We start from the raw sequence: 72,089 nt of genomic DNA on the forward strand, positions 1-72,089 counted from the left end.
CATATTACCCTTTTATTAATATACAGTAGATTACCCTTTTATTAGTATAGATAGAAGCCTGGTACATGGGTGGGGGCCAGCTGGTCTGCCCTGAAGGGGGGTCCTAAATCAGGGTGGGGGGTCCCCTTGGGGGGGCAGGGCTGGCCTGGGCAAGGGGCCTGGGGCAGTTTGCAGGCCAGCCACACCCCCATTGGGGTGGGGGTCACCACTAGGGGGGCTGGCCAGCCTGGGTGAGGGGCTGAGGGTTCTTTGGGGGCAGTTTGCACACCGGCCAAGCCCCTGGCTTTGTGCGGAAGGATTTCTCCTGGTCTAATTAGCATATTACTCTTTTATTAGTATAGATATACAACTTTCCTATGGCTTCTAGCCTAATCACAACCTTCTACTCAGTCTCTATCCCACCTGCCTTTTCCTTCCCACCCTATTCTTCCAATCCATAGGTTCTTCTTTTGGTTTTACTTAGTTTCTTGTTTAGTAAGGACTTACTCATCAGCTATTTCAAGGAAGTCCTTCACAGCAGGCTCCTCTTACTTTGCCCACCACATCTGTCTGCAGCCCTGCTTCTCCCCACTCTCTTCCCCCTCCCCCCACCAAGGTACTATTGGGGAAGGAAATGGAGTGAGTGGCTCCAACCTTGGTAGGTGCAAACACACACACACAAAACCCCTGCGTCTTGAGTTTCTCTCTGCCTAACTCAGTGTTGCTTTATGATTCTAATATAATGAACCGGTTAAATAAAAAGTTCTTTGTAAAGTGTAGAGTGCTTTACAATACTAGTATAAGGTGCAATTATTCACCCTCCCTTTGCATATCAGGGCTTCAACTGAGTTATTCTGTGAGCAACAGAATAGGTATTTCAAGCAGGGAATGCCACGTGTATGTTGGAGGTGAAGGGAGAGGAAGGCCCTAAAGAATATAAACTTGGCCCGGAAAATCGCTTTCTCGTTCCTGACAAAACCCACTAAGTAAAACGTGGTATTCATCTGAAAAGCCCCAATTTTAAAATCTTTTTGGGAGTGCTGCCCTCCCCTAGCTCCCTGAAGGTTTAAGTTCTTAAAAATGTCCTCCCTTACATTCACAAGGCCCCTTCTCTGGACCCTTCTCCCTCACTTCACTTGCAGGCCTTCCCCCTTCCTGGCGACCCCAGCCAAGGACCCAGCCCTGCCCCGCCCCGCCCCGCCCCGCCCGCCCCGCGGAGGACTACAAGTCCCGGCGTGCCGCGCGCGCCCGGCCGGCTGCATTGGGGCTGGGCGCGTGGCGGCCAACGAGCTCTGCGCGGGGGAAAGCCTCCCGGCGCCGGCCACGCGGGGAGGTAAGTGATCCACTCGTGCTGCGAGGGCACTGGGGACGCTCCCGCCCTCTCCCCTGTCCAGTGTGAAAGGACACGAAGAAAACCACAATAAAAACCCTCCCTTGTCTCTGCTGTGTGTCCGGTGCCTCTGCAGCTTGTTGCACCCACGAGCGAGGAATCTGTCACCCTGGAGTGGACTTGAGGGCAGAAGTGTGCCCGGCCCGGCGGAGAGCGGGGCTCGCCGGGGGCTGCGGGGTAGAGCTCGCAGAATGGAACCGGGTGGCGGCACACCCCCACACACCCTTTCCAAAGACAGGCTGCCCCGGGAGCCCCCAAACTCAAAGCGAACTGTTTCTTCTTAAAAGTCTTGGTCAGAAACTTTTCCCTGGGTCGCCGGTGCCACAAGCGTGTCGTTTGGCTTTCGTACAGCGCCGCTGGTCCAAAAGGCTTCCTGGTGTCCCCTCTCTCGCCCTCGGCCCCGCCCCCAGCGCCCCTTCTCCAGGCCGCTCCTCGCTTTCCCTTGAGGTGCCCTTGGTGTCCGGGGAGCTGTGCCGCGCCCTGGGCGACTTCTCAAGATTTCTCCTGCAGCCACAGGGCCCCACGTCTGCGCTCTGCGATGTGGGCTGGACACTCCGGGGGCTGATTCTCCGACGGGAGGCAGGGGCGGTGGTTCCCCTGGGAAAGCGCTGGCTTTCTGGGCCAGGCTGCTCTCTCGGGGGGTGACTGCTGATCAATAAAAGAAGCCTAACCGAGCCACCGGTTTCCATCCCCTCCTGACCCGTCTCCCCCGCATCTGAGCCCATTCCCAAGTGTGCCCCAAGGTTCTGCTCCAGAATCCCAGGATTAACGGAGGTATTTTAGCACTTTCCATAATATCCTGGAACAGAAAGTCGTGTTCGTTTGCATCTATCTCACGCCCTACACTTACACACACAAACACACCATGGACACTACACATTCTGTAGATACATACCCCACACTACACACACCACAGACACAATACACAGACACAGTACACATAGCACAAATATTACACTCATCACACACGTACATTGTTCACACATACATTACACATACCATTTATGCTACACACAAACGCCATACACACACTACACATCATTTTTATTAGAAAAGAGGATAATATCAGTTTGTTGAAGGGAATGAGGAGGAAGTGGGTGAGCAATAGTATATATTCTTATACCCACAAATGTCACTTTATTCCAAAGGTAGAAACTAGCTGGTGTCAGAATTTAGAATGCCTTGTGGCTCATTTTTTTATAAAATGGGATTGATTTCCTACACCTTTGTAAACCCTTTCCCTTGTCTAACAGGCAAACTTTTGATCACAGCAGGCAAGACAGGAGGGGGATGTCCTTTTCTATATGTAGGAAAAAATTCTTGGAGAATCTTCACAGAATCCTTCTTCCTGAGATTGTGTCTAAGGAAGCGTTGGGTGTAACTTCATTTTCTCTGCCTCTCCTTTCAAGAGTAGAGAGCTGAACCTGATTTTGTTCTGAGTAGTGGCAGGATAATACTGTCAGGACACCTTCCTTGCCCCCAGGACTTGTCGACCGGCCCTCTTCCATTTGAGTTTAGCTGTGAGAACAGTTCAGGAATTTCAATGCCAAAAGCTCTGTAACATCTGTTAGTGAGAGAGCTGTCTAACTCAGAAGAGTTCATCATTTTGATCAGCTGTAGTAAAAGGACCCACCCTTTTGACTCACGCTCAATAAGTGGTGCTCAAAATATATACAAACACTTAGAATTCATCCCTAAATCATTGTTTGCTTTTTCAAGGGGCAGTGGCAAAAATGGTTAGAGAGACAGCTTCCTCAGCAATGATTTTTCAAGAAGTTGAAAATTTCTAATATCATTCCTGGAATAAGTAAGAGAAAAAATTTGACTTTAAATGTCGGGTTCCAAATTTAGATCATAATTGCTGATCTTGTAGTTCCCTTAAAAATTACTAAGGAAAAGGGTGAGCCACAGATTACCTCTTAATTCTGCCTGGAATCTATACAGTATTACAGCAGCAGATGACTCCTGGAAACTTGTATTCTCTGTCCTATCTTGAGTGGTTTTGTTTACATCTTGGCCTAAAAGTTTCCAAATATTGATTGGTGTTTATTTCAGTGGCAACTATTTGTTTCATGTCGGTCTGCAGCATGTTTGTGGAATGGGAATGTTTATCTCTAGGGGGGGGGGGGTTCCCAAGCCAAGCAAGAGAACTGGGTGACTTCATCAAAAGACCATGCTCAGTCTCCACCCCACTTCCTAATTTCCTGATTGGGATTTAGGATGGTAGGAGATACTATGAATTTGGTGGTTGACACAATATTTTCTTTTTCATATGTAACTAATAGAGTACCAGGTGCTCATCCTATATAATAAAGATGTAATATGCAAATGGTCCTTACTCGGAGAAGCATAACGACTGGATCATGGATCAGCAGGAGGGTGGGGCAGCGAGCTACAAGCGGGCAGCGGAGAGTTACAGGAGGAGGCAGGGCAGCAAGCTATGAGGGGTGGGTGGGGGGCAGGGGGAGCTACAGGAGGGTGGCAGCGAGCTACTGGCCCACAGATTTGTGCGCAGAGCTACTAGTAGATAATAAGAGTTAATTGAATGTATGGAATTACACATTTTGTGCAACTGCGATAAACAGTTAAACTTAAACCTCCCAGGCACTGGCTGATGTGGCTCTGTTGGCTGGAGCATCCTTTATACCAAAAGGTTGCAGGTTGTATTCCTGGTCAAGGCACATACCTAGGTTGTGGGTCCCATCCCCAGTTGGGGCGCATATAGGAGGCAAACAATTGATGTTTCTCTCTCTCTCTCTCTCTCTCTCTCTCTCTCTCTCTCTCTCCCCTCCTCTCCCTTCCCCTCTCTCTAAAATCAATAAACATATCCTTAGGTGAGGATTTAAAACAAATTAAACCTCCCAGAACGAATTGTTTTGTTGGAGAATAAGGTTTGTTTCATTTGGAATTTTTGCTGATTTCATCTGGTAGGATGATTACTTCAATGAAAGAATGTGGGCGTTCTCAGGAGGTCTGGTCATCTACTTTGCATCCTCTGATATATGTTACTTCCTGCATAATGTAGTAAAAGGATTTTCTGCTGGGCATTGCTTTCCTTATCCTCGCAACGATTACGTAAAAGCCAGCCCTGGGAAATTTGTCCACAAGTGTCTATTAGGAAGAGAGAGTAACTCAGCGCTTCTGCATGTTCACTGTTTATAGCAGACCCTAAGCACCAGGTTCTTTCTTTTAATGTCTTTTTTTTCTCTCTCTCACGGGGGAGAGAGTTTGAAACATGACATTGATGTTCAGAACAACAGCACACACTTGATCATGCAGCACCAATGAAGGAGAGGGCGAAAAGAAAGCCATTGAGACAGCTTGGTTTCCCACACAGGTGCAGGGAGAGGCTTTGCAGGGAGAGGCTTTGGGGCTGGGATGCGCGCCCTCCCCGGCGGGGCGGGGCGGGTTGGGAGCGCGGGGGGCGGGGGGCGGGAGCGCGGCCGCGGGCGGGGAAGGGCGCTGTCGCTTTAAAAAGGCCGCCATGAGCCAGCAGGCAGTTGGTGCAGCTCGTGTGCGAGTCCCAACGTCACGCTGGCGGCGCGCCAGCCTGGTGCTATTTCACGGTGTCAAATTGTCCCTCCTTGTTGAATTCCTTTGCCAGCCTACTTTGTGAAAGAAAACATTGAGGTTTCTTTGGCTGTTCTTGATAAGCCTATTAAAAAAATGACATGTTTTAGTTGCTTCTAGGTAGGTTTTTCTTTTTACTCTTCCAGAAAAAAAAAAAAAAAGGAAAATATTAATAGGACAGTGTAGTGGGGTGTTACAGAGTATCACTGTGTTTTGTTTTTGTTGTGTTTGCTGAGATGCTTAGAAAATGGTGACTATGGTCACAGTTTCCAACTGCAGTGAAAGCATTCTCGGGCTCGGAGCAGCCTTCGGGCCCCTCCGCGCGCGGGGAGGGTGTCTGGGCTGGTCATCTGTGCGCGATGCTGGCTTTCTCTAGGAACGGTCGGAGGGCCAGCGAGGGGAAGTGTGAGTGCGTGTGAGTGAGTGTGAGTGTGAGTGCGTGTGTGTGTGGTGAGGGTGATCCCCCACTCACAGGAGTATTTGTTAACCATCTACTTCTCTAAGTGGGGGCAGCTCGTGGATGCACTAAATGATGCACTTGCCATGTCAGACTCATCCCCGGAGAAGGAGTGCCGAAGTGTAAAGTGATTGGAGAGGAATGTATTTAATTTATGGCTTCAGCTGTAGAAGAGCAAGCTCGTTTCAGAACTTGTTTTTTGTTTGTTTTTTTTTAAAGCAGTTTTGTTCATAGCTTTTTCATCTTGCTAATTGCATATTAGTTGCGGAGGGTTTTGTGTTTGTTTGTTTTTTTTCCCACAGTCCTTGTCCTACTAAACAAAAAGACAAAGTGATGGATGCTTTTCTATCTCCTTGAATGTTTTGGTGATTTTTTTTTTTTTAAACATAAATCTGATTAGCTGCCTTCCCTCTCTTACAGGCACACGCACACACCAGCACCACCTTTCTGTGCTGAGGGCTATCTGACATTTTTGTGAGCTCCCAGCATGGCCATCTCACAGGGGTTTGAGGCTTTCATTGAGAGTATTGTGAGGTAGGGGGATACTTGCTGACAAAAGCTTTAAGTGCTCTTTGGTATTGCTATGAAAAAAAATACAGAAAGAGTGGGAGCAAACAAAACAAATACAATAAGAAAAAAGAAAGTGCAGCCCATGATGGGAAGGGGCAGGAAAAGGGGGATTATTTTTTGGTGTTTTTTTTTTTCTTTTTTCGACTTGGACTCATTTGTGAGTTGCAATGTCTTAAGTGAGAGCTTGCACCCAGAGGAAGCTGTGCCAGTTCACACAGAACTTGTTTTGAACAAGGACTCAATTTCATTTGCAAATGCTTATTGTCAAGGCAGGGAGTGCCAGCACAGAGGAAAGCACCCCTATCCGCCTCCTCCAGTTCCTTAGGTTTAATCACATCTCTCCAATCGCTGAAGGAACTGGAGATTTAAACAAACATACGTGAACTGGTGTGAAGCTGTAAAGGAAGCATTATGTTTCCGGTTCAGAATATATATTCTTCTCTCACTTTCTAAGAATTAAACACAAGCTTTTCTCCCTTATTGATTAGTTGCTGAAGTAAAGGAAACCTGCAGCCTTCCCATGCTATCTGTTGACATGGAAAACAAGAAAAATGGCTCTGTCGGTGTAAAAAAGTAAGTGAAACTGGCTTGTAAGTTCTGCTTCTGCAAACAACAGAGGGACTTGGTTTCTATTTTTATACTCTTGCTTATCTACTACAAGACACTGTTGGGGGCTTGTACTTGGTTGGTCTACACTGGCCACCAGCCTCCCTTCTCCCCCTTACAAAAGTTGTCTTTTTCCATATTCCATCTCTGAGACAGGTGACCCAGACATCAAACTGTGCATAAAGGGTTAGTGGTTCAGGCTTTGGAACAGGGACGGTCGAGGATTTCAGCCCTGCATTCTGTGTATGGAAACAAAAACATCGAGCAGGCACACTCTGCCTTCCAAGTCCATAGGCTACAACGGTGGGGGCAGAAAATGGAGTTCAAGTCTTTTAATTTCATTTTTTATTTATTTCCATGTCTTTTTAAATAAAATTACCTCTCTCAAAACTGAGAGCTATAATGAGGGAAGGACAAAAGCTTCAGCGAGAATACTAAGTTTTAACAACTTTTCTGACCTAATTTTATGAACTTCTCTCTGGATGTGAAAGATTTCAGTGTATACCGTAGCATTCTATTTTAAGGTCTGTTCTCACATTTGAAACTTTGATTATATTTGCTGTGAGTTATATGCTTGATTTTTTTTTAAATAGGAAAATTCAGTTGCATTATGTAGCATATGCTGAAACAAAACAAAAGTTAACTCACAAAGATATCTGTGAGTATATGAAAAAAATGTATACTCTCACTGAGGAATTATATTAAAGCTATAACCACTTTGATTACAAGGATAAAGTAAGTTCCAGTCCAGTGTTATTTGTTTCATTTTTTTCCATGTAATTTAGTTTAAAATTGCCTTCATCTTGAGCTTTGGTGGGAAATAATTAAATATAGTCCATAGAAGCTGTAATATCTAAATGAAGGAACACTGTGCTATATGTGTTTATGAATGGAAGGTATCTTGTTCATTAAAGTTACTTTAACTTAATAAAAATGCTTTCTAAAATTCTCAGGTAATTCACCTATCAGTGCCCTGCTGCCATGCTTACTCCCATTCTTGAAGTTTGGGGTAGGTAGATGTAGCGGGAATGAAAGGAACAGGTGCTTTTTAATGTATGTGTCAGGTCAGTGCTGTCCAATAGTACTTTGAGCATTGATGGCAAAGTTCTATTCTGTGAAGTCCGTAATGGTAGCCACTAGCCTCATGTGGCTATTAAAAACTTGAAATGTTACTAGGGTAACTGATGAATTGAACTTTTAATTTTATTCCACTTTAATCAATTTAAAAAGTTAGCTACTTTATTGAAATAAACTTGACATGTAATACATTATATATCTTTAAAGTATAAAATTTGATCGGTGTTGACATTCGCATACACTCATGAAACCATTACAATTAAGATAATGAATGTACCCGTCATCCCCAGAGTTTTCTCATGACCCTTCGTATACTCCAACCCAAACCCCACCATCCTTTCCTGCCCCATATCCTCAGGCAAGCACTGATATGTTACTATAGATGAGTTTATTTTTTCTACAATTTTGTGCAAATGGAGTTTTTCAGAATGTTCTTTTTTTTTTCAGCAGCGGGGTGTGTGTGTGGGGGTCTAGTTTCTTTCACCCAGGATGATTAATTTGCGATTCATTCATGTTATAGCATGTACCAATAGTTCATTACTTTTTATTGCTGGTAATATTCCATTGTATAGATATATAATCATTTGTTCACTGTTTATCCTTCCACCTGTTGGTAGACATTTGGGTTGTTTCTATTTTTTAGGTATTAGAAATAAAGCTGATCAGACCATTTGTGAATAGGTCTATATGTGGACATATGCTTTATTTCTCCTGGATAAATATTTAGGAATGGAATGGCTGGGCTGTATGGTAGGTGTATGTTTAACATTTTAAGAAACTGCCAAACTTATTTTCCAAACTGGTTGTGCTATTTTATGTCCCCACCAGCAGCATGTGAGCATTCCAGTCTATATCCTCACAAACATGATTAGAAAATATTTTCTTGTATGTGATTTTTATTTTCATTCTCTCTTTAGTGTCTTTCAAAGTGTAGAAGATTTTCATTTTGATGAAGTCCAGTTTATCAAGTTTTTATTTTATAGTGTTTTTAGTGTCATATCTAAGAAGTGTTTACCTAACCCAAGGTCAGGAAGATTTTCTCTTATGATTTCTTAGACTGGGGACTATGATTTTTAGTTAATGTTTGTGTATGATGTGAGATAGGAATAAAAGTATTTCTGTTGATAGTGGTGGTTGTTTTTTTGCCTGTGGATATCCCATTGTTCCAGCAATTGTTAAATTGTTTCTGCAATTTTGTTGAAAAATTAATTGATCATATATGTGTGGATCTATTCCTGGACTCTATTTTATAGTCTATTGATAATTTTATAGATATTTATGCCAATAGATATTTGCTGTTTTGATAACTATTTTGATAACTGTCCTATATAATAAAAGCCTAATATGCTAAGTGTCCTGTCATCCAGTCATCCATTCAACCAATCTAAGTATAATATGCTAATGATATGCTAAGGCCGCTCAACCACTTGCTATGATGTGCACTGACCACCAGGAGGCAGATGCTCTGACTGGTAGTTTAGCTTGCTGCTGGGGTCTGGCCTATCGGGACTGAGTCAGTCAGGCCAGACTTGCCCTGGAGCCCTCCCGTGGTCCCTTCCCAGCTGACCAACCTCCCACATCCCTCCCTGGTCCCAATCATGCACTGGTGGGGTCCCTCGGCCTGGCCTGAACCCTCTCACAATCCAGGACCCCTTGGGGGATGTCAGAGAGCCAGTTTTGGCCCGATCCCACAGGCCAGGCCAAGGGACCCCACTGGTGCATGAATTTGTGCACCAGGCCTCTAGTAGCTTTATAGTAAGTCTCAAAATCAACTTGTGTTATCTACCCAACTTTATTCGTTTTCAAACTTGTTTTGGCTCCCCTAGGTCCTTCATATTTTCATATGAACTTTAGAATCAGCTTGTCAATTTCTATTAAAAAAATGCCTACTGGTGATTTGATTGGCATTGATTGTATTATACACTGAGTGGCCAGATTATTATGATCTCTGAACGCATAATAATCTGGCCACTCAGTGTATATCCTATATAATAAAAGGCTAATATGAAAATTGTCCCCTCGACCAGGAGTTCGACCAGCAGGCAGGCCGGCCAACCGCCCATGTCCCCTCCCCCTGGCCAGGCTGGCCGGACCCCACCCATGTATGAATTCATGCACTGGGCCATATATATATATATATATACACACACACACACACACACACACACATATATATATATATATATATATATATATATATATATACACACACACATATATATATGTGTGTGTGTGTATCTATCTATCTATCTATCTATATATATATATATATATAGATAGATAGATAGATAGATACACACACACACACACACACACACACACACACACTGAGTGGTCAGATTATTATGCGTTCAGAGATCATAATAATCTGGCCACTCAGTGTAGATCAAATGAGGGAGAATTGACATCTTAACAATATTCTGTTTCCCAACCCATTTTTCTCCACTTACTTAGGTCTTCTTTAATTTTCTCAGCTATGTTTTGTTGTTTTCAATGTGCACATTTTGCACACCTCTTCTCATATATTTCCCTACATATTTCATATTTTTATTCTATGGTAAATTGTATTGCTTTTTAAATTTAAATTTTTTATTATTTGCTGCTATCTAGAAATGCAATTGATTCTTTTATATCTACCTGTATCCCACAACATTGTTAAACTCACTTATTACTTCTAGTAGATTTTTGGTATCTAACATAGACAATTACGTCTTCTGAGACAAGACAGTTTTACTGTTTCCTTCCCAATGTGAATGCCTTTTATTTCTTTTCCTTACCTTATTGCACTGAATAGGACCTCCAATAAAAAGTTGAATGGAAGTAGTGAGATTAGACATCCTACTTTTGTTCCTGATCTTCAGAGAAAACATTTAATTTTTAAAAAAATCTTTCTTTTTCTGTATGTCTTTTTTTGTCTGCTTTTACTTTTACTCTTTATCATTGACTTTTAAGCAATTTGATTATGAGACTTGGTGTAGTTTTCTTCATGTTTCTGGTGCTTAAAATCTGTTGGTTTGTTTGTTTTTATCTGTAGGCTTAGTTTTCATCAAAATTGAAAATTTTCCAACCATTTTTCAATTTTTAATTTGGTTTTCCCCCATGTCTCCTTTGGGGACTCCAATTATAGGTATATTTGATCACTCAATATTGTCCCATAATTCACTAATGCCAATTAATTTTTTTTTACTTTTATCTTTGTGTTTCATTTTGGATGGTTTCTATTGCCTTCAAGTTCACTAATATATTTTTTTCTGAACTGAATAATCTCTTGTTAATCCCACCCAATATATTTTTCACTTCAGACAATGTGGTTTCCACCTCTAGAGTTCAACTTAAATCTCTTTTCATATCTTCCATTTCTCTACTTAACATATTCAGTCTTCCCTCTAGCTTCTGAACAAATGAAATGTACTCATAATAAATGTTTCAATCTACTTGTCTATGGATTCTGTCATTTCTCACTCAGTTTCAGTTGATTGCTTTTTCTTCTCTTTATGGTTGCATTTCTCTGCTGCTTTGCATGCCTGGTAATTTTTGTTATTTAAACTATACTACATTACAGTTGGCATCAATAGTGTATTAGTTTCTGCCCAGCTGGTGTGGCTCAGTGGTTAAGCATTGACCTACAAACCAGGAGGTCATGGTTCGATTCCGGGTCGGGGCACATGCTTGGGTTGTAGGCTCGATCCCCAGTGTGAGGCATGCAGGAGGCAGCCTATCAATAATTCTCTCATCATTGATGTTTCTGTCTCTCTTTGCCTCTCCCTTCCTCTCTGAAACCAATAAAAATATATTTAAAAATAGTGTATTAGTTTCAGATGTACAACATAATGATTCAGCATTTGTATACCCCTCGGTATAACCATCACACTAAGTCTAGTAACTATCTGTCACCATACTAAGTTATTACAATATTATTGACTACACACATTCTCTTTGCTGCACACTACATCTCCATGGCTTATTTACACTAATAAAATAGTAAGATGCAAATTGACCATACCATCGTGACGCCCACAAGCCAGTCAGGAGTGAGTATGCAAATTAACCCAACAAAGATGGTCGGTTAATTTGCATACGCAGGCGCCGAGTGGCCGGGGGTGGGGTGGAACGCTTTCGTCGCCATGGCAACGACGCAGGTGTTCTGCACCACCCCAGCCACTCTGGGCCTCTGGGCCAGAGCGAAAAGGCAGCTCTGTCCGGAGTGAAGGTGGTGCTGGCAGCCAGGGGAAGGAAGGCCCATTCTTGCACGAATCTTCGTGTACCGGGCCTCTAGTTTATTTTATAACTGGAAGTATATACTCCTTATTCCCCTTCACCTTTTTCACCTATCCCTTTACACCTCTCCCCTCTGGTAACCATAAGTTTGTTCTGTTTCAATGAATCTGTTCTTGTTTTGTTTTGTTTTGTTGTTTTAAATTCCATAGATAAGTGAAATCATATGGTATTTGTCTTTCTCTGACTTATTTCACTTAGCATAATACCCTCTAGATCTCTCCATGTTGTCACAAATGGCAAGATTTCATTCCTTTTTATTGCTGAGTAATATTCCATTATATATAAATATATACCACATCTTCTTTATCCATTCATCTGTTGATGGATAACTAAGTAGCTTCCAAATTTTGGTTATTGTAAATAATGCTGCAATGTACATATGGGTGCTTATATATCTTTTCAAATTAGTGTTTTTATTTTACTTGGATAAATACCTAGAAATGGAATTGCTGGGTCATATGGTAGTAATTCTTAATTTTTTGAGTAAGCTCCATACTGTTTTCCATAGTGGTGGCATGCCTGGTAATTTTTATTGAATATCAGTATTGTGAATTTTACCTTGTTGGGTGCTGGATATTTTGTATTCCTATAAATATTCTTGATCTTTGTCCTGGGATGTGCTTATGTTACTAGGAAACAGGTAATTTGATCCTGTTAAGTCTTGCTTTTAAGAATTGTTTAGACTGTCCTGGCTGGTGTGGGTCAGTTCGTTGGAGTGTCGTCCTGTATACTGAAGGGTGGCGGGTTTGATTCCTGGTCAGGGCACATACCCAGGTTGCAGGTTCAATCCTGGTCAGGAGGCAACTGGTCGATGTCTCTCTCTCTCTCTCCTCTCTCTCTTTTTCTCCTCTGTCTCTCTGTCCCTCCCTCCCTTCCTGTCTCTAAAATCAATGGGAAACATATCCTCAGGTGAGGATTAAAAAAAAAAAAAATGGTTTAGCCCGTGGTCGGCAAACTGCGGCTCGCGAGCCACATGCGGCTCTTTGGCCCCTTGGGTGTGGCTCTTCCACAAAATACCACAGCCTGGGCGAGTCCATTTTGAAGAAGTGGCATTAGAAGAAGTTTAAGTTTAAAAAATTTGGCTCTCAAAAGAAATTTCAATCGTTGTACTGTTGATATTTGGCTCTGTTGACTAATGAGTTTGCCGACCACTGGTTAGGCTAAGGGTATTTTTCCCTTTCATTGAGGTAAGACTCACCTTTGCACTCTAGCCAGTGCTCTTGAATTATATGAGGTTTTTCTCTCTGGCAGATGAAAACAGACACGATTCCCATCCCTGCACGATCTCCAAGGATTGTTCTACTTTTTTTGAGTGGTTCTTTCTCTAGCCTCAGTTAGTTTCACTTGTATGTGAAAATCATTACTCTACGTACTTGAGAACTTCAGATATCCAGAGTTCTCTCTGTGCGGCTCTTTTTTTCTAGGACTCCACCCTGTGCACAGCCTAAAATCATTTTCCAGGTAGTAACTGGATACAGTTTACCTTGCTTGTTTCCCATCCCTCAGGGATCACTGTTTTTTATTGCCTGTGTCCAATGCCTTGAGTGTCATTCTTTCATATAGTTTGTCTTTTTTTTTTTTTTTTTTTTTTTTTTTTTTTTTTAGTTATTTTAGGCAGAAGGGTAAACCTGGGCCCTGTTACTCCATTCTAGACAGAAATAGAAGTTCCAGTTAATTTATATAGCAACAAGTGGTTAGTGGTTAACCTATTGGACAGGGCAGAGTAAGATTATATCACAGAATCCCCAAAGGCTTAAAACATAGAGTCTTTAAAAAAAAAAAAAAAACAACAAACAAAACAAAACAAAAACCAACATAGAGTCTTAAGGCTATTTCTGAGATTTACCAAAATTGGGGCTTGCAGTTGCTTCCAATTTTCTTTCTAGGTATGGAAAATATAGTTGCTTACTGGGGAATATACTGTTGTTACAAAGGGTCATTTCCAAAGAAGCCTAGGATAATAGACCTTACTCACCGGCCACATGCTCCTGATCAGAGCTTCAGTTTTATAAGGCTACTATTTATGGAGTCCCTTCTATGTGTCTAGCACTTTGTGTAAGTCTTGTTAATTCTATTTTGAGGTATGTGTTGTTATTCCCATTTTATAGCTGAGGAAATCAAAGCTCCAGGAGGTTAAAGGCCTTCTAAGATTTCACAGCCTGTAAGTTAAGTGGTGGGACTGGGTTTCAGATTGAAGGCTGGCTCTGAAGCCCAAGTGCTTTCTTCTGCACTGCAGTGACTAGATTGTCAGAGGTGCTCTCAGTCACTTTTTCTACAAGCGTGTGGCTGTAGAAGCCCTTTTTCTGTTTGTTTTCAAGATTTGTAGATGGATGCAAACATCTAATAATATAACCATAATTTAGGACTTCCCTTTCCAAAATGGTGTATTCCTTATAAGTGCAGAATATTTTAATGTCTGTGCTAAGTACACTAGACCAGTTATTTCTCAAACTTTAGTTTGCATCACTTGGAAGGAGTATTAAAATACAGATTGCTGGCCACACCTCCAGAGTTTCTAATTCACCACATCTCTGATGGGTCCCAGCAACTTGCATTTCTTACATGTTCTCTGGTGATGTTGATGCTGATGTTCTGAGAACCACTGAACTAGGCTAGCTCAAGGGTTTTCAACTTACGCACTATTTTTTGTTGTTGTTATTAATCCTCACAAAAGGACACTTTTCCATTGATTTTTAGAGAGAGTGGAAGGGAGGGGAGAGACAGAGAGATGGAAACATCGATGTGAGAGAGACACATCGATTTTTTGCCTCCAACAGGAGCTCTGACCAGGGCCAGGGATCGAGACTGCAACTGAGGTACGTCTTCTTTGACCGGAATTGAACCCTGGACCCTTCAGTCCACAGGTCAACACTCTATCCACTGAGCCAAACTGGTTAGAGCTCAACTTATGCACTATTGACACTTTGGGCCAAGTCATTCTTTGTTGGGGTTGGTGGGGGTGTACCCTGTGCATTTTGGGATGTTTAGCAGTGTCCTCGTCTCTACCCATTAGGATGCTAGTACTGCACCCTCTCTGATCATGACGGTCCAAAATGTCTCCAGACATTTCCAATTGTCCCCTGGGGACAAAATCAACCCATTTGAGAACCACTGCTCTAGGCTAAGCTCAGCATGAAGAATGTGTAACAGAGTGGTTTTAGGTATCAGGACTAGTTAACGTATACTAATAATAAAGGAATATGCAAATTGTCCAGGACGCCGTCACAGTAATAGTAATGACCGAACAGCAGGCTACATGGGGTGACAAGGCCGGCAGGGGGGTTAGTGAGGAACGACCAAATGACTGAACAGCAGGCTGTGTGGGGCAACCAGGCCGGCAGGGGGGTTAGTGAGGGATGACCAAACAACTGAACAGCAGGATGCGTGGGGCAACCAGGCTGGCAGGGGGCCAGTTAGGGGCGACCAGGCTGGCGGGGGGATGCAGTTAGGGGTGATCAGGCTGGCAGGGGGGCCAGTTGGGGGTGATCAGGCTGACGGTGGGGGGCAGTTGGGGGTTATCAGGCAGGCAGGCAGGTGAGCAGTTAGGAGCCAGTGGTCCTGGATTGTGAGAGGGATATCCGACTGCTGGTTTAGGCCCTATCCCCAGGATTGGGCCTAAACAGGCAGTCGGACATCCCCCGAGGGCTCCCGGATTGGAGAGGGTGCAGGCTGGGCTGAGGGGACCTCCTCCTGCACAAATTTTGTGCACCTGGCCTCTAGTGTATTTATATTTGTCATTTCTGCTTAAGACTCTTAAAAGACGATGAATTTCAGTGTGGAGCTTCCTCTGCCTTTCTTTTTCTGCCTCTTGCTTTATATAGAAAGGGAGGGGGCAGTAAAGAGAGGAAGAATAAAGCAAATGTGGTAAAGTGTAAATATTTGAGGGAATCTGGGTGATGGTATATGGGATTTTTGCACTACTCTTGCAACTTTTCAGTTATAAGTCTGATTTTTTTTTTAAAAAAAGATCTAGCTAATTCATTAGTTGAGAAGGAAAATTCATCTTCCTTTAGGAAAGGAAGTGTGGGGACCCTGTCTAGAGTGCATTGAATGTTCAAGGCCACTCTGAGCATGGGAATCATAATCAGGAGCGTTCAAGGCCTAAGTGGCTATATGCAGGTGCAAGAAGCAAGGACACAGCTATCTTACTGTATGTGTACTGCGCAAGTGTGCCCTTCTATAACCCAAAATAGTGAGGTCACTGTTTGGAAAGAAGCCTCTTTGTCTAAGTTAGTATTAAAGTATGCTACTGACCAGCAGTCAGCTCGCTTGGAGGCAGCTGCTTAGTGAGGCTGTAGCTCTAAGGATGGCTCTTGTATAGCTCCTATGTTGAAGGCTACTACTACTTTGTAGGAAAGATGTATTATTACCCAGCCGGTATACGGCTACTGTATGGCACTTTACTTTGAAGAACTGCTTTGTCTAATAGCTCCTGTCATAGCAATGGCTATTTGGGCTACAGTAAAGACTCTCATATGCCCACAACTTCTCATGGCTTCTCTGTTAAATACCTGGCGTTCAAGGGAGTCCAGTCTCTGGCAGAGGGACTCAGACTTGACAGAAACAAAACTTCCAGCCCAAATTTGGACACCAGGGAGAAATTAAGCATGACATTGGAAAGCAATGGACAGAGCTTTCAAGTCAGGTTCTGCAGATGGGCTTGACCTGGTTTTTGTTACTAGCAGAAGAATAATTATTAGGCAGATAATTTAATTTCCATCTGACTTGGTTCTCTTGATTTAAAATAGGAATGGAGGATTGTTGTGAGGATGAAGAGAAGACACTTTAGACTGTAAAGTGATATAGCAGTGACGGTCTTCATATTCCAATTCATAAAGCACCAGAGCACCTACTGTGAACCACACTGTGCTAATTGTCTTCGCAAATGTTACTTCAGTTAATCCTTACAACAAAAGCTATGGTAAATATTATTTCAGTCTTTTTTCAAGTGAACAACTGGGGCTCAGAGAAGTGACTGAAGTTCGCATGAGAAAGTGGCAAAGCTGAGGTTTGAACCCAGCTCTTAGGACCCCAAGGTGACTTTTATTTTTTATCCTTACCTGAGGATATTTTTCCATTGATTTTTAGAGAGAGTGGAAGAGAGGGAAAGACAGAGTGAAATACTGATGTGAAGAAACATATTGATTGGTTGCCTCCTGCATGCGCCCTGACCAGGGCCCAGGCCGGGGAGGAGCTTACAACCCAGGTATGTGCCCTTGACTCAAATCAAACCTGGGATCCTTTGCTCCGTAGGCTGATGCTCTATCCACTGAGCCAAACTGGCTAGGGTCGCAAGATGACTTTTTTTTCCTTTCAAACAACTTTGTCTTATAACTATCCTCATTCAGTTCATGAACTGGATGGAGTCTGGCTTTAGTGTTGGGACAGGTATCTTCTAGTGCCAGACAGACCATGAATTCTTATGTCATTGTTGTAAGAAAGGAAAAAAGATTGTTGGAACTTATGCTTCAGGCTTTCAATTTGGCAAAGTTAATTAAATTACTGTGACAGGATAAATACTACCTTGACACTTAATTTTAGTTCAGGATCTTCAGTAAAAAACAAACAAAAAAATCAATAGGAAAAGCACAAACAGAAAAATTACATTTAAAAAGTGACAAAACTTTTGTCAAGATGGTAGCATAGGTAAACAGTACTCGCATCCTCCCACAGCCATATCAAAATTACAACAGAACAATCAGCACTCAGAACCACCTGAAATCTAGCTGAATAGAAGTCCTACAACTAGAGATTTAAAGAAGAAGCTACAGCCTTAGCCAGTTTGGCTCAGTGGAGAGCGCTGGCCCACAGGTTCCCTGGCCCTGGACGGGTTGCTTGCAGGAGGCAACCAATCAATGTGTCTCTCTCATGTCCATGTTTCTCTCTATCTCTCCCTTCTACTCTCTCTAAAAATCAATGGAAAAATATCCTTGGGTGAGGATTAACAAAATAAAAATAATGAAAATGAAGAAGCCACGTTGAGACTGGTAGGAGGGGCGGAGACACAGAATTGGCTGGTCCTACATCCACATGTGTTGGATAAAAATCAGGAGGGATATCTCAGCTACGGAGATTCCACCTGAGGAGCAAGGGAGTCCTAGCCTCATACCAGACCCCAAAGCCCAGGCTTCCAGTGTTGGGAAGAGAAGTCCCCATAACTTGTGGCTGTAAAAACCATCGGAAATTGGGGCTGAGATGGAAGGCTACTGGAGTCCCAGGTAGTTCTTCTTAAAGGGCCCTCACATGGACTTTGACTCACTCCCTTTTAGCTTCAGTACTGGGATTGCAGCACAAAAGGTGCCAGGGACATAAAGGGAGGATCTGAATTGCCTGGCATGAGGGTGAGAGTTATGAGTGAGGCAGCTTTCTCCCAGACAGAAGTACTGGCAGAGGTCATTATTCATTTGATGAGTCCTCCCCTCAGAGCTGGCAGACAGGCGCCATATCTGAGTCTCCATCAACACGGCTATCACAGTTAGACCCCACCATACTTGCAGGCCCACCCACCCACTCAAGCTGTTTCCAGTGGCTTTACCATAGGAATGGCCTGTCTTGGCTCACACTTCAGACTTCCCTAAAATCTCTCAAACAAGCAGCGTCTGGCCTCAGAGTGCCCCATATCTCTTGCTAAGTGGGCCAAGGCTGGCACTAGCAACAGCTGCCTGTGGTTTGAGCTTGGCCTAGTCTCAGCACCTCCAGGCCCAGCACAAATAGCAGCCATTTGTAGATCACTTTGTAGCTCATGCTGGGATGCCCTGGACAGAACATAGGTGGTAGCTGTCCTTGACTTGAACCTCCAGGGCGGCCCCAGAGTCAGCATACCAGTGAACAGCTTCTGACCATATTTTAGCACTACCAAACCACCTCCCCAGGGACACACTCAAGGGGAAGATTAAATCAGAACCAGAACCTGGCTGAAGTAAGTCCTGTTCTGTGATGGGGCCCTTGTATAGCTGATTCATCACCGTGGTTGGTGGTCGCAGTCATCCTTGCAGCCAATTGGCCTGGAGTTTATCTCTCCCATTGATGTGCCAATAGCAATCCAGGCTCAGCTACAATAGGAGGCTGTACAGCTCACATCGGTATGGGGGAGCACACCTCAAGTACCCAATTTGGGTGATTGGGGAGTCTGTGCCACTGGATCCTACAGAACAAATTCTATATAATGGCACTCTACCAAGCCTGGTAGATATAGCAGGTTTACTTAATACATAGAAACAAACACAAGGAGGCTGCCAAAATGAGAAGACAAAGAAACATGTACCAAATGAAAGAACAGAAAAAAACTCCAGAAAAGAACTAAACAAAATGGAGATAAGCAATCTACTAAATGCTGAGTTTAAAACACTGGTTATAAGGATGCTCAATGAACTTAGTGAGAACCTCAACAGCATAAAAGAGACATGAAAACCATTTTAAAAAGTCAGAAATGAAGAATACACTAACTCAAATGAAGAATAATTTACAGGGAATCAATAGTAGAATAGATGAAGCTGAGAATCAAATGAGAAATTTCGAATATAAGGAAGCAAAAAAAACACCCAATCAGAAGAGCAAAAAGAACCTAAAAACATTAGAATAGTGTAAGGAGCCTCTGGGACAACTTCAAGCATACCAACATTCACATCATAGAGTTGCCAGAAAGAGAAGAGGGAGAGCAAGAGATTGAAAACCTATTTGAAAAATAATGACAAAATTTACCTAACTTGGTGAAGGAAATAGACATATAAGTCCAGGAAGTGCAGAATTCAAAACAAGATGAACCCAAAGAGTCCCATATCAAAACATATAATAAAAATTCCAAAGGTTAAAGACAAAGAGAGAAAAGTAAAAGCAGCAAGGGAAAAGTAGTTACCCACAAGGGAGCTCCCATAAGACTATCAGCTGATTTCTCAACAGAAACTTTGCAGGACAGAAGGGACTGGGAAAAAGTACTCAAAGTGATGAAAATCAAGGACATAAAACCAAGATTAATCTATCCAGCAAAGCTATCATTTGGAACGGAAGGACATGTAAAAAGCTAAAGGAATTTACCACCACCAAAAAAGTATTACATGAAGTGTTAAATGATCTTCTTGAAGAAGAAGAAGGAGAAGAAGGAAAAAATATGAACCATAAGATGGCAATAAATACATATCTATCAACAATTGAGTCTAAAAAACAAAACAAAGAAATAGAACAGAAACAGATTCATAGATACAGAGAACATGTTGATGGTTGGCAGATGGAAGGGAGTTGGAGGATTGGATGAAAAAGGTGAAGGGATTAAGAAGTACAAACTGGTTGTGACAGAATAGTCATGGGGATATAGTATAGTACAGCAAAGGGAATATAGTCAATATCCTAGTAGCTATGTATGGTGTCTAATGGGTACTAGATCACTTAGTGATTTATATAATGTCTAATCACTGGGGTGTACATCTGAAACTAATAAGATATTGTCAACTGTAATTAAAAAATAATAAATGATTTTTCAGAAAAAGAAAAGTTACCAAAATATGAGCAAACATTCCACAGAAGGGGAAATAACATGACTAATTAACATATAAGGAGTTGTTCAATATCTTTATTGACCAAGAAAATATCAGTATTATAGTAATATGCCCACTCACTTGGCAAAAATTTGAGTATCTGACTATACCAATCATTGGGATGTGGATTTATAGGATATAGTGGTGATGAGAGTTTAAACTGGTACAGCAACTTTGGAAAACAATTTCATATTATCTTCAAGTATTGAAAAATCAAATATTTTATAACTCAACCATTCTATTTCTGGATACATACTAGTGCTGATAAATAGAAATAACATGTGAGCCACATATGTAATTTAAAATTATCTAGTGGTCATATTTAAACAAATGAAATGAATATATTTTACATTTGACTCAAAATATCCAAAATGTTATTTTAACATGTAACCAACACAGTATCCTATATAATAAAGAGCTAATGTGCTAATTAGACCAAACAGCAGAACAACCATCCGGATGACCTTCCGGATGAAGCCGGGGCTGTGAGGACCGAGCCCCTTGCACGAATTTCATGCATCAGGCCTCTAGTATTAATAAAATAGTTTACATTTCTGTAATATATTTTCTAAATCCATTGTATATTTTATACTTACAGTATTTCTCAATTTGATTATAAATATTTTATTATCAGTTTTTGATCTGTATCAGACTTAATAAAATTAATTGAAAAAGTAGAATCACATACCCCAATAATTCCAAGCATACTTAAAAGTTCCAATAAAGGAATCAAGTACCAAAAAGTTATTTTCTTTTAATATATGCATACACATTGACACAACTGTTTCTTCTTTTATAGAAGATCTGATTTGACTTTGAAGCAAAAGCATTATCAGTTTTAAAACTACTCCTATCCAAGTTAAATATACTGATTCATATGTTAATATTATTATCATAGGTCCTAACTTGTTTGGCTCATTGGATAGAGGGCCATGCAATGAATGGTCCTGGGTTCTATTCTGGTCAAGGGCATGTACCTTGGTTGTGGGCTCGATTCCCCAGTAGGGAACATGCAGGAGGCAGCTGATTGATGTTTCTGTCTCATCAATGTTTCTAACTCTAACCCTCTCCCTTCCTCTCTGTAAAATTAATAAAAATATATTTTAAAAATATATATTGTTATAGAATTAAAGGGGTATTTCAAAAATATAAGTAACTATAAATTTGTCAATATCAACAAATCATTCTTTAATTTTTAAAAAATTGATTTATGTTAGAAAAATGTGTGAAATTATTTTTTGTTGTATTCTGTGAAGTATCCATTTCCATACAAAATTTTGTGCCTGTGTAATAGGTCACAAATTAGCTTCAAGTTAGATCATTTGCACGTTGTCTAATATCAATGAGAAAATATAAATTATTCTGGCATTTTTGTATTTAATTATTGAATATTTGGCAAGTATTTCTTTTGTTTTAATAAAGTCTTGAATTGGACTTAACGGTACAATGGATCTTTGCAAAATTCTTCCATAACTTGTCCCACAATCACTGACAAAGAACACGACTATTAAATTTATTGTGTTCTATTTCTTTTAAGAGTTACATTATCTGGCATTCATCCATAGCATTGGCAAATATACACTGACTTATTTAACAATAGTATCTATGACAATTCACATGTCTGTTTTTGAAAATTGAACGTGAATATCATACAGTAGAATGAAGCAATAAGAAAAACGTAAGTCGCTTGTTTTAAAATTACGTTAAATCCAGATTTTATTTTTTACCTAATGTGGCTGAAGTTTCATCCATTGGGATAGAATTTAATTTTTGCCAATAATGAAGTTCTTCTTAGACAGATGTAAAAGATTTGAAAATATTTAAACTATGAGTTTGATTTTTCAGGCCATAAATTGACATAATTTCTTCATAAATTTGGGAATCTTTTGAGACAAAGCACACTCCAAGTTATTTGGGCAGTGTCTTTTATGCTGTACTATTCATCTAAAGCTAAAGAAAAGGAATTGTGTTTTTCAAATTTTGAATCAATTATATTAGATAATGTTAAGTAAATCTTATATTCTTCACACAGTTTTTTTTTTTGTGGTTTGATGAAAGAACATTTTTTGTGAAGTGCCTTTTTAGTCTTTCCTCATAATATTGTAACATATCTGAATGTAACCACTTGTCTGTCAAAAACTATTTTCATTTTTGTGCCAGAAACCAAGCTGTTCATAGCTGGACAAATTTGTAAGCTTGGATTCTTTAAAAACCACTTCAGAATGTTTTGTGGGGCATTACATTTTTATTTCAAGTGACTTGACTTCATCAGTTCCTTTTTGATTGTTGAGAAAAAAAGTTACCAAATTCACTATATATGCTGAAAATGTCTCTTTTTTATTTCAATGAAAATATAATTTATTGAGTTTGAGTTTTTATTCATTTTTCCACTGGTAATTACATTACCCACACAAGAGACAGTTATTGAAGAGGTTCAAAAAAATTAAACTGGTTTTTTTTCTTACTCTAGATTTGTAAGCTTCACTCCTCTGCACAGATACCATGTTTTTCCCTCGTAAATCACCTCATAATTTAAAAATGCAATAATAATAAAACATTTGCAGTTAGCAGAACACAAAGATCAGAATTTTCTGAACAGCAACCCTGAATCATATTCAGTATCATAATCAGTTATTTATAATTAACTTTTTTGATATCTACAATTTACCTAGCACTGTGTAATGTGCTTTGCATATATTACTTCAGTGAATGTTTACAATAACCCATGAGGTTCTCATTATCCTATTAAGCCATCTTACAGGTGATAAAATTGAGGCTTAGAGGGGTTGGATGAGCTGCCCAAAAAGCTAATAACTTGTTAGACATAGGATTCAGATCAAAGCAATCTAATTTCAAGATTCAGCTATCCAACCACACCCTACATATAGGGCAGACTGTGAAATTAACTCCATTGACACATAGGAAGACTAAAGCAGACAAATATGAAAATGTCTCTTAATATTTTCCATTTTTTTCTTTACCACTTTTTATAAAACAAAAGCTTTTGTCCTTTTGTTCTACTCCAACAAATTGCAATTGCTATTCATCATGAAATTTTCAATATGCTTTCACTCACTCTTCTCTCTATAGTTAGTGCTAGTGCTAATTTCTAGTGCATCTCCTTTTGATTCTGCATCAGGAGTATACCTCTTTTTAAAAATATTAAAATTTGTTTAAATTTATTTTAACTAAAAAACATTATATTTAAAACAGGAAGAATGTCAACTTAATTTCCAATTACAACATACAGAGATCCTTATAACTTGTGCTGTTTGCATCAAACACATTATAACATTACATGAGTACATAGGAAAAATCACTTAAAATGAATCAATCTGTTGACACCAACTAGTCGGCCATGTATATATGTGTAATACTAGAGAGGACACAGGCATCTGATAGGAGAACTTCAATTTAACAGTAGTATCCTAAGTGATGCAACATTTAAAGTGAAATGTCACACCAAAACAATGAAGTTGCTTTTAACAGAAACATATTTTATACCAGTTCAATTTCTTAAATTGAAACTAATTCAAATTAAATAAAATTAAAAATTCAGTTCCTCAGTCAAATTTTGAATGTTTAATAGCCACATGTGATTAGTTGCTACCACATTGCACAGGTATGTAGCCAAGAGAACCTTGCACATGTACATCAAGAGGAGGGTTAAATGAGTATAAGATTAAGGATGAGGATAATTTTGGGTCAGAGGAGTGGGGTTCGGTTAGTTATTGTCAGGATTCTAGCTTTCATTTTGCCTGGTGGGTTCATGAGTGTTTATTAAATTTAAAAATAACTGACTAAGAGGGAGTCATCTTAATAGTTAGGAATATATTCTTCTACAGTTACTGTACGAATACTCTTGTACCTATCTATCTACATATATACATACTAGAGATCTGGTGCATGAATTCGTGCACGGGTGGGGTCCCTCGGCCTGGCTGGTGATCAAGACCTATCAGGGGGCCGGCCAGCCGGGTGGAGGGGCCACGGGAGGTTGGCCGGCTGGGGGGAGGGGCCTCGGAAGGTTGGCTGTGGGAGCGCACAGACCACCAGGGGGCAGCTCCTGCATTGAGCGTCTGCCCCCTGGTGGTCAGTGTGTGTCATAGCGACTGGTCGACAGGTCATTCTGGTTGTTCTGGTCGTTCGGTCATAATGGTTGCTTAGGCTTTTATATATATGCTAGAGGCCTGGTGCACGAAATTTGTGCACAGGGGTTGTCCCTCAGCCCTGCCTGCACCCTCTCCAATCTGGGACCCTTGGGGGATGTCTGACTACTGGCAGTCGGACATCCCTCTCACAATCTGGGACTGCTGGCTCCTAACCGCTCACCTGCCTGCCTGCCTGATCTCCCCCTAACCAATCCCCTGCCGGTCTGGTTGCCCCCAACTGCCCTCCCCTCCCAGCCCAATCACCCCCAACTGCCCTCCTCTGCCGGCCCAATCGCCCTCAACTGCCCTGCCCTGCAGGCCTGGTCACCCTCAACTGCCCTCCCCTGCTGGCCTGGTCACCCCAACTGCCCTTCCCTGCTGGCCTGGTTGCCCCTAACTGCCCTCCCCTGCAGGCCTGGTCCCCCCAACTGCTGTCCCCTGCTGGCCTGGTCACCCCCAACTGCCCTCTCCTGCTGGCCTGGTTGCCACTAACTGCCCTCCCCTGCAGGCCTGGTCCCCCCAACTGCTCTTCCCTGCAGGTCTGGTTGCCCCCAACTGCCCTCCCCTGACGGCACCCAGGACCCGAGCTTCCCTCTGGCACTCAGGACCTGAGCTGCTTCGCTCTGGCCGCTGCTGCCAGGCACCCGGGACTGGGGCTGCTTCGCTCTGGCCACCACCACCACCCACCAGATCCGGTCATTTGGTCATTTTGTTCGTGACGCCTCTTGGCCTTTTATTATTATGATAGATAGTCACACAACAGTGTACAACACATATATTCACATGTATTCAAGAATATACACACATATGTGGTCCATTGAAAAAACACACATATGTTCAAAGGACACATACATAAGCTTTTATTGAACAAATGGAATTATAGTGTTTTTTGGTGGATTTCAGATGAACAGATTTTGAATTAATCATAAACATTGGTACTTGACACTCTTATTGATCTATGTTTGGCCATGCTTAGATCCATGTTAGAATTTTCACTAAATTTTTTAAACAATTCTAGGTATTTTACATGTATATTTATATCTGTATAAATCATAAGTATTCAGTATCAGTTTTTTACATTCACTTAATCTTACTCTCTTTTTCATCAGTTGGTCTTTTTTTCCTTCTTCCCTTTTCAACAGGAAGCGGTTTTTCTCCCCACCACCAAGTCCCTTACCCCTCAGTGGAGAAGCTCTACCACAATAGAAAGTTCACAGCAACAGTTTAGCAAGGACTTTCAAAAGAATCTATTTTTTATTAATGTCATGCCTTTTGTTACACATGTATCTCACTATCTTACTCTGTCTTTGTGCTCAGCGTGTTGTTCCATTATAAAATATTTTTTTAAAATTTTAGAACTAACATTTCTTTTATAATTAGTAAAGTGATAACTTGTTTTAGTAATGAATGTTGTAATGTTTTAAACTTGCTTTAATATTACGCTATTAGCTTTTTTAAAAAATTGAGATATAATTGACATATAACGTTATTTGTTTCAGATGTACAACATAATGATTCATTATTTGTATATATTGTGAAATGTTTACCATGATCTGTCACCATACAGAGTAACAGTTTTTTTTTCCTCAGCCACTTTCAAACATATAATATAGTATTACAGACAAACATCGGTTCTCGAATGTCTCCCACCTCAAACAATTTGGTTCTTGATGGAAAAATGTCTCAGCTGTCTAACAAAACTTCAGTTCTCGACCTGACAATCCTTTCATGCTGACAACCTGTATGATCAGTCACGCATCTCTCTGATGACAAAGGAGAGAATGCATGAGTATGAGTTAGTTTACTGCTAAACCTCATGTTGTAAACAGCTCAGGAAATTGTGCTGTGAACATTTTCATGTTCTTTTGCTTTTGTTGCTGCTTATTATTAAATACTAGAGGCCTGGTGCACGAATTCATGCACCAGTAGGGTTGGCCTGCCTGTGGGATCAGGCCAAAACCGGCTTTCCAACATCCCCTGAGGGGTCCCAGATTGCAAGAGGGCACAGGCCAGGCCGAGGGACCCCACTGGTGCACGATCAGGGCCAGGGAGGGATGTGGGAGGTTGGCCAGCCGGGAAGGGACCATGGGAAGGCTCCAGGGTATGTCCAGCTGGTCTCATTCAGTCCCAATCAGCCGGACCCCAGCAGTAAGCTAACCTATTGGTTGGAGCGTCTGCCCCCTGGTGGTCAGTGCACATCATAGCGACTGGTCAACTGTATGCCCCCTGGTGGTCACTGCTCATCATAGCAAGCAGTTAAGCAGTCTTAGCATATCATTAGCATATTACACTTTGGTTGAACGGACAACCGGACACTTAGCATATTAGGCTTCATTATATAGGATGTACAGTAAGTCACCATTGGTCCTAAGAAGGTTAGTGATAGCAGCAAAGTGAAAAGGAAAGTTGTGAGAATAATGATAGAGCTTAGACAGGTACTGTATATAAAAAGGTTAAAACAGGGACTCATTTGGAGGTCTGGAATGGATTAATTCAATTTACATGATTTCTAATGGGAAAAAAAGATTCCATTTTTTAACAAATCACTTCTGAACAGTCTTCCGGAACGAATTAAGTTCAAGAACCCAGGCCCCACTATACTAGCTATATCATCAGCATGCTGCATATTATTTATGTTGTACATTATACCAGCTGTATCATCATGCTGTATATTATTTATGCTGTACTTTATATTAGCTATATCATCATGCTGTACATTACATTCCCATGACATTTATTTTATAACTGGAAGTTTGTACCTTTTGATCACCTTCACCCATTTCTCTCACCCTCTTCCTTCCACCTCTGCCAACCACCAATCGGTTCTGAGTTGGGATTTTTCAATTTTCTTGAAATATTTAACTTTCATATTCCACATATAAGTGAGGTCATACTGGCTTTGTCTTTCCCTGACTTATTTGACTTAGCAAAATACTCTCAAAGCATTGTTGTAGCAAATGGCAAAATTTCCTTTTTTATGGCTAATAGCATTTCATTGTGTATATACCACATTTTCTTTATCAATTTATCCATTGGTGGACACTTAAGTTGCTTCCACGTCTTGGCTATTGTAAATAATGCTGCATTGAACATTGTCATACATATATCTTTTTTCCCATCAATTATACAATTTATTTATTTCAACAACCATATAAGATATGTATTATTAATCCCATATTACCTATGAGAAAACTGAGGGGTACTTTATTTTTTATTTTATTATTTTTTTTGCATTTTAATTTCTTTATTGATTAAGGTATTACATATTTGTCCTCATCCCCCCTTTACCTTCCCAACAGCGCCCCCCCCTCCTCATGCCCTCACCCCACTGTTGTCTGTGTCCACTGGTTAGGCTTATATGCATGCATACAAGTCCTTTGGTTGATCTCTCCCCCTTACCCCCACCCTCCCCTACCTTCCCTCTGAGGTTTGACAGTCTGATTGATGCTTCCCTGTCTCTGGATCTGTTTTTGTTCATCAGTTTATGTTGTTCATTATTTCCCATAGATGAGTGAGATCATGTGATACTTAACTTTCTCTGACTGACTTATTTCACCTAGCATAATGCTCTCCAGTTCCATCTATGTTGTTGCAAATGGTAGGAATTCCTTCTTTTTTTAGCACAGCATAGTATTCCATTGTGTAGATGTACCACAGTTTTTTAATCCACTCATCTGCTGATGGGCACTTAGGCTGTTTCCAAATCTTAGCTATGGTAAATTGTGCTGCTATGAACATAGGGGTGCATATATCCTTTCTGATTGGTGTTTCTAGTTTCTTGGGATATATTCCTAGAAGTGGGATCACTGGGTCAAATGGGAGTTCCATTTTTAGTTTTTTGAGGAAACTCCATACTGTCTTCCACAGTGGCTGCACCAGTCTGCATTCCTGCATCCTCGCCAACACTTGTCGTTTATTGATTTGTTGATGATAGTCATTCTGACAGGTGTGAGAGGGTACCTCATTGTCGTTTTGATTTGCATCTCTCGGATGATTAGTGACTTTGAGCATGTTTTCATATGTCTCTTGGCCTTCCTTCTGTCTTCTTTCGAAAAGTTTCTGTTTAGGTCCGTTGCCCATTTTTTGATTGGATTGTTTATCTTCCTTTTTTTAAATTGTATAAGTTCCCTGTAAATGTTGGAGATTAAAACCTTATCGGTGATAACATTGGCAATTATGTTCTCCCATGTAGTGGGCTTTCTTGTTGTTTTGTTGATGGTTTCTTTTGCTGTTGTCATACATATATCTTATCAAGTGCTTTTGTTTCCTTCAGATAAATAAATACCCAGAGTAGAATTGCTGGATCACATGGTAGTTCTTAATTTTTTAGAAACCTCCCTTCTGTTTTTCATAGTGGCTGCACCAATGTACATTCCTACCAACAGTGCTCTTTTCTTCACGTTCCCACCAACACTTGTTATTTCTCTTCTTTTTTATGATAGACATTTTAATAGGTGTGAGGTGCTATCTCTTTGCAGTTTAGTTTTGCATTTTCCTAATGATTAGTGATGTTGAGCACCTTTTCATACACATGTTGGCCATCTGTGTGTCTTAGGAAAGTGCCTGTTCACATTCTCTGCCCATTTTTAAACTGGATTGTTTGATTGGGTTTTTTTCATTTGCTAATGAGTTTATGAGTTCTTTCTATAGTTTGGATATTAACCCCTTATCAGATATGTGGTTTGCAAATTTTCTTTTCATGTGGTAGGTTGACTTTTCATTTTGTTGATGGTTTCCTTTGCTTTGCTGAAGCTTTTTGGTTTGATATAGGATGTAGTCCTACTTGTTTATTTTTGTTTTTGTTGCCTTTGCTTTTGGAGTCAGATCCAAAATATCATCACCAAGATCAACGTCAACTAGCTTATTGCTTATGTTTTCTTCAAGGAGTTTTATAGTTTCAGGTCTTATGTTCAAATTTTTTATCAATTTTGAGTTAATTTTCATGAATGGTATAAGGTAATGGTCCAGTTTCATTATTTTTCATGTGGTTGCCCAGTTTTTCCAACACCGTTTATTAAGCTAAGCATTAAGTTAAATGAATTACCATTTTTGCGTGAATTTAGAGGATTAGGAGATGATGGTAGGAGTAAAATATTAGGGTCAAGTTAGAATTTATTATTGGTATGCTAAAATTCCAAAACTCTGATTTCAATGTAGAATTATCATCAAGAGACTTTTCATATAACAATGACAATGTTTACTATTACTTCATTACAATCTAACAATGTTCACATGTACAGAAATCTACACATCAGTCAGCTCTCCATTTGTGTGGCAAGCAATTGCTCTAGGATTGAATAAATAACCTCACGGGATATTTGGTAATTTGCCTGGAAGCCTTGCCTGGCTCCTTAAGGAAAGAGGAAGAGGAAACTGATAGAAGTACTTTTGTGTCTGATCACTGGCTTTACCTTTGATTCATTTACTCTTAATCCTGTCCTTTTTTGGCATCACATACATAATCAGCAGTCCTTAGATGTATGTTCTTTGAAAGCAATGAGGCATGGTACCTAGTTTGCTAGGTAGTTCTGGGATACAGTCTCCTAATCCTACCCCTCTCATCTGTTCTATCTACCTTTCCCAGACCCCACAACTACACTGCCTGCCCGGCTCTACCTGAATGCAGTGAGTGATGGTTCCTGGGATGCTGTTCTTTCCAGAGAAAAACAAAATAAAACTCCTAAGACATTTGAAGTGACTAAATACCAAATATTTCTTAACAGATGGGAGGAAGGGAGGGATGAGAGAGAGAGAGAGAGAGAAGGGGCGGGGAGGGGAGGGGAGGGGAGGGGAGATGAACCACTAATTTAAACCTGAAAAATGACCTTTCCAATGAGGATCTGATGTAACCCTTCTGCAAATATGTTTGGTGGGACAAGTTAGAGTGCTATATTTCTTGAACACAGATATATATGGAGTTAACAGTGATACTTTAACTGGTACAGTTTTATTTTTCTTAGTGAAGCTAAAATTTATTCCTTAATATTTTATGGCTGGCAGTTCATTCGGATATATGGTGTATAAGTCAGCTTGTTCTGTCAAAATACCATAGAATGGGTGGCCTAAACAACAGAAATTTATTTCTCAGGGTTCTGGAGGCTGGCAAGGTTCAGATCTAGATGCTGGCTGATTCACCTTCTGGAGAGAGTGCTCCTCCTGGCTTGCAGATGGCCACCTTCTCACTATGTCCTCACACCGACTTTCCTCAGTGCGTGCACGTGGCTCTTACATGACCACCAAACCTACTGAATTAGGACCCCACCCTTACTTATGTCCTCATTTAACCTTAATTGCCCCATCTCCTAACAGCCCTATCTCCAAATATAATCACATTGATGGTTAGGGCTTCAACATAGGGATTGGAGAAGGGAGTGCACATTCAGTCTTATCATATTTCTTATGATAAATGTTTGATTATTCCCTAAATCAAATTATAACTTGGGTTAAGAATTGTGTTTACTGTTTTGATTTATACCAGTATGTCCATTGCAAATAACTGCCTTAATGAAGTGTACATTTCAAAAGTGTAAAATGCATAAAACTACAGTCAGCTAAGCATAATGTCATATTTTAACTATGAAAATAACAGGAGCTTCCATCAAAGCCAACAGAATTCACAAACCTGCATCATTTATCTTTTATACAATAGTAGCCTTGAAGGGTTGCTATTTTCTACATAGTTTCTGGTGTGCTATTGCTATCCTTACAGAAAGAAAACTGAGTTTGTCTAAGCAATGAAGCCACACCTAAGTCCTCTGGGATGGTGTCACTGTGCTGTGCCTCAGAGCAGGGAGGGGAAGTTCTTCGGGCAATCCTATATAATAAAAGCCTAATATGCAAATAGACCGACCAGCAGAACGACCAGTAGCTATGATGCGTACTGACCACCAGGGGGCAGATGCTCAATGCAGAAGCTGCCTCCAGCCCTCAGGCCCCAGGCCAGCCAAGGTGGGTGCCAGCGGGCAGGGGACTCCCGATCGCCCCACTGGTTGCCCCATAGATCAGCTCTGATTGCCAGCCAGGCCTAGGGACCCTACCCGTGCACGAATTTCATGCACTGGGCCTCTAGTCTTTATATAATTGTGTTTAGTTTTAATGCTTGGGATGTGAAACGTTCATATGTTTGTGTTTAGCAAGAATCTTGGCATAAATTGTATCTGATAGTGAATAAAAACCGAAAGTTCATTGAGTCCTCTTGAGAGGAGTGTCCTTATTTACACAAGTTCAGAGGTCTTCATTTGCACTAGAAAGTTAAGAACAGGTGGGAAAAGAGGCAGTTGTAGGACCCTTTCTTTTTAGAAAGATGGGGTGGGGTATCCCCAGCAGTCCTTGAGGAGAAGTGCGGCTTTCCCAGTGGGGAAAAGTGACATTCCCAGCAGACATATCCAAAGACAGTGTGTTATGCCACTTCAGAGGAAAGCCATCAGCCTGAGGGAAGAGACTTATTTTAGTGGAAAGAAATGATGCAGGAAGTCACCCCTCTGTCCTTGGGACCTGTTACTAGTGTTGCTGTGGATCCAGGCCTCCAAAGCCTCTCATCCCCACACCGAACATGGCCTGACTCACATTGCCATGATGACTTCTACTTCTGTGACCTCCTTCCTCTACCTTCCTCTTAACCACTTTTTGGAATAAGGCAGGGAATACACATACATGATCCTCTTTATCACGCAGCTGACCTGAGACTTTCCTCTTTGCTGGAATGTTTCTGAGACTTATCGAGACTTATCGTGAATAGGCAGGTTAAAAGTAATGAGTAATTGGAATACAAGATTGACTGGGAATATTTCTATGGGGACATTGAACCAGTACCTTTTTTAAAAAAATACGTTTTTATTGATTTCAGAGAGGAAGAGAGAAATAAAAACATCGATGATGAGAGAGAACCATTGATTGGCTGCCTCCTGCACGCCCCCATCCTGGGGAACCGAGCCTGCAACCAAAGTATGTGCCATGACTGGTTCATAGGTCTACACTCAACCACTGAGCCACTCAGGCTGGGCGAACCAGTACCTTCTAAAAACAAGTAAGGTGCTAATCCCTGGAAGTTGAACGAACAGAGCTTTGAGTGGCATGACCAAAGCCGTGGCCATGGCAAAGTCCAGGATTTTGCTCAGTTGGATTTTGGGACATAATTGGGATGGGAAATAAGCCTGGAAAGTTATGTCTGAATCAAATCCCTGAATACCAAGCTAAAGAATCTGAAATATACAGAAGGCTTGAAGAATTGCTTTTTCAATGTTTTCATTGCTTGGGTATGCTGCAGCTAAATGCAGTCAATGTTTATTTATCTGAATATTTAAAAATTAAAAAATGGCCTGTCAAGAACCTTTGAATCATTCTCTTTTGGGGCCTGCCTACCTTGTAGCCGTAGCCAGATCCCTGCTTGTTAGGATGAAGGGAGAGGGAGAAAGGAAAGGAGATAAAGCTAAAGCTCATTTAGTTGCTACGTTTTGAGATATGTCATAGGCAAAGAGATCAATATTAATTTATTACAATCAGAATTATATTGCTTTTAGCCAAAGGTTGTTTTAAGACAGGCAAAGAGTAGGCTAATTTAACTTTGAAAGTAAGTTATAAAGGTCAAGGCAGTACAAAATTAGAGTGCATTTCTGAGTGAAAATTTAAGTAACATTGAGAATTAGCTTTATGAGAAGAGTAACGTGATAAATGTATCACCATAATATATTAACCAGTGTCTAAAGTAACTTTTGCTCTGAACTTTAAAGCGCAAATGCAATTACTGAGTATAATGGGAGTTTGAATCACATATGGATTGTATTTATCCAGTTTTCTCTTGTTCTAAGCAACCCTCAAACTCTATAATACCGTTAACTACAGCAAAATATACACATACTAGATTCAGAGAAAGAGTTTCAACTATTTTCCACATGCCTTCACTAATAAATAAAGAGGAAACTGAGACTATTGCTACCAGCACTTAAAATTATAATGTGCGAACATGAAAACACTCATTATAAGATCCCAATCTGCATATATCTGCCAAATTTGTTATTTATTGCATTTCTGTTCCCATGATGATGTCTCTCAAGCTCTCTTTAAATGTGAGGTGATTGTTTAATTAAGGGATAATCATTTCCCAGTGTGACTTATTCACACATGATATAATTTTTTATCAATCCATGATGTACCTAACCACATCCACAGAGACCAAAAGGTGAGTGGGCTAAAAGGATACATTGATTTGATTAAGTGATAGAATTGTAGACAAATTTTGCACACATTTTTTGCTAATTTTTTATAATAAGGTAAAATGCCTGGAAAGTATTTATGAATTGATCACCTTAATGCATTGTATTCTAAGAAACATTTTGCTATGATGCTAGTGAATAATAAATATTAAATTATAATAGTACTTTTATATCTGCCATCTCATTTCATCAGTGCAAAATTAGCACCATTTGGGGGGTTAAGTTTTAAACAGCACCATTAAATTCCTTCTGGAATTTGATATGCACAAGTTATAAGAAAAGATTTGGAGAGAATAGCCCATTTAAAAGGAAACAAAGTGTCCCAGTTTGGCCACAAACAGCAGTCCTTGAGGAGAAGTGCAGCTTTCCCAGTGGGGAAAAATGACACTTAAATCTGTTCTCTGCAGTGTTCTCATTATTTTACCCAGCCTGGGCACTCTGGTCTCGCCAAGCCCAGCCATCATGTTACCTGGGATCATCTCCAGTTTTCTCCTTAAAACTGTTACTGAAACCACTGGAAGGGCCCAGTGAAATCATTCAGCATGCTCACAAGCATGTCAAACTTGCCGCCAGTGGGCCACATGCCTCATTTAAATAAACGCAGCATGTGGCCCGCTGGCCCCGAGTTTGACATGCTTGCAGAGTCACCATGTGTGCCTGCATGTATCTACCTGTGCAAGCCTTCCCTCTCAGAGCCTAATTTAGGATGTGTTTGGAGCAATAGGTACCTTTCAAAATAGCCTTTGAAAATCTTCAAGTGTCCTGGTTGGAAAAACCTATATGGGCCCTCCAGTGCATGCGTCCTCAATAGCACCTGCTCACCCTCAGTGCTAGAATGACTTAGAGTTCACTGTTCACATGCCTGCTTCCTCTCCCCAGATTGCCAGCTTCTGGGGAGGGCCTGCCTATGCATTCCTATCTCTGTAGCCCTGCATCCAGCACAGTACTGAGACGACTTTTAGTAAATATTTGTTGTATCAGTGAGTAAGAAGAATAGAAAAGCATAGATTTGGAGGCAAGCATATATGGAATCCAATCTTGGCTCTGTCTACTCTGTGATTTGGGGTAAGTGTCTTAACCTTTCTGAGCCTTAGTTTCCTCAAAACAGGATGCAGTAGCCAGTTCACAAGTAGCTGGCACACTGATAATAAGTAATGAATGAAAAGCGTATTTTAGACTCTTAAGTGCTCTTTGGTTGGTAGTCTGTTAACGTAACAGATCTTTGCTGTGTATTGATTATGCACCATGAGACCTGTGCTAGGTGCTGAGAGCTACAGAGATGAAGATAGACAGGCTTCTCCCTTCAGGATGTGAATAGTCCAACATGGTGATTTCTCTTCTAAGTTATTTGGGGGTGGGGGGGCAGGGAGCTATCAGGCTTAAATTTAGGTGGATTACTTATTAAAAGCATTGATTGGTTTCTAACTCCTTTCTTCTGCATGGAACCCCCCACCCTAAGAATGAGAGAGCACCCAGTTCCTACTGCTCCTGTTCTTCATGATACACTGCCAACAGTTTTGCCAAGTTCTTATTCTCTGCTGCATTGCTAGTACTCAAGAATATTTCAGAATTATGGATGAGATGATGTCATATCCCAGCAGAATAAGAATCAGGAAAGCCTCCCACCCTAAAATTAGAATGTAGCAGACTTTGTTATTGTAATTAGATAACTATTCTTTATAGTTAATTGAAACCATCCACAGAGAGAGTGAATTCAGATGTTTTCTGGGGCACTTAAAAGTGTATCCGATGGGACTCTGTGCTCACTGCTAGAAGTGAGCTGATTAGAAGACTTAAAAGGTTTGTTAGAACAATGAACTCCTTTCCAAACATTCTTCAAGCCTGCCTTAAGCAAGAGAAGGAAAATGGTTCCTCAAAGAGAGTCCCCAGTGTTCGCTCATGTTGCTATGTTAATGGTAGAAAATCCCAGCACTTGTATAATGTTTTTAAAACCTATGTAGCTTTGATATTAAAATACATAATTAATGTTTGACAGTGTTATGGTGTAAAGCAGTTTTTCCCCTATGTAGATTGCCTCTTCAATGGTAGAAAAGATGTGTGTGTGTATGTGTGTGTGTACATGTGTGAGCATGCATATCCACAAGTGTGTGTGTGCATGGGCATGCATTGTTTATGGATTCACAGTCCCTAAGCCCCAAATGGAAAATACTTCTAACTAGTAAGCATTCACTCTAAACGGTTTAAAATTAAGTGCTGTGGTGATAAATCATTGATCACAAGTGCCATTATTAGTGACTCCCTTTTCTTTAGCCAGGACAGAAGTTTGTTTTTTTCATCAAATATTTTAAGTTCCTACCATGAGGAAAACATTGTGCTTGGAGAGAAGTAGAGGTACAGCTAGACCCTGAACTTTTGGAAGTTTGGATGTTTGATTTCCATTAAAAGTAACATAAATCTTCTCAACTTTCACTAAATGTTGAACGTCCCCAGGTTTAGTTCCAGGTCCCGTTTTCTTATCCTCTACAAGGTTTCAGTTACCATCTAAATCACTGGTTCTCAACCTTTCTAATGCCGCGACCCTTTAATACGGTTCCTCATGTTGTGGTGACCCGAACCATAAAACTACTTTCGTTGCTACTTCATAACTGTAATTTTGCTACTGTTAATGAATCGTAATGTAAATATCTGTGTTTTCCAATGGTCTTAGGCTCTACAGTCACGACCCACAGGTTGAGAACCGCTAGCAGGGTTGCCTAAGACCATCGGAAAACACAGATATTTACATTACGATTCATTACAGTAGAAAAATTACAGTTATGAAGTAGCAACGAAAATAATTTTATGGTTGGGGGTCACTACAACATGAGGAACTGTATTAAAGGGTCGCGGCATTAGAAAGGTTGAGAACCACTGATCTAAATGCTTCTGCCTCGCAAATGTGTACCTCTAGCCCACTCATCTGCTTTGAGCTCCACACTCATGTTCCACATTAAATCTCTACTTGAATATAGACAGTACCCTAAATTCAGTGCATCCAACTAACTCTGAGGGTGTTATCTAAGTGAATTAACTATTCATCCAGTTACATTTCCTTCATTCTCAATGTCTAGTCCACCACCAAGTCATGCTGATTTTATTGGTTAAATATATCTTAAATCTGCACACTTCTCCTTTTCCATAGCCACTACTGGATGGTCACCATGATCTCTTGTTCAGGTGACTCCAGTAGACCTCTCACTGGCACCCCGTCTTTCCTTCTGGCTCCTCTCCATTGCTCTTTAAAATGTGAATCTTACCAGGTCACATCCTTTGCATAAGCCCGTTTAACAAGTCCCCATTGCTGGTGCACAAATATCCAGAATCCTTAATGTGGCCTCCAGGACCTACATAGCTCCCTTGTAGTGTATCTTCCTCTCAAAGAGCCTGGAATAATTTTTTTCCTGACTTTTTCATCTAGTTAACTTCTGGCTTCTTTCTAGACCATACCTCAAAAGAATCTTCCACAGAAAAGCGTCCCTGACCCCTTAAACTGACCACAATGTACAGCTCCACATTTAATTGTATGGTTAATGATCAGTGTCTTCTCCACAGGACTGAAGGCCCACAGAGCAAGCACCATGTCTGTTTACTCACCATTGTGTTCCTAGCTGGAGAGCCAGCAGGAGCTCTGTACTGAAGGCTATCCTAAGCCAAATTAATCTATTTGAAATTTATCTTAAAGGCAGTGGGAAGTCTTTGGAGGATTTTAAGCAGGAACAGTGTGATTGGATGCTTACTTTGGAACAATCATCTTGGATGAGGTGTAGCAATATCAGACAAATACTCCCCAAAGAGATGTGAGGCAGAGTCACAGTAACTGCAGGTTCCTGCCATTCTTTCTCTATTCCACTTCTCCAGTCCCTCCTCTCTAAATCCAGTCCAGCCCAGCCAGTGTAGGTCAGTGGTTGAGCATCGACCTATAAACCAAGAGGTCATGGTTCAATTCCTGGTCAGGGCACATGCCTGGGTTGTGGGCTCAGTTCCCAGTAGGGGGCATGCAGGAGGCAACTGATCCATGATTCTGTCATCATTGATGTTTCTCTCTCTCTCCCTCTCCCTTCCTCTCTCTGAAATCAATAAAAAATATATATTTTAGAAATGGTCTAGGTCCAAATGTGTATCTCTAGCCCACATCTCTCGCTCTGGTGGGAGACTGTTGGATAAGCAGAGAGTATACTCCAGCATGGGAAGTGATACCAAGGGAGTTTGAACAGAGTTCTTGAATGCAGAGGAGGTCATAGCTAAAACAATCCCCTGGTAGAATAAGAAAAGGCCTCACAGAGGAGGAGGCATTTGAAGTGGGATGAACTAGGAAAGAATGGTGGGTTTTGCCAGGTAGGAACAAATGGGGAGGGGCATTTAAGTGGCTGGAACAGCATGTGTAACGTCCCAGAGCTGTAAAAGGGCATGGCAGACTGGTGAATGACATTAGCCCTGCAGTTTCGTAGTGGCAAAGAGGATGCATGGGAAGAGAGATGAAGAGGGTGGTAGGAGATGGAAAAAGACAAGTACATTAGTGCTGTTTTATAAAGGGTCTGGTGTTCTTGACTCAGACTGTGGGCTGCCAGAATCACTGGACCACTCTTAATAGCTCTGGATTAAAAAACAGTACATGAGGAAATGCTTTATATTGGAAGTCTAATGGTGTATTAGGAAGGCAGTGACCAAGCCAGTGAGAGGAATGATCTTCTGAACCCAAGAAACACAAGCATGACTGTGGTCCTGAGGGAGGTGAATTGGGATCTGGGCCTCCAGGGAAGAGCTGGCCGGGCCTGCCATTGGGAGACCGAGTCCTGAGCCTGGCTCCACGCTGGTGCGTTCTGCCCTGACAGCAGTCTGGATTTGTGTTTTGCAGTTCCCTGGAGAACGGGAGACCACCTGATCCTGCAGACTGGGCCGTGGTGGATGTCGTCAATTACTTCCGGACAGCGGGATTTGAGGAGCAAGCTAATGCTTTTCAAGAACAGGTAACTGTCTAGAGAAACACATGATGGACACAATTACCTCTCTTCCCACAGAAGCCGAAGTAAGTGAGGAGGAAGAGGACCAGAGAGTACTGAGGGATCCGTGAGGCTCTCTGCATGTATTCCATACCAAGTCCTAATCATATCAGGCCTTAACAACCTCAGGAATGTGGGAAAGGGAAGAAAAAAATGACAAGCTAAAAGTGCAAGAGGAATACCGAGGCCCGGAGACAGTAAACAGCTACAGAGAGGAGGGCTAAAGCTCATTTACATCTGCATATTCTGAAAGATGCAACAGCCCTATCTCCAACACAAACACACTAGAAAGCAGAAAACAGAAAAGAATGAAAAAGGAGAGACAAATCTGACAAAGAGACATGCAGCCCCATCTACTGCTGGCCTTTGCACCAAATGATCTTAATAACCCCCTCCAATTTGCTTTCCAGTGCTTAGCAAAGTAGAGTGGAAAGAGCACAGGATTTAGTTAAATCCTGGTTCTTCTCACACTGTGTAACCCGGGCAGGTTACTACATCTCTGAGTCTTGGCTTCACATCTACATCATGAAGCTATCAATGCCTCACTTGGTGGAGGGTGGTATGAGGATTCAAGGACAATGGATGCACAGTGCCTAGGATAGGCCCTAATGGTGTCGATGCCCACAAATGTTAATTCCCTTCCCTTAGGTCTAGGGTTGGTATTGGGGAGAGAGAGAGAGAGAAGCAGAGGTCCCTCCTGATGGTCTGGGTCAGTGGTCAGCAAACTGCGGCTCGCGAGCCACATGTGGCTCTTTGGCCCCTTGAGTGTGGCTCTTCCACAAAATACCATGGCCTGGGTGAGCCTATTTTGAAGAAGTGGTGTTAGAAGAAGTTTAAGTTTAAAAAATTTGGCTCTCAAAAGAAATTTCAATCATTGTACTGTTGATATTTGGCTCTTTTGACTAATGAGTTTGCCAACCACTGGTCTGGGTGATCCCTGGCCCTATTTTTCAGATCTGTAGGAATAGTGCTCGAGGGGCTTTGCTAAGAGGAAGCAAATTGGGGAAGCAGGTTGTGGTCCACACCAGGCCAGCTACCTCCCTATCAATAAAGGCTGCCATTTTCCCAGCATTAAATCTTATAAAGAGGGAATATGCTAATTGACCATCACACCCTCACAAAGATGACAGGGCCCACAGCCAATAAAGAGGGAATATGCTAATTGACTGTCATGTCCTCACAAGATGGCAGCACCCACAGCCACAAGATGGCAGTGCCCAGTCTCCTCAGCCCTGCCTCATCCAGCCTCAGTCCCCTCAGCCCTGCCTCATCCAGCCTCAGTCCCCTCAGCCCTGCCTCATCCAGCCTCAGTCCCCTCAGCCCTGCCTCATCCAGCCTCAGTCCCCTAGTCCCCTCAGCCCTCCCTCATCCAGCCTCAGTCCCCCAGTCCCCTCAGCCCTGCCTCATCCAGCCTCAGTCCCCCAGTCCCCTCAACCCCACCTCATCCAGCCTCAGTCCCCCAGTCCCCTCAGCCCTGCCTCATCCAGCCTCAGTCCCCCAGTCCCCTCAGCCCTCCCTCATCCAGCCTCAGTCCCCCAGTCCCCTCAGCCCTGCCTCATCCAGCCTCAGTCCCCCAGTGCCCTCAACCCCACCTCATCCAGCCTCAGTCCCCCAGTCCCCTCAGCCCTGCCTCATCCAGCCTCAGTCCCCCAGTCCCCTCAGCCCTCCCTCATCCAGCCTCAGTCCCCCAGTGCCCTCAACCCCACCTCATCCAGCCTCAGTCCCCCAGTCCCCTCAGCCCTGCCTCATCCAGCCTCAGTCCCCCAGTCCCCTCAGCCCTCCCTCATCCAGCCTCAGTCCCCCAGTCCCCTCAGCCCTGCCTCATCCAGCCTCAGTCCCCCAGTGCCCTCAACCCCACCTCATCCAGCCTCAGTCCCCCAGTCCCCTCAGCCCTGCCTCATCCAGCCTCAGTCCCCCAGTCCCCTCAGCCCTGCCTCATCCAGCCTCAGTCCCCCAGTGCCCTCAACCCCACCTCATCCAGCCTCAGTCCCCCAGTGCCCTCAACCCCACCTCATCCAGCCTCAGTCCCCCAGTCCCCTCAGCCCTGCCTCATCCAGCCTCAGTCCCCCACTCTCCTCAGCCCCGCCTCAGTCCCCCAGTCCCCTCAGCTCCGCCTCATCCAGCCAGAGTCCCCCAGTCCCCTCAGCCCTGCCTCATCCAGCCAGAGTCCCCCAGTCCCCTCAGCTGCCTCACCCAGTCCCCGCAGCACCCAGCCTCATCCAGCCTAAGTCCCCCAGTCCCCTCAGCTCCACAGGGGAAGGCAGTTGGGGGCGATCGGGCCAGCAGGGGAGGGCAGTTGGGGACAATCATGCTGGCAGGGGAGCAATTAGGCGTCAGTCAGGCTGGCAGGGGAGTGGTTAGGGGGTGATAGGCTGACAGAAGCAGTTAGGGGCAATCAGGCAGGCAGGCAGGCAGGCGAGCAGTTAGGAGCTAGCAGTCCTGGATTGTGAGAGGGATGTCTGACTGCTGATCCCTGTAGTATCGGGCCTAAACCAGCAGCTGGACATCCCCCAAGGGGTCCCAGATTGGAGAGGGTGCAGGCTGGGCTGAGGGACACCCCCCCTCCTGTGCACGAATTTTGTGCACTGGGCCTCTAGTTATAATATAATTGAGAATATTATGAACTGAAGAGTGTGTCTGGCTGCTTCTTCCAGATCCTTTTAGCCCTTTCTTATTCTCTCAAGATGGGTTTGGATAGTTGAACTTTTTTAATATCATATATGCCAACCTCTAGATTTTCTTCAACCAGTATTTCTTTTAACCTAATCCCTATTTTTTTTAAAAATTCGGAACATTTGCCAAAATAGCAGGTTGAGTCACTTCACACCCACCAGAATAACTAAAATTAGAAAGATAGATAAACCCAAATGTTGGTGAGGATGTGGAGCAACCACACTCTGTTACACTGTTGATGGGAGTGTAACATAAACACTCATACATCTATGCCATGACCCAGCAGTTTCATTCCTATTTACCAGAAAGATATGAAAACATATGTCCACAAAAGATCTGTACAAAATTGTTCTTAGTAGATTTATTTATAATAGTCTAAAACTGGAAACTGAAGTGCCATTAATAAGATAATGCATATACAAACTCTATAGTCATACAATGGCGTACAATGGCATATTACTCAGTAATCAAAGGAATGAACTACTGATGAATATAAATTTGGGTGAGTCTCAAAAGATTATGCTGAGTGAGAGAAGCCTTACACAAAAGAGTTCATACTGAATGGTTCCTGTCTCAGTCTGTCTGTGCTGCTATAACAAAAATACAATAAATGGGGTGGCTTATAAACAACAAAAATTTATTTCTCTCAGTTCTGGAGGCTGGAAAGTGCAAGATTAAGGCGGCTGCAGATTTTGTGTCTGGTGAATGCTCACTTCCTGACAGTGAGCATTGCTATGTTCTCACAGGGAGGATGGAGTGAGAGCTCTCTGGGACCTCCTTTATAAGGACAGTAATCTCATTCATGAGGACTCTGCCCTCATGACCTGTCACCTCTCAAAGGCCCCACCTATTGATATCATTACTAATATCCCTACTACCCCATGGGGATTATGTTTTAACATATGAATTGGAGGGGTGGGGGGACAAATATTCAGGCCATAGCAGTTCCATTTAGATAAAGGTTGAAACGGGGAAAATGGGTCAGTGGTAGAAAAAAATCAGAACTGTGGTTACCTCTGGATAGGTGGGAGAGGAGAAGGATGGATGGAGCATGAGAGAACTTTCTGGGTCAGGATAGTTTCTATATATTGACAAGAGTATAGGTTATAGGTGTATGCATTGTCACTGCATATGCACAAGTATATACAAATGATTCAGATTTGTGCATTATATAACCCTTAAATTTTACCTCAGAAGGAAAAGAATTATTTGAAAAATTCAACAATTAATGGCATACAAACTGAAGTATTTAGTTTACAACTTATTGATGTATATAACTTACTTTGAAATGTGTCAAAATATGGATTGAGAGTTGGAGAGAGGGATGAGTAGATGGGTAGTAAGTAGAGAAAATGTTAATTATAAATCTAGGTGGTGAGAATATGGATGTTCAATATAATATACATGCAACTTTTCTTTATGTTTGAAGTTTTTTTGTCATAAAATTGTGGGGAAAATAGCTCAGGTTGGAAAGTGGAAGACTGATCAACTGGAGCATAAGTTATTTTGGTTTGAATGGTAGAAAGTCCACTTGTATCATTGCAGTTGAGTAAATTTGGACAATATTGCAAAAGGTTAACAAAACAAACAAAAGGACTAAGCTAAAAAAGGTCTCTTGGCCAGATTCCCTGCTGCCCAAAAGCATTTTTCAGAATAAGCTTCTACTCAGACTTTCTCAGCGCCATATGTCACAGATTGAAGGAGGGGTGTTCTTTGGGCCTTCTGGATTCTGTAAAAGACCTCAGAAATTCAGCTGGCCGGCTTTGAGGTTGGCTCAGGAGCAGGCTCTCTCTCCCAGGGATGACATCACTCTGGCCCTATAGACACTTAGAGGCAAAAGGGAACAGATTCTCCTAAAGCATTTCATTCAGAAGTCCTTCAAGGCGGGGAAAGGAGCGTCATCTTGCTACTGTGTTGAACCCGCCAATTCAGGAGCCTAAGAAAAGAATTCCCAGGGGACTGGAGTTTTGCAAGCATGGTGCAGAAGCTGGAGTTCCTTCATTCTCATGGAAGGGCGGTTGGGTAGGGGAAAGAGTCTACCTTGAATTATTCTCCAGAAGTGATCCAAATCTTCCTCCTGCTGTGAAACTCTCATTGCCTTTCCTCTGCTCATTAAAAGAGGCTGAAAAGGGAGTTACTGAGCAGGCTCAGGCTGATAAGACAAGTAGCTGCTGTGATTTTCATGAGGACTGAGGGTTAGGATCCTCCACCACATTAACCTCCCTCCGCCGTCATCATGCTTCAGAGGCCTTCAGTGCTTCACCTCCAAGGACCTTCCTGGCAATGAACCTCAAGCAGTCAGCAGTGACTCACCAAGTTCCTTCTGGATGGGAAAACTGCAGGCCACCCCCAGCCCAAACACGTGACCTTCCCAGGCACATCTTCTAGGTCACAGCAGGCAGATCCTTAAATATCCTCAGGGAAGGCTTTGCCCTGCCTTAAATGTAAGCAGGAACACATGGAGAGCATCCCCTAAACCACCTCAGAAAAGGCCAAGTCCAGAAAGGATAGTACGGTTGCCAATGATGTGGGAGCTTAGTTTCATGGCTATGTCTTATGGGCTGAATGTTTGTGACCCCCCAAGATGTGTGTGTTGAAACCTTAAATCCAATGTGATGGCATTAGGGGCTTTTGGGAGATAATTAGATTTAGATGGGTCATGAAGATGGAACCCTTATAATGGGATTAGTGCCCTGAAAAGAAGGGAACAGAAAGCTTGCTCCTTCTCTCTGCCATGTGAGGGCACAGCAAGATGGTAGCTATCTGCAAGCTAGGAAAAGGGTCCTCCACAAGAACCTAACCACGTTGCCACTGTGATCTTGAACTTCTAGCCTCCAGAACTATAAAAAATAAATTTCTGTTGTTTAAGCTACCCAGTTTGTGGTGTCTTGTTATAGCAGTCTGCACTGACACTGATGCCAGACATATCCCCACTCAGATGGGCTGACTTTAAGGAGAGTGTCTGTCTTCATGGTGTGGTCTCACAGTACACATCTAGATACTGGGTTGCCTTAGCAACTAGACTTGATGTAGTTTTCTAGCAGCATGCTCCATTGGAAGATGTCAGTTCGTTGAATGACATTCGTCCAAAAGACAGGAATGGTGTCCTATGTTCCTGTGGTATGGAGAGGCAGCTGGAATAAGCTGGTGATCTTTGTGTAACCTCCTTTTCTCTGTGCTTCACCTCCAGTTATCTCCATTAAGCTTCCCTCTGGTACAGTTATCTCCATGAAGTTTTCTTCTGGCAAGCCTCTTTTGAGCCTTTTGTGTGAGCAACAGCTATAGGCCGAAAGAACTGTCAAAGGGAAGGCCTAGGCTCCTGCACAACGCCCTGTCTACACCCATAGCAATGATCTAGTGTCCATAGTGTGTGTGTGTTGGGTTGTGTTACTGTTCTGGCCAGTCTCCTTTTATGATCAGTGATGTCATTCTCTCTCAGGTTGGCATGTGGTTTGTGTCATCAAGGGAGTTGGGTTCACTGGCTGTGTTAACATTGTGCTCAAAGGGTTCACTGGCCCATCAGAGCAGGAGGCAATGGGAGCCCTTCCTAAAGAGGGCAGCGATTCCAGCACTGTCACTCCTGTCTCTCTTTCCCACAGACATGGTGGCGTGGTGACCGTTTTCCCACGTGTCTTCTAACAGACAGACTCTTAGGCCGTGGTGAGGGGCATGCGTGAGAGTCTTGACTCCTGGTTTCTTTTCTCCTGATTGACTCACTTACTGAGTGATCCTGGAGGGTTTGCCTTTCTAGGACTCAGATTTCTATAGTGATTGTGGAGTTAACCAAGCAGAATATGCTCCAAGCTCCTGCTTTAATAGTCAATTGTTATCTTAGAACTTGCCCTCATGAAGTATGCTTTTAGGCACAGCATAGGACACAGAACCATTTCAGCTGCTGTATACACAGCTGAATTTTCGTGACTAGATGATAACAAATTGGCATTTGCCCCTGGATATAGGTCACTGGTTTTTAAGAGTAAAAAAAAACTTTAGAAATTTTACTTTTCTAAGAGCTTTAGTTTTTAAGAGAAAACCTTTTAACTAAGCTAATTCAAGAACATTGCCACCTTCCTCACACAGAACAATGAGGATCAGATTCATTTTTTTTAAACTCTGAAGGCTAAATGAGCACTGTTCTTTGGTGTAAAGCCAACTCTGTTGACAATACTTCAGTGGCCAGTGGAGGCATTCTAGCAATACAGTTCAGCAACTTTACCACTTAAACTGGATGCCAACTGCAAACCACAAAGATAGTTCTGCCCTTTTGTAGTGTAGTCACTTCATTTCTATCTTTTTCTGACTCACATACTCATATATACTGAATACATACTCTGAAGAAGATCTGCCATTCAATCAATGTGATATAATTCACATTGTTCAGATTCCTCAAACTTTTAAGTAAGTGACATCATTGAACCTGTTTTAAGAACAGTATGTATCACTGAGATAATTTTTTCTCAGAGCATCATGACAAAATAATATGCAACTCAAGGTGACAAATTAATTTTACTCTCTATTATCTCCTCACTTTCCCCAAACCAAATAAGAACAGTATTTCACTCTGAAATGCCTGACTGGTTGTTTAAGCCATTAATTTGAAATGCAGAGATTGGCATTTCTTTTCAGATGACTTTTGGTTAAATTTTGATATGTTTCTAAAGCCACTGACATAATAAATAAAAGTAAAAATGTTTACTGCTACAAAGTGCCAAGTAGCACTAACCACATCAGATGGAGTAGTCGAGTGGGGAAGCCTGTCAGAGCAACCCCGAGAATGTGTTCTAAGTCATAGCCAGAAGGATTTCAACGGTGGTGATTTCAGATGGATAATCTATATCTATAGAAGTCTAAGTGACCAAACGACTGAACGACCGGTCGACTGGTTGCTATGATGCACATGGACCACCGGGGGCAGATGCTCAATGCAGGAGCTGTCCCCTGGTAGTCAGTGCGCTCCCACAGCCAACCTCCTGCGGCTGGCCAACCTCCTGCAGTCCCTCCCCCCGGCTGGCCAACCTCCCATGGTCCCTCACCCTGGCCGCCGGTTCCACCCCCCCCACCCCCCTCACCCCCGATTGGCCCTGATCACCAGCCAGGCCAAGGGACCCCACCTGTGCACAAATTTGTGCACAGGCCTCTAGTTTCTAATAAGACCCAGGACAAAGCCAGGCTTTGGGGGGAGGGGTGTCTAAAGCTTACACAATTCTAGCAGACCACCTGGGGGGTACAAAATTATGAACACACAATTGCTGAGGCAAAATTTAAGCTTCATTAGCTTCATGGTAAATCTAGCTCTGAATCAGACCAGCTGAAACCCCACAAATTGGAAATAACTATTATTACTTTATCAGCATTTCATAGTACTAGGTACTGAAAATAGTCAAGGTGTTCTGCTACCTGATAGATATTTCTTCACAATTGAAGGCTTCTGAAATGCTTAAAATATTTTGTAGCATAATGAACACAGGAAGTGTCAACTCAAACTCTGCCAATATGTCCTTTCAGCCCATAAAAACTTAGAAAAGACTTAAAAAGCAAATAAGAAAATGGCCAAGATAATTGAAAGTGAAACTGATAGGAAAGAATCTTTTGAATTCTTGATTGAAATAGATTGTCATAAACCAAAAATCCTAAAAGGTTGTTTAAGTCATTCACTTGAAATGAGAACAGCTGTAAGACATTATGATATAGACAGATGTCTGGTGCTTCTTTGGCTTATTTACATTGTTTCCATGGTTGTTACAGCTTTTTCTAACATTCATTAAAATAAATATAAGACTGTTATGGTAAAATAATTATTGTAAGTATTCTTTTAGTTTAATAAAAAGCCACCTGAAACCATTATAGGTATGAGAACCATTTGAAGAAAGCACAGAGGATTTCGGGCAGAGGAAGGATCAAACACCGAAGCATGGGGACATGAAATAACATAGTTTATCTTGAGAACTCCAAATACCTTGGAGTAAGAGGAGTGGTCCAGGGAATGCCAAGGGATTGGACTGAAAGGTAAATAGGGGTCCAGCTAACAGACAGTCTGGTTTGCTTGGAAGAAGAGGACTTTGCCTGTCATGCACTAAGAAAGGATAGTAAGTGGGGAGTGCCATAATGAGATTTGTGTTTTTGAAAGATCAGTCTAGTGGTAGTGTGGAGAGTGGCTTGGAGGACATGGAGACCAAAGGCGAGAAAGATGCTATAATAGTTCCATTGGGGATGGAAAGTAAGAGATAGATTGGAGTCTAGGAAGGCAGTCAGAATAATTTAGTGGATCATTAACAGTGGAGATTGAAGATTTGTCCCATCCTGGTTCTCTGCGATAGCCCCAGGACTGAGCTCAGTGCTCACAGGTGGGAGGCCATGGAGACTTGGGTGACTGCCAGGTTTCCAGTTTGGTGGTTATAAAGTACTGCCGTTAACCAGGATGCTTGTGGGGAAATTTTAGAGGGCTGTAATGACCACAGTTTGGGCTGCATCAAATGTGAGGGCCTGTAAGTGGATATATCTAGTATACAGCTCAGGGGACAAGTAAGGCCTAGAAACAGAAATGTGAGCGTCATCAGCATTCATAGGAGAGATTAAGAATGAGAGAGGCATTTGGAAAGGGATCTTAGAAAAAGGCCAAGGAGAATACCACAGTTTTGATAGGAGAAGAAAGGCAACTAGAAAAAGCAACTGACAAAGAATACTCAGGGAGGTGGGCAGAGAACCAGTAATGAGAGGTTGTATAGAAACTCATAAAGGGAAGAGTTTCAGGGAAAATGCAATGATTAACAAGGCCAAATACCTCAAAAAGGTGAAGCCCAATGGAGCTTGTGCATAACAATGGAGTTGGAGGGAGGAATATGAACGATGCTGAGTGAGTGAGACGTGAGACATAGGACATAGGCAGATGGAGGAAGAACCAGTAGCTGGAGGGTCCTTTAAGCATGAGGTCTCTTTTCTCATGGGAGAGGAGACAATCTGATTTACATGCAGGAAAGCAACCAAAAGAATTGGACAGGTTAAAATTGAGTGAAATTGAGGACAGTTAAATGAAGCAAAACTCCCTGAGGATAAGGAAAGGGATGAGATCAAAAGAGTATGGAGGGGTAAGGATATGGAGAAATTGAAGCCCTCATGCATTGCTGGTTGGAATACAAAATGGTGTCGCTGCTGTGGAAAACAGTTTGGCAGTTCTTCAAAAAGTTAAGTGTAAAATTACTGCATGACCCAGAAATTTCACACAAAAGAATTGAAAATACTTGCACACAATCTTCATGGCAGCATTATTAGCAATCACCAAAAGGTGGAAATGACCCAAGTGTCCATGAACAGATAAGTGGATAAACAAAACGTGGTATATACAGACAATGGAATACTATTCAGGCATAAAAAGGGAGGAACTTCTGATACATACTGCAACATGGATGAACCTTGAAAACATGCTAAGTAAAGTAAGTCAAATAGTGTCTGGATTCCATTTACTAGTATATGAAATATCTAAAATAGGCAAATTTATACATACACAAAGTACTTTAGAGGTTATCAAGGGCTGAGAAGGAGGAGGCAGTTATTACTTAATGGATTTTCTGTTTAAGGTGATAATATATAACATTGCAAATGTAATATAGTTTGAAAAATAGTGGTGATAATTATACAACATTGCAAATGTAATTCATGCTGAATTATACATGTAAAAATAGTTAAACTGGCATATTTCATGTTATATATATTTTACCACAATACAATGTAATGTCAGCCATAATATACATGGTGGTTCAAATAAGTTCAATTATTTTATTTTTTTAACAAAAAGAATATGAAGGGATTAATTCTGAGCAAGACAAGGATATCTTCCTGTATCCTTCCTATCCTTCCAATGCTCTGGGGCATAGGTGAGGATGTATGTAGATACAGCTATAATTGCCCTCATCCTCAGGGACATTAAGGTAGTTCCTAAAAGTCTCTATTTCCTTTGTTAAACAAGAGGTAAGTTCCTCTGCTTAGAGTAGACAGGATGGGTAGAATTTTAATGAAGAACTAGAGAAGAGCAAATGAAGGTTAAGAATGACCACCAAGGGAAATGGAAGAGGGAGCTGACCAAGGATAAATAAGAGAACTGTTAAGGTATTCTACACCTGATGATACTGGTACACTGCACAAGTATAATGTTTCATCTTCATGATTTCTTGATTTCCCCCCTCAGCGGTACCATGTATAGAAGTCAGAAAAGCTACATTGCTCCTGGATGGGGTGTTTGTGGCTTGAGCAGAGTAGAGGGCTAATAGCCTAAGAGGGCCAACCAGAGGGTGCAGACTTAGTATGAAAGAGGATCCTAAGGGGACTCTTGACCCTAGAGAAAGTGGAGTTGAAATGAAAAGGTGGGAATAATGGGAGTGAGGAGTGAGAGAACAGATATTTAACTTTCAGTGTTGTAGAGGTAAGACTCTTCTGGTTGATGACAGTATACGGGTAGGCTCTAAGAGTGAAGGTGAAGTTGTAGAAATGATTGGTGTATTAGAGTAGGCTAACTGCTGGCACAAGTAGATGAAAACATGTATAATGACTTAATTAAAGTAGAAGTTTATTTCTTGATCATATAGATAGTCCATAGTAGGGGTGTCTGCTTCACAGTAATTCAAGGATCCTAGATGGAGGCTCTCTCATCTTCAACCAGAAGTTTTCAAGATTATCTGGGCATTGATATCTAGTTGTTATAAGGATAGAGAGCAAGGAGGAGTTCACGTAGGTGGTTTCATTGGCCAGACCTGAGAGAAGTGCACATCAATCCCTTCATTGGCCAGAATGTGGTCATATGACCACACCAAATTGCAAGGAAGTCTAGGAAATGTGCAGTTGTGTGTCCTAGGAAAAAAGCAACCAGAAGCCTTCACTACACTTGAACTTTAAAGCCATTTTTAAAGCATTTCTTGTTGTGCTATTGTTACTTAGTTAAATACAGAGAGAAATTTCAAAAAGGCTAACTTTAAAAAAGCAACTGAAATGAAGAAGCATTATCTGATCGTGCATGGGCATCATTCATTTCTAATTCTGTTCCTTAAACCTACTCTTTTTTTAAAATCTAGGCAGACATCTCTATAACCCAGTTACTTCATTTGATGAACTGAATTTCATACTTTTTCCTTCATCAAAAATGTGTGCAAGATTTTTTGTGAGCTAGAACCCCTTTATCACTCACTTTGTGCCAGCAGCAAATATTAAATAATACAGAAAGATACCCATTAAGTCACTGAAGGCATTAGCTCAAATGATCCAAAACAAATTTTGTGCCTGATTTAAGTGCAAGACCCATTTTGCTTCAGGCTGTTACTTTAATAAATGAGGTAAGACTTCTTTTTAGAGCCACACAAATGTTCTCTCCCTGTTAACAAGCTTCTCAGTGTTGGATTTTTAAATTAGGTGAAATCTGCCCTAGCTGGTTTGGATAGAGTGTCAGCCTGGGGACTGAAGGGTCCTGGGTTCAATTCCGGTCAAGGGCACATTCCTCAAGTTGTAGGCTCAATTTCCTGCTCTACCTCACTATTTTTCCACCTTTCCTGATGATCACTCTTTTCCTCTTTCTAGCCTTTCTCTTAGCTTCTCTTCCCAGTGGGAGCATGCAGGAGGCAGCCGATCAATGATTCTCTCTCATCATTGATGTTTCTATCTCTCTCTCTCCCTTCCTCTCTGAAATTAATAAAAATATATATTTTTTAAAATTAGGTGAAATCTCCCCAGCAGGTATATTACCCACCCCAAATTTTCCACCAATAGGAATACAAGGCAAGCACAGCATCAGCCAAGAGTCATTGGCTAATAATGTTCCATCACAATTACTCCACCCACAATGAGCTGCAGAGGGCAGGAAGGGGAGGAGGCACTGCAAAGGACACCTAAGCAAAGAGGAATTTCTTCCAAAAGAGACTTTGTTCCAGGAACCCTGTGATAAGATTCAAAGGATCTTGGTATAGACTTGAGTAGTTCACCATCTTCCTTTTCAAAATCATATGGAAACTCTTCAGAAAATAAACTCTGTCTTGGTGAGGAAAGATCCTTTAAAGAAACATGGTGAATTATTACAAAGTACTAGGGGTGCCTCAAAATGCTTCCTCCTCTGATATTAAGAAGGCTTATCACCAGTTAGCTCTTCAGGTACACCCAGACAAGAACCCAGAAAACAAAAAGGCATCTGAGGAGGAATTCAAACGAGTAGCTGAGGCCTATGCAGTCTTGTCTGATGCCGAGAAACGCAACAACTATGACAAGTCCAGAAGGAACCACATCAAAAGGGAAAATAGAGGAGACGGCAGAGACAAAAATGATTTGAAGGAGGAACTGTGGTTTGAGAGGCCACACTGTGGCTTTCACAATGTCTTTGAAGATGAAGACCGCTTTTCGGGAGATTGTTTCCCCACTGGCCATGTGGGTAGAGCCAGGAGATTCCACTCTTCCTTTTTTGATGTGACCCCCATTTTGGACACAGGTTTTTCCACTTTTGTATCCCTAGGCTCCAGGCCAGGTTCCCCTTCCTCTGGGAAATTTGTTCCCTTTGTAAGCAGTGGAATGGGAAACTTTAGACTGGTCACCACTTGTAGCCAGATAGTGAATGGCAAGAGAGTTGTTACAAAGAAAGTTCGAGAAAATGTGAGAGAGAAGACTGAAGGGGAAGAAGAAAGTCCATTTCATCAGCTTCCTCTACGCCATTGGTAAGGAGTTGCTGCGATATTTTTTTACAGGCAGTCTTTCCTGTGACGCTGGTGAGTCTGATGCTTATCAGAGACCAGAGTTGGAATCTGAGAGTGTGTTGAACTGGAATGGACAGAGGTCAGCTTAGTCCCAACATCTCATTTTACAGAGGAGGACAATAATGGGCCATATGTTACATAAAGAACTGTGAAGCAGCACGGTTTGACCTTAAATTAAGGACCAAGGCTTTTGATTCTAAGTTGACTCTTCTTTTCCCCTGCACTATATTTGGGACAGTAGAGACCACCACCATGAATATGACCTTCTGAGTCACGGTCCTACCATCATAAACCCCATTGACTTGTCTTCAGCTCTTTTCCTCCTCTACCTCGCTATTGTGCCACTTTCTTGATGATCCCTCTTTTTCTCTTTCTAGCCTTTCTGTTGGCTTCTTCTGTTCCCACCTCATCTTCTTTCTTATACATTTCCAATGCACCATATCAAATTTAGGCTCAATTGAAAGAGTTACCTAGGTGTGGATTGCTTGCAGAGAGAAAGAGTGAAAAGTAAATGGGTAAAGATTTTTCACATACTTTTTTAGTAGTTAGCATTTATTGAGTGCTCAGCAGATGTCAGGAATTCTACTTCACATGTGTTACCTCAATAATACTTCAATAGTGAAATACAGTAGCTACTTTCCCCCCATGATATAGATAAGAAAGTGAGGTTTAGAGAGATCAAGTAACTTGTCCTTGGCCCAACCTAGTATGCAATAAAATAGTGTCTTGCTCTAAAACATGCTTGTCTACCCAGTTATAACACCTGTGGTTCCTACTCATTTATTTTTAGATCTAGGGTCTTGTCCTGATTGGAAATGTATACCTGTCATCTCTAAGCTTTACTTCCATGCATGAGTACCTGCTGGAACTTAAGTCTGCAAACATTTTTAATATTATTGCCCAATAGGCACTTGGTTATTCTTCCCTGAAGACAGAAGACAGAGGTAATGTTAAAAGTTTCACTGAAACTAGCAAATGATTATCCCTTTAACACAGATATATGAACAGGATCCCAAGATATGAATTATCTTTTTATTTGGGCTTTAATCATGATATACCTGCAATCATGGGATTTGGTCACACTTCATCCTCTTCATTTATACTAAATAAATGGGGTCCAGGAGACTGGTTCCTTGTGGAGAGTTACTGCTGGAGTCTGCATTAGAACTCCTGTATTCCAGTCTCCACTCTCAGACTCATTCTAGTGCACCATGCAGACCGGCAAACTTTTATACATGTTACATAACAAATGAGTAGCTTTCTTAATTCAAGGAGTATTCCTGTGTTTGCGATTTTTATGAGACAAATGTTTTATGAGTCTTTGAATTTTTAAAATTTTAATAAATTTTTAAAACTTGAACAGGAATATTCCTGCATCCCTCTGGCCAAGGGCAGCATTCAGGCAGAGAGCACTCTTCCAGAGAGGAAGCAGAAGATGGAATTCGGAATAGAAATATATCTCTTTTCTTTCAAAGCCCGCACATTTCCACTTAGTAGGCATTTAGAGTCTCCTATAAGTCTGGCACTGTGCTGGTTGCCTTACATGAATGCATCACTTTTTATCTCCAAAATCCTTCAGGGGTTTACTTCCATTTCACAAGTGAGGAAACTGAGGCTTAGGGAAGTTAGGTCCCTTACCCAGTGTCATACAGTAAGTTGTGGAGACAAGGTTCAGACTGTGGTGTGATCTAGAAGCTCACATTTCCATTATGCTGTATTCTACTCCCATTCATCTGAGCTGTTATAGTTTGATTTAATAGGAAAGTTCTGTTGTTGAACTCTATTCATTTCCAAAGTTTTAAAATGAGGATTTCTGAGTAGAGCTTTCTTTTGAACCCTAGTCCGAGGTGAATTGCAGTGTGGCTACTGAACAAAGGTAAAATCAAATTGGAGCGTGGAATATGATTTTCCATTTTGTCTCAAATAAAATCCCAATTTCAGCATTTTTCACAGACATACTTGGCTTTTGACAGAAATGCTGAGTTGTAGGACTTTTTGCCAGCAAAGATTTTTTAAAATTCACTTTCAGTTAATCAAGGAAGTTTTCTTGTTGTATAGCAATGAAAGCAGTGTCATCTCTTCCTGGTGCCTGTTTGAAATACGTAATAAGTGAAGTAGGAACAGACACCAGCAAAGGAAAGATGGAGAGCAGGAAGGGCTTGGCGGCTTTCTAAAGCATTCCAAGTAGGTCTGTGTCATCTCAGTGCGTAAACGAGAGCATGAGCTTTGAAGTGACCTGTGACTCAGATTCCTGTGATCTCACAGTGCCTTCAGAACAGCTACCGTGACTTCCAGGTGTCGGAAGCTCCTCTGCCAACTCTCATACTTGCAGATTTGACTGATGGGCCATCTTTGGGATTACTAGCTGCTGAAAAAGAAGTAAAATACTTTAGAATTGGAAATTCCATCCCTATGTCCTTAATTTTCCAATTGCCCTGTCAACAAATTGCTTTGTTACGCGCTATGATTTTGAATAGTTGTCTCCTACATATTAATGGGGGACATTTTGTCTTCTAGTAGATAACGAAATAACCGTTTCCAACACTCAGAAACACCACAGACTAGTTAGAAGTAATTCCTTGTCCTTTTGCTGTGGTTCATGTTAGGTATTTGGAATGAGGACCATAGTTCCTTGAAAGAATAATGATAAGTAATTGTATAACTTATAGCTCAGGGAGCATTTGCAAAGGTGGTATCTCATGGAATCCTGTCTAAATCCCATACCTCCTATTACCCACCGAGGAGAGAGGAGGAAGACACTTGCCTAAGGTCACAGAGTGGGTGATTCTCCAGCCCCCTAGACCAGTGCTATTTCTCCCACACAGTCATTCAAAGCAAATTTTCTTCCCAGCATAGCAAAGTACATGACAGAGTTTGAAGGAATGGCCCCCTTGGTCATGATGTAGGAGGGAGTCACAGTTTTATGTAGCTACAGTTGTATGGTAATGAAAGCAGTGTCATCTCTTCCTGGTGCAAATTGTGTCCCCTTGTCTGTCCATCAGTGGAGGGTGCGGGTACAGATGTACGTGGGTAGAATGATGAAACAGATGTGTCGAGGCTTACCAAGCATGCACAGCTGCTTCATCTCTTTCAGGTTCCCTAAAAGCTAGTTCAGCTTCTTCCCACAATTAAGTGATAACAAAAACAAGGTGCAGTCAGCATTCTCAGTGTTTCCTTTCCAAAAGTTTCACACCACTTTCAACACTCCGTGTCCTCATATCTTGCATGAGAAGCCCATTTTTATTTACCTCAAAGCTCTGTAGTCTCCAGGGTAGCTGGGGTGCAGGATACCTGGTTGGGTATCTGAAGGGTATGGGAAGTGAACTGTGAGAACAGAGGAGGAATTTGTGTTGGGCAGAGCTCTGCCCCTCCTATCTTATTTGGAATCTCAAGGATCCATTAAGAGGAAGTGTGGTGGGGCCCTCAGCATGAGAGCTTGATTTTTAGTTTGAGACAGGATGGTTCTCCTTTTAAAGGGCAGGAAAGAAGTTCAGAGTGAGTGAGTCATTTTTCCAATGTCCACTGTTGTGATTGACAAGAATCCAGAAAACCTAAGTACCCAGTGGTCCATCTAAACAACACATATTTACTTCTAAGTGTCAAGAGAAACAGGTAGAGTTATGAAAAGAACATTGGCTTAGGACAGATGAGAGTTCAAATCCTATGCCATCCTTTCCTAACTTCTTAATCTTGATTCTTGGTTTGCCTGTAAAGTTAAGATGATAATCCCTGCCTGTCCTAATTTATAGAGTTATTTTAGGAACTAAGTACCCAAAATTCTGCATAAACTATAACCTATATATATAAAGCCTAAGCAACCATTACAGTGGAATGACCAGAACGACTGGTCACTATGATGCACACTGAGCAGGAAGGCAGGTGAGCGGTTAGGGGTGAGCAGGCAGGCAGGCAGGCGAGTGGTTAGGGGCAGGCAGGCAGGCAGGCTGAGCAGTTAAGGGTGAGCAGGCAGGCAGGCAGGCGAGTGGTTAGGGGCAAGCAGACAGGCAGGCAGGGGAGCGGTTAGGGGCGGGGAGGCAGGAAGGCGAGTGGTTAGGGGCAAGCAGTTCTGGATTGCAAGAGGGATGTCCAACTGCCACTCCCTGCGAGCCTAAACCAGCAGTTGGACATCCCCCGAGGGGTCCCGGATTGCAAGAGAGTACAGGCCTGGCTGCGGGACCCCACCTTCTCCCCATTCACGAATTCCATGAACCGAGCCTCTAGTATCCTATATAATAAAAGAGTAATATGCAAATTAACCATCACTCTGCTACACCCACAAGCCACGCCCACAAGTCATGCCCACCAGCCAATCAGGAGCGAATATGCAAATAAACCCAACCAAGATGGCTACGGCCACAGAGAGCAGGAGGGAGGCTTGGGTTTCCCCGGCAATGGAGGAAGCCAAGCTTTCCGCCTGCCCTTGCCAGCCTAGGCCTCCACTCAAGGCTACAAAGTTTCAATGATAGAAGATACATAAACCCAAACAGAAATGGCGGCAGCCACGGAGCTGGAAAGAGCAAGAGGCTAGGGTTGGCCGTGGCAATGGAGGAAGCCAAGCTTCTGCAGCCCTGGCCACCCAGGCCTCCGCTTAAGGCTACAAAGTTTCAATTATAATAGATACATAAATCCAAAAAAAAAATGGCTGCCGCCACAGAGCAAGCAGAAGGCTTGGCTCCGCTCCAGGCTACAAAGTTTCAATTGTAGAAGATAAATAAACCCCAGATACCAGGGCCTCCGCTTGGGTCGCCGGGGGGTGTGGCCAGCCTGCAAACCACCACAGGCCCCTCGCCCAGGCTGCCTCACGCCCCAAGGGAACCCCCACCCTGATCCGGGACACCCTTCAGGGCAAACCAGCTGGCCCCCACCTGTGCACCAGGCCTCTATCCCATCTAATAAAAGAGTAATATGCAGATTGACCATCACTTCAATGCACAAGATGGCTGCCCCCATGTGGTCAAAGATCCTGCCCCCATGTGGACACAAGATGGCCACCACAAGATGGCCAGAAGGGGAGGGCTGTTGGGAGGGACCAGGCCTGCAAGGGAGGGCAGTTGTGGGCGATCAAGCCTGCAGGGGAGGACAGTTAGGGGTGACCAAGCTGGCAGAGGAGGGAAGTTGGGGGCGACCAGGCCTTCAGGGAAAGGCAGTTGGAAGGGACCCAGGCCAGCAGGGGAGAGCAGTTGGGAGGGACCAGGCCTGCAGGGGAGGACAATTGGGGGGGATTCAGGCCTGCAGGGGAGGGCAGTTAGGAGTGACCAGGCCTGCAGGGGAGGACAGTTAGGGGTGACCAGGCCGGCAGGGGAGGGAAGTTAGGGGTGACCAGGCCGGCAGGGGAGGGAAGTTAGGGGTGACCAGGCCAGCAGGGGAGGGCAGTTAGGGGCAAACAGGCAGGCAGGGGAGCAGTTAGGCATTAATCAGGCTGTCAGGGGAGTGGTTGGGGGTGATCAGGCTGGCAGGCCCACCGGGATCAGGACTAAACGAGCAGTCGGACATCCCTCGAGGGGTCCCAGATTGGAGAGGGTGCAGGCTGGGCTGAGGGACACCCCTCTCCCCCATGCACGAATTTCGTGCACCGGGCCTTTAGTATTTTATAAGTGGAAAGTGTCATTATTCCTTTTGGAAGCAATATTTTTGATCCTTAAGGGTATGTACTCCAAGCTTACTGTCAGTTTTTAAAGATATTTGTGATGTGATCTTGAAAACAAGAACAGTTACCAATTGTATTTAATCTAAAAATAGAAGATGGAAGATAAAAATAGAAGATTCAATTTTTTCCCCATTTTGGCATAAGTGAACAAGTAATGATTTTAGCTTGGAGACAATCTATATGACTTTTTCCTTTGAACTTCCTTTTTGTTTCATTATTCTTGAGCTTTTGGACTTACATGTTGACTTTCCTCTCTGCTTCCATTATAGGAAATTGATGGAAAATCCCTGCTATTGATGACAAGAAATGATGTGCTGACAGGACTTCAGTTAAAGTTGGGGCCTGCTCTGAAAATCTACGAGTATCATGTAAAACCTCTGCAGTCAAAGCATTTAAAGAACAACTCCTCATAGTACAGTCAAATTGGGGTCTCAGACCTCAAAAATACATAATGACATAATTTGGTTTCATGTGATGAAACTTTGTAAACAGGATACATACATGTGTATATGTAAGAATTTCAACCAAATGAAACGTTATCCTATTGGATAGACTAGGCAATCCATCAGCTGACCTGAATTCAGCTAGGAGGAGCAAGAAGAACAGGTGGATGGGATGGTTTTCTTTGTGGAGTTTGTCAAAGAGAGTACAAAGAAATCAATGTTTGACATGAGTAGATACCCTTCCCCAGAAAAACTCTGAGGTCATAAGGACATTCTTCGTTTCTTCATAGATGGCTTTCCCAAAATTCTTTTAAAAATTTAATGGGATGAGCATGTTTTGGTTACAGACTTGGGGAGGGGGAGAAAGAGAAAGGGATCGCTGTCTCCCTTGAGTTCCTCTGCTCCTTAGAGCTTGTGTTACTGGGATGGAATTGCTGACACCCTTTTTTACAGAGGGTCCTCCACTTGACCTTATTAAGGTTTCACTGGGATATGCTGCGATTTTTGAAATGAACATGCATCTTGGCCCCTTTCGAAGCAAAACCATAGCTCTGAAAAGAAAAACTCTGTGTGTATTGAGGATACCCATCCATATTCAGCTGGCTTTCACAGGGGGTAATGGTATTTTCTGCATAGAATTGCTTTTAAATTGGTTGTTTCCGAAGAAAGCATTATTTCACTTTATGGTTGTATTTATAATAATTTGTTTCTGAAGAAATTTGCCAAGAGTTACAGATCAAAAAGCCTTGTTACTAGTACAGAATATTTTTATATACATTCCTTCATGATGGTGTAATATTTTTAAAATTGCTCTAATGCTTTGTTTGATTCCTGGTTTGAGTACTTGTTTTTAAGAACTTGAAAAGGTGGGGTTGCTACATCTCTGTTTAAAGAGACATTTGTTCAATCTCTGTGTGTTGATGCCTTGTTGGATTGTGTTTTGTGGTTGCAATAAAGCATTGCTTCAGTTTATTCCTGGTGTATATTTGATCTTTTCTATTGGTTGTTTTTGCAATTGGGATTAAGGATTAAGGTTACTTCTTAAAACCATGGAAAGTTAAACCTTAAAAAAATACACTTCAGACATAAGAAACATGAGGTTTATATGTGGATTTATCTTCTTTGCAAATGGAATTGTCCAAGTATGTCTTGTTCCTTCTCTTATCCCACCCAACAACATATTTTAGGTGTTCTTTTAGCCAAAGATTTTATTTAATTTTTTTTGCTGTAGGTCAGTGGCGCAGGGGGAGGAGGGGAGGTCATGATTTGGGGGGCAATTCTGATGTAAACTATGAAACTTCTTCCAGACAAAAGCTCATATTCCCATATACAAAACTTTGAAGAGTGAATGGACTCCCTGAAGTTCCCTATTCCTTCTTTTCAAGTTAAGAATCACTGTTTTATTGAGTGTTATAATTCAGTCCCCCATGGAGGTCATTTCTCTAAAGAATACAAAGTCTGAAGATTAGAGTGAAAAACACAGGAAACAGTAGAGTGAGGGGGGTTCAAAGGTACATTCCGGATTAACTGGAATATGGAGTTTATGAAGTATCTGAAATCTAAGTAGTGCTTTGTTTTGCGCTGTAAGTAAGAGAGGGGGTCACAAAAGAGACATTTTATTTCCCCAACTTCTCACAGTTTACCTGAGACGGCAAACAGAAACATGGAAGTAAAAGGCAGAATATAGTTAAGGGCTATGAGGAGAGAGACTGATAAAAGGGGAGCACTGCACCTGCTGGAGACCTGGGTGGAAAAGAAGGGACGGGAGCTCATATAGGAGGGCGCTGGAATGAAGAACTTGACCTTTCTGAAGGAGTTTCCCACAAGTGAAATAGTGATAATGATTGAACCCTCTACTTCAGAGGGATAGTTTGAGGAATGTGCAGGCCCTGCTTCTGTGCATCCACCTGATACCTCCTGTATTAGCTTGGAATAGGGTTTGGCTGTGAGTGATCAAAATCACCTCCCCAGCCCAGCTCGTGTGGCTCAGGGGTTGAATGTCGACCTATGAACCAGGACGTCTTGGTTTCATTCCTGGTCAGTCCACATGCCTGGGTTGTGTGCTCAATCCCAGTGGGGGTGCCTGCGGGAGGCAGCCGATCAATGATTCTCTCTCGTCACTGATGTTTCTATCTCCCTCTCCCTCTCCCTTCCTCTCTGAAATCAATAAAAAATATATATTTTTAAAAAACCTGCCTCCCTTGCTCTTAACCCACCTCCACAGATAATGTAAACAAGACAGAAGCTTATAAATGTCCAGAATCAGGCATTCCCTGGTATGGTCCCCCATAATGTTAGGGACACAGACTCCACCTTCCTTTTTGCCCTATTATGCATGATACTCATTCCTAGAATTTTACAGCCCAAGATGGTTGTTTTGGCTCTGGCCATCACCACTTGAATTCCAACCAGTGGGAAGATGAAAAAGGGGAAAGGTACATACTTCCTTCCTTTAAGGACATTTCCAAGAAATTACTCATAATACTTCCTCTTATATATTGCTGTCCAGAATTCAGTCACATTGCCATAACTAAGCTGCAAGGGAGGTGGAAATATTTTTTTTCCTTAGAGACCCTGGGCCCAATTAAAATTCAAAAGTCCCATTATCTATCTAATAATAGGATAATATGTAAATTGGTTGGGATGCCATCACGTAACGACTGATCAGCAGGCTGCATCCCCGCCCCCTGTGCTGGCCTGGAGACATGAGGCTCGTGTCCCTGACCCCAGTAATGGGCCCCAGGATGTGAGGCTCGCGTCCCTGCCCCCTTACACTAGCCCAGGATATGAGGCTCACATCCCTACCCCATGTGCCAGCCCGAGGACTTGAGGCTCACGTCCCTGCCCCCTTACACTAGCCCGGGGGTCCGCAGGCGCGTGGAGGTCCACAGGCCTCCGCCACAGCCCGGCCCGGGGGTTCACAGGCCTCCCCTGGCTCCAGCCTACCTCTTTGGGGCAATCTATTGAGGAGCCCCGGATGGGTGGGCAGAGCCTACCTCTTTGGGGCAATGGATCGCTGGGCTCCCACACTATAATGGCACAGGCCATGCTGGGGGACCCCGCCCCCCTGCCCCGAGTGCAGGAATTTTGTGCACCCGTCCACTAGTTCTATAGATAAAAGAGAAAGAATATTGAGGGATGACTTACTGTCACCAGTCAGCTGGCCATTGAACACTTGGTGCATATGACACTGAAAGTATCTCCTTAGTTGTATTTTTCTCTAGATTTGAACTTGGGCTCACACTCCTTTTAGTCTGTTTTTATAGCAGTCACCTTTCACCACTATTGGAAGCTTTGTTCACTAATCCCAACCTAATTCAACTAAGCTTCGCACCTGGACTGCTGTATAAATGCTTGTCAGAAGAAAAAAAAAAGTGGGGAGGATTATCTTAACTGAAAAGCAAACTACTGTCCATCTTCCTCTCCAGACACCCAGACCCCTGGCTTCAGCCATAAAATCCTGTATCTGGGGGTGGGCGCGGAGACCCCAGCATCCTACTGTCCAGGACTGCATTTCTGCACTGAGTTTTCTTTCAAACTCATTAACCAACCAGCTGGACTGTCTGCCTCGTCTTTGATCTCTCTGCTCCTTTGGCATTTGGGGGCCACTTGACATTCACAGCCCTCTCTCGAAGCAAGAGTATTATCACCATCAATGTTGAAGACAGCTTGATAAAGTGCATATTTTTATAAATAAAATGATAAAGAAAATTGTGAACCTTGATGTCAGCTAGGAAATAAGGATTCTGAGGTCAGGAGAGTGGGGTATGCAGAGAAATGCTGATGTAGAAGGATTGGTCCATGTGCGATTGCATGAAAAATGACTCCCAGTAGGGCCTCAAAAGAATAGCTTACATTCTGTCTGGGAAATGGTAGGGTGCAGGATTCTCATTCCCTAACACCAATAAATTGTGGAGAGCAGCGGAGTCAGAATGCAGGCCGCAGAACAAGCTGAATGGGATGTAGGATTTGGTCGTGGCCTTGCTATTTACTTGTCACCTAAAACAGGCCATAGGAGTTCATTTGTCTCCACGCAAATGAGCTAATAGTTTTGTATTAGCTCCTTGGTTCTCTTGTTTTCCCTTATTACCACCACAGCATTCACCATATCTACAATAAATAAGCATTTAACCAATAAATTTTTTTTATAAAGAAAGGAAAGCAAACCAAAAATAATCAAATCATTCCTCTCAGCCTCCATTGACAGCTTTCGAGCAATATTGGCAAATTAAAGACAGTCCACCTTTCTTAAGCCCAGAAGAAAGGCCTTGACAGGCAAGCCTGAGTGCCTTGGCAGTAACTGGAGCTGCTTCCCTTCCTTTCCCCGCCCACCCCCAGTCCAGGGGGGAATCAGTGTGATCAAATAGGCCCTGGAGAGTGGCTGGAAGTCCTTGAAATTCAGCAGGTAGGCAGCCTTTGTCTCCAGACAGCAGGTGAAACCATAGACGTCTGATTCCGTTTTATTTTTATTTTTTTTTTTTTCCCAGCACAACAATGAAAGTCCATTCTTTATTTCAGTGTAAAGAAAGCTCTTATGTGTTGAAGGATATTGCAAATTACATAGCAAAATCCTAGTACTAGGTGGAATTGTAGAAATGTTTTTTCTTGATTGGTGGAAAAGAAACCAAGATGGCGGCATAGGTAAGCACCTAAACTGCTGCCTCACACAACAATTTCAAAACTACAACTAAAAGACAGAACGGACACCATCCAGAACCACAGGAAAGCTGGCTGAGTGGAAATTCTACAACTAGAAGGAAAGAGAAAAGCTCACAGAGAATTGGAGGTATGGCAAAGGGTCTTTGTGTACGCAGAGAGGAAGGGTGGCTGAGAGCGTGGCTGACTTTCTCTGGCGGAAGTGGGAAGGAAGCCCCCGACTGCACTGAACCCCAGTTCTGACTGCACTGAACCCCAGTCCCGGGCGAAACCCCGTGGACCCAGGCTCATACAGGGGGAGTCTGGACTATCAGCTAGAGAGAAAGGCACCCGGAGACTCAGAGACCCGGGGGAGACCCGGGGGAGCCCCTGCGGGCAAGGGTCTGGAGGCGCGTGTGCCAGTGTGCACAAAGGCTGTGGAGGTTGCCACAGGCTTTCCCTAGCAGAAGGAAGTCGGAAGCTCCTGACTGCACTGAATCCCAGTTCTGACTGCACTGAACCCCAGTTCCAGGCGAGCCCCTGGGGACCCACGCTCTTACGGGGGGGAATCTGGACTCTCGGGCAGAGACTTGGGAGCCGGGGAAGGCAGAGGTCTGGAGGCGTGCGTGCGCAAGGGCAAGGCTGACTGGAAGCCAAGACTGTCTGCTCCGCCCTGAGACTCCACCCCATCCAAGCTGAGCACAGAGGCTATTGCAATTTGGCAAGTCTAATCCTATAAGGCTGTCTCCAGCACTGAACTTCTCCCAGCATAGACACAGCTGATCCTTACAGCCAACTGGCCTGGAGGTCAATTCCTCCCAGTGATACCAACAACAATCTCAAGACTTAATTACAACAAGGTTGTACACACAGTCCACAAAGGGGTGCACCAAGAGTATCCACCTCAGGTTAACTGGGGAGGCCGACCCACTGGGCCATATAGGAAACCTAGCACACAAATCTACCCTACCAACTCAGGGAAGCAGTGAAAATGTGGCATCAAAGAAACAGATCACAAACGAAAGAAATGGAGGAAAACAAACAACTGGATATAGAATTCTAAACCACAGTTATAAGGCTTTTCAAGAATATCCTAGAAAAGGCCAATAAATATAACGAGACCCTTGAAGATATGAAAAAGGACCAACTAGAAATTAAACATACACTGACTAAAATAAAAAATATTATACAGAGACCCAACAACAGACTAGAGGAACACAAGAATCAAGTCAAAGAATTGAAATACAAAGAAGCAAAAAACACTCAACCGAAAAAGCAAAAAGAAAAAAAAATCCAAAAAGTTGAAGATAGTGTGTAAGAAGCCTCTGGGACAACTTCAAGCGTACCAACATCAGAATTATGGGGGTGCCAGAAGAAGAGAGAGAGCAAGATACTGAAAACCTATTTGAAGAAATAATGACTGAAAACTTCCCCCACCTGGTGAAAGAAATAGACTTACAAGTCCAGGAAGCGCACAGAACCCCAAACAAGAGGAATCCAAAGAGGACCACACCAAGACACATCATAATTAAAATGCCAAGAGCAAAAGACAAAGAGAGAATCTTAAAAGCAGCAAGAGAAAAACAGTTAATTACCTACAAGGGAGCACCCATACAATTGTCAGCTGATTTCTCAACAGAAACTATGCAGGCCAGACGGGAGTGGCAAGAAATTTTCAAAGTGATGAATAGCAAGAACCTACAACCAAGATTACTCTACCCAGCAAAGCTATCATTCAGAATTGAAGGGCAGATAAAGAGCTTCACAGATAAGAGAAAGCTAAAGGAGTTCATCACCACCAAACCAGTATTATATGAAATGCTGAAAGGTATTCTTAAAGAAGAGGAAGAAGAAAAAAGTAAAGATAAAAATTATGAGCAACAAATATATATCTATCAACAAGTGAACCTAAAAATCAAGTGAATTAAAAACCTGAGGAACAGAATAATCTGGTGAATATAATAGAATCAGGGGCATAGAAAGGGAGTGGACTGATAATTCTCAGGAGGAAAGGGGTATGGGGGGGTTCAGGAAGAGACTGGACAAAAATCATACACCTATGGATGAGGACAGTGCGGGGAGGTAAGGGCAGAAGGTGGGGTGGGAACCGGGTAGAGGGGAGCTATGGGGGGGAAAAGGAGAAACAATTGTAATAATCTGAACAATAAAGATTTATTTAAAAAAAAATAAAAAAATGAGCCATTGGTGTTGGGCTCACCACTGGAAAAAAAAAAAAAGAAATGTTTTTTCTTTTTTTTTTCTTTATTGATTAAGGTATTACATATGTGTCCTTATCCTCCCATTGCCCCCCCACTACCCCCCCCACTAATACCCTCACCCCACTGTTGTCTGTGTCCATTGGTTAGGCTTATATGCACGCATACAAGTCTTTTGGTTGATCTCTCCCCCTTACCTCCACCCTTCCCTGCCTTCCCTCTGAGGTTTATGGTCTGATCGATGCTTCTCTGTCTCTGGATCTGTTTTTGTTCATCAGTTTATGTTGTTCATTATATCCCACAAATGAGTGAGATCATGTGATATTTATCTTTCTCTAACTGGCTTACTTCGCTTAGCATAATGCTTTCCAGTTCCATCCATGCTGTTGCAAATGGTAAGAATTCCTTTTTTTTTTTTTTTTTTTACCGCAGTGTAGTATTCCATTGTGTAGCAGTTTTTTAATCCACTCATCTGTCGATGGGCACTTAGGCTGTTTCCAAATCTTAGCTATTGTAAACTGTGCTGCTATGAACATAGGGGTGCATATACCCTTTCTGATTGGTGTTACTAGCTTCTTGGGATATATTTCTAGAAGTAGGATCACTTTTAGATCGCGCTGGATTTTTATTAATGTGACCTGGGTCTGCGACTAGTACAGCAAATACACATGCCACGCGGGGAAGCACTTCAGGAGTAGGAGTGGGAGTGAGCATGCCTCGATGCCAGTAGCTTTTATGTTCTCACATAAAATCTAATGTTGGAATTTGATTATTTTCAACCAAAGGGCCCCACAGGGTATCAGAATCACAAGGGATTTTTAAAAAGTACTTGCCACTCCACCTCCCCTCCCCACCCCACATTTGAACCTCTATGATTCAGACTCTAAAAAGGACATTTAATAAATTGAATTAAAGGCAAAGTCACAAACGGGTCGCTTTTCCGTGGAATCTAAGCTGACATGTCTTCCTTTGGCCAGTGAAGAATGCGTATGTTTTTACAACTATTTGCATTCTTCTAGGTGAGGCCGAAAACTCCCATTTATTACAATCTTTTTAATAATATATTTTTTATTGATTTCAGAGAGGAAGGGAGAGGGAGAGAGATAGAAACATTAATGATGAGAGAGAATCATTGATCACCTGCCTCCTGCACACCCCACACTGGAGATCGAACCTGCAACCCGGGCATGTGCCCTGACCAGGAACTGTGACCTCCTGGTTCATAGGTTGACACCCAATCACTGAGCCACTCTGGTTGGGCTATTACGATCTTTTAATTCCTAATATTTTGTAACCAGCAGGTGCACAGTTTTACATTAACTGTCTGGACCCCTGAAGGTCTGATGAAATTTAGACCCCTGATCTAAAAATAAAGCAAAGAACACACAAAGACCCTCCTTAGAGTGAGTTAATTCAGGAACTAGAGATTGCAAGTAGATTTCATTGAAAACAAGCTGGCATATTGCATTGGAATATGCAGCAGATATGAGCATCATTTTTGATGCTTAGTGGACATGGTGAATATGATGAAAAAGAGACCCATTGCTGGCAGTCTCCTAATTCTCTCCTCCACAAATATCCCAGGTGAACATGGACTGTGTCCCTCTGAGCTCAGTGTACCCTATCAGGGGCACACACCGTCCTTCCATTGCAATAGTGAAATCTATCTGTGGAGGAAATTAATTTGGAGAAATCTAATGACCCACAGTTGCCCAGCCGCTGCCATATTTGGAAGCCAAATACAAAAAGTACTTACTGGTGGTGATTCATCTGCCTGTGATGGTCATTGCAAATGGGATCTGCAGGGGTCAGGTCTGGGCACAGAGCCATTAACTGTTTTCTGTAATGATTTGGAGGAGGAAGTTAAACGTTCAAAGAGCTGACTGCTGTAGAACAGATATGCTTCTTAGGAGAAAACTTGTTAATTCTACTTGTAAACCAGGAATAGAAGCCACAGGAGGAAGGGAGAGAGCCATGGTTGCATTAACGAGCAGCTCGTTAGCTTCATGCTGTAGCTCTATAGGCAATTAAATAGCTTGCGTACCATTTCTGGCCAGCAGTGGCAGTTCCACAGAGAGAAAAGGAGATTAAAATGATCACATCCAAGTTCACTTGGTGACTGTGGCTGTCTTATATCTTTGTGAACCTCAAGGAAAGAGTTGTGTCCAGCTTGCATTGGGGCAGATTAATGGAGGAGCATGTGAGTAAAGCAAGGAGGTAGCTATATTAATCAATGCCTATTTACCTCAGCTAGGCAGGGTGTTCCTGACTACAGTTGTCTTTAAGGAGAAATCAGGAAAGCTGGGGATGTTAGGCAATCTCCAAATAGAAAATGTGCCCCTCCTCCATATAATAAGTACATGGGCAGACCTGTCACCTTTATCATAGCACAGGTAGGGGAGAGGTCAGTGAGTGAAAGTGTAAATAATACTACACATATGTATTACTTGTGGAGCAGGCTATGGCCCGGGCAGCCAGATCTGTAAACAACAAGATAAGGGAACATGTGCCACAAGATAGTACATACTATCACCCAGGCATCACCTACGGGGCATTTTAGGTCACAGCGTTTAGAGGCCTTAAGCTTCCAGAAAAGTCAGGTAATGCAACCAGGGAAAGAGCTGCCATAAGGGTCTTCAGCTCTGTCGTCTGTGGGCCATATCTATGCAAAGGTTTCAAGTTAAACATCTTCTCTCTGAATTAAAGGTGGCAGAATCATCCCATTAATTGTGTTTCCTTCCCTTTTTTCAGGGGATTACACTTTATTTTTATACGCTGGGAAATATACAATTTGAAAGTAAGACCCATTGGATTATGAACATAATTTTGAGAGAAACTTAGTAAAACTTTTCAAGCAGCCAGCATATCCTACGATTGAAAAGTAGTGTTTGGGACAGTATTCTCTCTCCTGTGCCCGAGCTTAGTGGCACTAGCTGATACACGGTGGTGCAGTGGGTGGAAGCACTGGGGCTGTTCCAGATGAATCTGAACTTGAATCCAGCCCCACCCTTTACTTGACATGGGAACTTGGGCAAGTTGTATGGCTCCTCTCAGCCTCAGGTGCCTCATCTTTCTCTAAGGGCAGCTACAGAGACAGAGCAAAACAACACCAGCCTGGCACTGTCCAATAAAAATATAATGTGAGCCACATATGCAGTGAATTTTCTGGTAGTCACATTTTAAAAAGTAAAAAGAAACAGGAGAATTAAATAATACATTTAACCCAATATATCCCAAATTGACCACTTCCATATGAAATCAATACAAAAGTTATTAACGATATACTTTACAATCTTTTTTTCATGCCTTCAAAATTCACTGTATTTTATACTCACAGCACATCTCCCTTGGGACAGAACAGCTCAAGTGTATCCGTTAGGATTACTTTCAGCAGAAAACAAATAACAATAACTTAGACAAGACAGAGATTCTTGAACATGTATATGAGGTCTGAAGGTAAGCAGACCAGGGTTGGTATGATCACTCCATAATCACTGGGACCCAGACTTCTCCTAGGGGAGTTACTCCACCATCCTCAGTGCATCTCCCTGTGAGGTCCAACATGGCTGCTCTAGCTTCAGTTATCACAACTATATTCCAGCCAAGAAGAAAACAGAAAAAAGTTGCCTACAGCACTTTCACTTACATCCCTTTAACAAGAACGTAGTCCTTGGGCCATACCTACCTGCAAGGGAGGTTGGGAACTGTGGTCTTCATTTCAGGCAGCCAAGTAGCCAGCTAAATGACAGGAGCATGGATACTGTGGGGAAGCTAGCAATCCTTCCATAACACCAGTCACCTAAGGTTGATGGAGGATTGAATTAGACTTCATCATACAGTCAATCTATATATATAAAAGCCTAAGCGACCATTAAGACCAAACGACCAAAACAACCGGAACGACCAGTCGCTATGACGTGCACTGACCACCAGGGGGCAGACACTCAATGCAGGAGCTGCCCCCTTGTGGTCAGTGCACTCCCACAGCCAACCTCCCCCTGCTGGCCAACCTCCTGAGGGTGGGTGGCGGCGGACGTGGCCCCTTTCCCAGGAGGGTCTTGGGGCCGGCAGCCAACCTCCCACACCCTGTCCCTCCCCCTGGCCAGCAGGGTCCAATCTGCTACCCACCTGCTGCGGTGGAGGCACAGCGGTGAGGGAAGGAGAAGGGGGGAGGCGGGAACTGCTCAGTGGCAGGGTGCCGACAGGGGCATCAGCGTTTGTTCCTTCTGTGCCGGGCCTGTTGCCTCTTTTCCCAACCCCGCTGGAGCCTTCAGGCCCCGGGATGAGACAGGAACCGGGAGTGGGTGGCGGCGGACGCGGCCCCTTTCCCAGGGGGGCTGAGGGCCGGCTCCCTCCTCAGGGCCAGCAGCCAACCTCCTACGGCCCCTCCCCCAGGCCTGCAAACCTCCCGCAGTTCCTCCCCCCATCCCTCCCCTGGCCGGCAGGCCCTGGTGACAGCATAGCAGTGAGGGAAGGGGGAGGCAGGGAACTGTGTGGTGGCAGGGCACCAATGGCGTCTGGCGTCTATTCCTTCCATGCCCAGCCCAGTGACAGGCACCTTCTCTACCAACCCCACCAGGGCCTATAGGCCCCAATCGGCCCGGCCCTAATCAGCCTGGCCCCGATAGTCCCTGATGGCCGGCCAGGCCTAGGGACCGTACCCATGCATGAATTTCGTGCACTAGGCCTCTAGTAGTATTATATGAAAAATGAATTAAAGTATGGTTTTATTAGTATGATCTCACTCCATTTCAAACCCAGCAAAATCACAGGATTAACAAATATGCTGAACCCAAATACTGCTCAGTTGATGCATCCTAATATTATTAAAAGGTAAAACAATTATTTTCCTAGGTCCTTGGATTTAGGGTGGTTCTAGAGTTTTATCTTCATAAGGGCACATAAAAACAACAACTTGCATTATTTAAGTTCCATAAAAAATTGTTATGCTGAGTTAAGGGAAATGTGCTAAGCAAAATGCATGTTTTTATTGGTCCCCAAAGACCTAGAAAAGTTAGTTTGAGGCATTGGTGAGTTCTAAATACATCCTGTTCCTAATTAAAGATGAACACTCAAAGACATTCAAAATAGTTTTGTGAGCCTAATGAAAGGGAGACCTCTGATACCTTTCGGTAAATAACAAACAGAAAAAAAATATAAAAATAATAAAGTTTTAAAATCTGAGTAGATCTGCATTCATTTATTTGAGCCAATTAGGTTGACATCAGTCTGTTTAATTGTCTGTGCAGATTTTGCAATGAATTTTTAATGCTAAGATGACTTCTCCCAGCCACCAGAATGTAGGTTATTCACCAGTCTTCTGTATGGTATGCATACAGAATGCAGAGTCAGTTAATATGCCTAATGGACATGTAGTTAAAAAAGAAAACTTCGGAGCTGTGAATCCACAGTGGAGGAGCAAGGAAACACTGAATGAGGGGTCAAGAGACTGGGGTTCTGGTCCCAGGTCTGCTACTGACTTATCTGTAAGACCTTATACAAGTCTCTTAACCTCTGTTGGTTCAATTGCCTCACATGTAAAATGAATAAGTCCAAGTAGAAGTTTATTTTAGCAGTTAATTTTTGTGATTTTTCTGAGAATGCAATTATTTGAGTTATATGTGCCCCTGCTCTCCTTTACCATTCAATGAAAACCCACAGCATTTTCATCTTATACAATGTCATTTCCCTTTCATAAATGTTCTAAGATTTTAGTTTGATTGATTCTCTCTTGGCTATGCAGTGGGCTAGGAACATTGGGCTTGAGAATTGTTGAGCTGGCTGATTGTATAAGCCTATAGGTGAGAATGTAAATCACTGACACTGGATCCCTGGTGGAAGTGCCTCCCTTTTAGGAACAGGACTTCTCCACAATCAGAGCCTAGAGTTGAGGGGATAGAAAAGCCGAATTTTCCAGTGGATCCAATCCCATTTCTACCCTTTGGTTACCAGACCCATGTGTTCTACTGTCTGGAGACATAACACCATACAAGTATTTGGGGAATATACTGTATCCTGGAGGATGGTACTCCATCATCATATGGTATCATCTCCAGCTGGCATATCCTAAAAGACCTTTCATTCCATCACTCTATCAGGCCAGCAGTGTCTGCATGGAGCAGTATGTGATAGGACCAGAAGACCATGTGGTCCTATACAGACTGTCATTTTATTTTAAAGTAGGTCCCTTGGTCTGAGCAATGTTGTGCAAGATTGTGTAAACCCTTGGGTGGTGCTGCCAGCTGAGTCCCTGTAGGCATGAAAGGCAAACCCATATTCAAAGTATGTACCAATTCTGGTTGAGTCACTGCCCCTTTCAGAGTGAAAGGGGTACAATGTATTCAACTTGCTGCCAAGTAGCTGGTTAGTGTTCTCAAGGATTGGTGATGGCATATCAAGTCTTACTTGATATTGATCTCTAAAGTTGGATATTTGTTAGCAACAGTTGTGATAAGGAATGGAAAGTGGAATCCCATGCTTTTGGGCCCATGTATGGCCTCCATCTCTGCTACTATGGCTACCACATTCATGAGCTCATTGTGCCAGCATTGGAATCACGGTGACAAAGTCTGACTGACATCAACTGGCCAAGTCATTCTGTTCACTTGATTGGACAGTGCCTCTTCCATCATTGATGCTCTTTGATAGACATTATGTAATACAAAAATCTTCACATTTAATGCCCACTCCCACTGTGACTTGTGACATCTTCATTTATAAAGATGACTGAGCAACAACATGGTGAAGTCAATGCCAACATGGCAACAACATGGAGAAGTCAATGCCATTTTTAAAAAGTTATGTTTCCTGGAAAAAAAGAGGACATGCCACACCATGCAGGGCCACAGGGAAAGCATTAAGTTTGGGTCAGGAGAAAGAATCAGGAGCAAGGGGAAAGCATGGGTCAGAGCCTTAACTGGAGTTTCCATGGGA

The 72,089-nt window shown here is 42.5% G+C and overlaps 2 protein-coding genes across 3 annotated transcripts; both read left to right on the forward strand.

Annotated features, from left to right (window-relative positions):
* The first annotated feature begins 1,238 nt into the window (after window positions 1–1,238).
* SAMD13 (sterile alpha motif domain containing 13) lies at window positions 1,239–59,277 on the forward strand. Of its 2 annotated transcripts, none has more exons than XM_080657286.1 (4): window positions 1,239–1,312; window positions 6,455–6,539; window positions 38,677–38,788; window positions 58,132–59,277. In XM_080657286.1, the coding sequence occupies exons 2-4, from the start codon at window positions 6,487–6,489 to the stop codon at window positions 58,273–58,275; spliced, it is 309 nt and encodes a 102-aa protein (XP_080513412.1). In that variant the 5' UTR covers window positions 1,239–1,312; window positions 6,455–6,486; the 3' UTR covers window positions 58,276–59,277. The 2 variants fall into 2 exon arrangements, with proteins under 2 accessions (XP_080513412.1, XP_080513413.1); XM_080657287.1 differs by lacking the exon at window positions 1,239–1,312 and adding an exon at window positions 4,925–5,059.
* Window positions 51,536–52,180, forward strand: LOC308242580 (dnaJ homolog subfamily B member 6-like; the record flags this gene model as incomplete). The annotated part of the gene is made up of 1 exon (XM_080657058.1): window positions 51,536–52,180. The coding sequence occupies one exon, from the start codon at window positions 51,536–51,538 to the stop codon at window positions 52,178–52,180; it is 645 nt and encodes a 214-aa protein (XP_080513184.1).
* Window positions 59,278–72,089: the final 12,812 nt, after the last annotated feature.

The sequence above is a fragment of the Plecotus auritus genome (genome assembly GCF_963455305.1).
Source record: "Plecotus auritus genome assembly, chromosome: 2".
Classification (NCBI taxonomy): Eukaryota; Metazoa; Chordata; class Mammalia; order Chiroptera; family Vespertilionidae; genus Plecotus; species Plecotus auritus.

Coding starts and splice junctions, on each gene's coding strand:
- SAMD13 (XM_080657286.1), top strand. CDS start 6,487: ATGCTATCTGTTGACATGGAAAACAAGAAAAATGGCTCTGTCGGTGTA. Junction 6,540..38,676: donor GGCTCTGTCGGTGTAAAAAA/GTAAGTGAAACT, acceptor TGTGTTTTGCAG/TTCCCTGGAGAACGGGAGAC. Junction 38,789..58,131: donor CTAATGCTTTTCAAGAACAG/GTAACTGTCTAG, acceptor CTTCCATTATAG/GAAATTGATGGAAAATCCCT.